Consider the following 68,303-nt stretch of genomic DNA (forward strand, 5'->3'; position numbering starts at 1 on the left):
GATTATCCTATGCAAGCTTCTATCAGTTCTTTCTCTACATGTGGATAGCATCTTTCTTCAAATGCCCTTTACAATTCATCTGTATATTCATAATAGTCAAAATGACATACTTGTTCAATGTCGTTCTTAAGACAATATTGCCGTTACTATAAACATGTTCTCTTGGTTATGCTCATTTCACTCTTCATTATTTCATGGAACTCTTTCATGTTTTTCTAAGATTGTGGAGCTCATCATTTCTTATAGCATAATAGTATTACATCATAATCATATACATATATGTATATATATATATAATATACATACTACAATTTGTTCAGCCATTCCCCAGTTGATGGGCATTCCCTTTGTGTTGGCAATAAGCATTTATTAATCACTTTCTGTCTGCCACTGTGAATAGCGCACAAGATAGAAAGACAAAACCAAGGCTCAGCTCTTAAGGAGCTCATAGTGTAATGGACATGAAAAAAACTATAAACATATAAGATATATATAGTGTAAAAAGGAGGTAATATCCAAAGGAAGGCAGTAGCTGAGAGGGAAGATATAGAGCAGGGAGGTGAAGAGGGGACATTAGGAAAGGCCCCTTGCTAAAGGGAGGATTTGAACTGAGTCTTAAAGAAAGCCAGAGTAGCTAGAAGGTAGAGGTAAGAAAGAAGAACATTCCAGACATGAAGGACAGCCACTGAAAAGACAGAGAATGTGCAAGAAAAAGACTAAAAGGCAACATTGCTAAATTGTAGTGTATGCAGAAGTGAATCAAGTTTTAAAAGCCTGGAAAGGCAGGAAGAAGCCAGGTTGTAAGGAGCTTTAAAAGTCAGAGTATTTTATATTTTATTCTAGAGGTAAGAGGGAGCCACTGGAGTTTATTGAATAGAAGATGACATAATCAAAACTGTGATTTAGGAAGATCACTTTGGCAGCTGAGTGAAGGATGAACTGGAATAAGGAAACTTGAAGCAGTGAGAAGCTAACTAGCAAGCTATTGCCACAATCCAAATGTGAGGGAACAAGGGCCTTCACCAGGGTGGTGTCAGTGTGAGTAAAGAAGGGGACCTATGTGAGACATTGCGAAGGTAGAAAAGAGAAGATGTCCAACAGATTGGTTATGTGAGATGAGCACAATGAACAGTGGAAGATGAATCCTAGTCTATGAGCCAGGGTGACTAGGAGTCCAAGTCATCTGTAATATACTCTAATACAAAATCACCTCCATTTCTCCTTCCTTTGATCTTCACCCAAATGTTCTCCACACACATGATATACATATTCACACATATAATATACACACTTTCTGGATTTCTTCACATGAATTTACCTTCTTAATATGCAAATATCCCAAGCCACCCCTTTTACTTTTACAATTCCCTTTGAAGAAGGTATACTCCTCCAGAGCTTTATTTCAGTCATCAGTATCATGTTATTGAGCAAAGTAAGCAGAAGCAAAAAAATAATATTCATAGTTATCACAATAATGGAAACAAAAATAACACTAAGTCAAAAGTCAAACACTATATAATTTTAATGAACAATATAGGTTCCAGAGAAAAGATAAACAAATATGGGGCAGCTAGGTGGTACAGTGGATAGAGCACCAGTGCAGGAGTCAGGAGGACCTGAGTTCAAATCTCACCTCAGACACTTGACACTCACTAGCTGTGTGACCTTGGGCAAATCATTTAACCCCAACTGCCTCATCCTGGGTCATCTCCAGATCATCCTGATGAATATCTGGTCACTGGATTCAGATGGCTCTGGAGGAGAAGTGAGGCTGGTGACCTGCACAGCAAGTGCGAATCATATCATCATTTCTCCGATGGCATGGTCTTCTTCGGCAATGAAGGACGAACACACACAATCCTCACTTGGGGAGGTAGAGCAATATGGACATGATATTTTGCCTACGTTGTCATCTGACATAGTAGCTGGGCTAACTAGTTTTGATAAACTTGCTTGTTTTTTAGAAGGGAAATGCTCTGATGGAGAGGTAGGGATCCCTAGATCTTAAATAAATATGATAAAAATACAAATGGTATCAATAAAACTTTAAAAACTTTAAAAAACTACACCTTAATAACACCAATACTTTGAATGTTATTTGCCTCTTCAAGGAGAGCATGTGAGCCATCCTTCTACTTAAAAAACTTTTATTTTTTTGGACTTCAAAGAATCCAGAGGATTTAGACTTTTTCCTTGATATCCAGTAGTATCTTCAGAACAGCTCTATCTACATTAGGAAACAAAGAAAGACTGGACAAGTCGAGGAAAGTAAATTCAAGGCTTTAAAAAGAGCCCAGCAGAAAGACTGAACAGCACCTAAGGGAAACATCTTGAGGACTCCAACAGAAGGCCTTTTGGAAGCTTTGAGTTACTTGCTTGTCATACGCCCTTTCTAAACTTATTGTACTGGTGACAAAGCATGTCAGACTTTGGGGCCAGTATTTTATACCAACTGCTTTTAGTAAGCCATCTTAGTAAATACCCCTTTGTAAAAGCTAATTAAATCTGGTTGACTGGCTGATATCAACTAATAATCATGGGGGGAAGTACAGTCAGTTCTGCTATAAGGAGATGTATGCATTCTTAAAAATCACCTTGCTATGCAAAATGGAGTAATAAAATCAGCAGGACTGGGCAAAGAGGGTTAGGGGAATAGCTCTCAAAAACCTCATCAGTGACACATTAAAAAAAGATAAGAACCTAATAAAAATGGTAGCACAGTCCATGTTAAATGACTCATATATAAATAATACAATAAATAGTGGCACTGTTTCCTCCACTTCTCTTCTCAACTTGTGCCCAGGTTCCCACAGGCTAGTCTGACAAATTCTTTAACTTTGGGCAGACTGTAATTCCAGGCTGCAGGCAGAAGTAGGGTGGAATGGTGAGAATTCTTTTCTCACCACAACTCCTACTATACTAGAAGCTATACAATAAAAATGGCACTTTACCTGAAGGTTTCTTGCGGAAGTCGGCGTTGAGAAGGGTTGCAGTTTGTTAACTGAAAAGTAACGAACTTTTCTGATTTCCCAAAGAAGAAATTACAAATAAGAAAATTATAAATTTAAGTTATTCTCAAATTGCTCCCTGATACGTCATCCTACTAGAACATATTTGAGTTTTCTAAATAAGCACTATAGGAGATCTGACTAAACCAGTGGGGGTTTTGGAAGCTATAACACTAGACAAACAATTCTCTCCTAATTCCTCATAGTTACCCCTATATCTCTGAGGGGATATAGCAGCCTTGCTCTGAGGAATCTGACCTGCTAATGGGGATAGGAATTGAGAGAGTAAAGCCCTAGAGCCTATGCTAAGAATTGAGCAGTAATGACTAAAGAAATAATAAGTAAAGAGTACAGTAATAATAAATTGAATAGTTGTACCCAAAGATCCTTTAGAAATGCAACAATATCCCTTTAGAAGGGTTGTACTTATATTAGGTCTTAAGGCTCTTTCCTTGGTCCTATCTTGTTCAGTATCTCCATCAATAACTGGGGTGATGACACCCTAACAAAATGTGCAGATGATACACAGTTAGGAGATAGAGCTTTTGTGTGAAATGGCAGAATCATCATTTGAGTACTCATGGGCCAAAACCAATAATGGTTTATTTTAACTGGGATAAATATAAAGTCCTGAAATTGGGTTAAACAATCTATTACAACAATGTAAATGGAACAGCCACAAAACAATCAAAACCAAGTGTTGTGAAATTCTAAAGAACAAGCTTTGCTCCCAAGATGAAATATGAGAAGATGCCTTCCCCTGCCCCCACCCTTTTACAGAGGTCAGGGTTCATGGGTGTGGAATATTGCATATGATGTCAGATTTTTTTCAATATGTTATTAGTTTTCCTCATTTTTAAAAAAAATTCATTCTCTGGACAAGGGGGGGAAGATACAGGAGAAAACTTAGAAAATGCAAAACAAAGGACATCAATAAAAATCTATTTAAAAGCAACAGTCAACAACATCTATTATGTGTAAGGGGCACACTCTGGTCACATTCTCTCAGAGCTACTCTATCTCCCCTTCAAGGAGCTAAGGTACCCTGAGGGACTGAGATTTTCTTTTTCCACTGCTGTTGGCTCTAGCCACCACAGCTATTTCTCATTTTTGTTGGGGTGTTAATGATTAGCGCCTCAATTATTTAACCATGTAACATCCTGTAGCTTTTGTTATTGTTCAGTTATCTGAGTTCTGTCTGATTCTTTATGACCTCCATTTGGGGTTTGCTTGGCAAAGATACTGGAAGAGTTTTGCAATTTCCTTCTCCAGTTCATTTGAGGAAACTGAGGTAAACAGGGTTAAGTGACTTGCCCAGGGTCACATAGCTAGTAAGTGTCTGATCCTAGATTTGAACTCAGGAAGACGAGTCTTCCTGACTCCAGGCCCAGCACTCTTACCTCTGCACCACCTAACTGCCCTCCAGTAGCTTTTACAAGAAATATTTACTTCAAATATCTAGCAAGAACAATTATATAAACATTTTCCCCAATATCTGTGGCCTGCTCTTTTATGGTCAGAGACTCTACTTCATGTATCTAGAATGGAAAAAAGGAAGGAAAACACAAAGAATTTGGGTCTGTTTTTTGGGAGCCAGGCAGCCTCAGAGGGTAAAGGTCCCAAGTCGCTTCTCCTTACTACACAGTCTCTCACTGGATGCTGTGAGACAAAGAGTAATGGAGCTCCTCCAAAAGAGCTGAGACATTGTTCAAGACTCTAAGATCAATAATCTACTCATTAGGCCATTGGATCTGGATCCTAAGAACCAGCATTCAAATCATAGTTCTGCTACTTACTACCTATATGACCTTAGACAACTTACTTCCTGTTCTGGAAAATCTAAAATAAAGGAATATTTTTTATTCTATTGAGAGTCAAGATTAATCACCCTTTCATAGGATGGACCTGCCAAGATGCTGAATTTGACAGATACTGTGTGTAGCACCCCCTTGGGGACACAGGATAGAGAGGCCTCCCCCCGCCCCATTCAGAACAGGTGTTCTGTTCAATAATCTGAAGAAGTAATCTTCAGATTACTTCTTGTCAGCCATGATAACTCTTTCAATTGGCTACTGAAGTAGAACTCTAAACCTCTGCTCCTTAGCTGAAGAAGAGTGGCACATAGTCCCTGATACTGAGGAGACTGAAGCTGTTACAGTAGGGCTAAAGCTAAACAGATGTCCACTTAAAGTCCAAAACCAATATGGTGAACCTCTAGGAACAGGGTGCCTAAAGAGGCAGGTTCAGATTGGAAACAGAGCAGGTCAAAACTTCTGTGGTGAGAAACAATGGGATCCGTTCTATGAATTGCCCCTGTACTTCCAGCCTGAGCAAGATACAGATAGAGTCCCCCAAAAGAAAAACAACCAAAATGCTGTCCCTCTGGTTTCTATTTTCTGTTGGCCTCGACATATAAGGCTGATTCTCTGAGCACTAGAGGGAAAGTTGTGAAGGGTGTCCTTCCTTGCTCCTATGTGGGCTACTAGCAGTGAGCTCATGGTCTCCTAGGAAAGCCAATGTTGGCGGGAGGGGTGACTTGCCTTTGATCTGTGTCTTCTTACCATTGGTATAGGGCCCTATGAGATCTTGAAAGGGAGTTGGCATCTTCCCCTAAGTAGTGGAGTGTCAGTCACCAGAGTAGTTGTGGCAGAAACAGTAGTCGAAAAGGAAAGAACTAGAGAGAAGGCAGACAGAACAGAAACAGAGAGAAGAAAGAGAATACCTGAGCTCTTTGAGAGGTTGTCCTCAGGAAAGGTAAAATATAAAACAACCAATGAGTATCCCTATTGTAAATGTCCCAACAAGGTTTTCACACTAGCCTCTCAACTGATTTTTAAATCCTACTATGATTTTTTATTGCCCATGCCATATTTAGTTCATATTTGTACTTAGATACCTTTTGGTTGTCTCTCACACTTTTCTAGGAAGGATTCCTTAGGGTAGAGACCAAAATAGAATCATTCCTAAGGAATGTGAAGTGAAATTGAATTGTTTGGTATCAATGGGAAACACATCTGGTGGAGATACAGTAGCTACAGTGGCTAATAGTAGGAACTTAGGTCCCCTGCACCAGGGTTACTATTAGGAATCTGAAAGAGATTGAATTGTAGCTACATGATGATGACCATGGCTAGCCCCGCTCTTATGAGTTTCCCCACTCTGGGAAACCCCTAAACTTGCTGGTATGAGGATAGACTGCAGTACATGAGCCAACCCAGTGAGAAAGAAGGAGTAATTGATATGACAGACATCATGCCCTAGGAGAAATTGCCTGAGTATGTAGTCAAATTTTGGTCCATATGCAGGTTACTTTTGTGGGCATTCAATCTCACTTGTTAAATGTGATCTCAAGGTCGTGGACCATTTTTGATTCTGTCTTTGTATCCCCAAAGCCTAGCATGGTGTCATATCTTCAAAGAATCTTGACATTTTTGCTAGTTGTATGGATGGAGACATCTTGTTGGAAGAGAACGAAAGCTAGTATTTCTCTTTACTGAATCAAATACTACTTGCCAAATGAATGATAGTAAAGATTTGGCCTAATGTGGAACATCCCTTGAGAAAGCTTGCTTGTTCCTTACTAATTCCCCATCAAGGATGCTCACCAGGCATGAGTAGGTGATCCTACAAAATAAGTATGGAGGTCAATAATTGTTCCTCATTTCTTGTTTGCCTTTTTTTAGCATTAATAAATTCTGTGTGAGTGTTTTCCTTGTTTTTGGTATCTGTTTTACCTTCAGATACTTTCTGAATCAATTGTTCAGTACCGTTCCAATTGTGCTGCTTATGGTGTGGTTTTTCTCTACATACAGTTGATCTAATCCAATGCTTTTCCTGTCTTTGTTCTCTGTATTAAGGACTTCTTTACCTCTTCTATAGCACATCTGAGACTATGATGTCAGAATCCAGATGTGGTGGTTCTACTGTAATTGACATACAACAGTGTAATTGACAACAATTGTATGCCACTGAGATGGTAACAACGGACAGAGTGCTGGATTTGGAGTCAGGAAGATCAGAGTTCTAATCCTATCTCAGACACTAACTAGCTGTATGAATCCGGGCAAATCATAAGCTATCTGCCTTAGTTTCCTCATCTACAAGAATGGAATGAATAATTGCATTCTCTTTACAGGATTGTTATGAAGATCAAAAGATATAACAATATAAACCTTATAAACATAATAAACAATTATTATAAACTTTTCTATATTATTATTTATGTTAATATATTTACTACAAAAATTTTTGCCAGTCTTTTCCATTTTTCTTCTTTTTGTTCTCCCATTTTCATCCATAAATGCTTTCAGGATAATTGCTTAATTGAGTCTCTGCCTGCCTTTACCAGAATAAAACTGGTTTACTCCATACTACTCCTTATTTTTGAAGCAATATTACTCATATTCATTCATCTCTCTCCTTAAGATTTTATGAACAAATACATATTCTAAACTGGTAGTACTTTTGTTTTCTTTCTCTCTTCATGGCAATTAAGTCAAGTGTTTGCTGATTAAGATGTCTTTTGGGCTCTTTTTGTCTCCTGTTATGGCAACTGAATTATATTAGTTAAATTTCTATATGAAATGATTACAACCTATGTCTTTTCTTCTGTCTTCACCTATTTTTATTATAAAATATATTTGTATAGGTGAAGATATAGCTGTTTCGAGTACATGCTATATCTTTTTTTTCATTTTTATTCATTCTAGCTTTGTACTAATTTTGATCTGAGCTCTAGCAAGTTGGTAGTTTGATTATACACAGATCTGACTCAGAAATGACTCCTACATCAGTAACATGTCATTTCTTATCTGTTAAAATTTAACCAACTTAACTTTTTAAAATTTTGCTCAGTACTTACCATGTCTGATCAATTCTTCTACCACCTACCAATTCTTTTGTTCCCTAAAATATGGAAGAGTTATGGATATTTAAGTTCCTTTGCAGTTAGCTTCTTTCATTCCTTTTTGCTGATCCATTTCCTGTCATCCTTACCTATTCCTTTATTTACACTGAAGGCACTGAGAATCACACATTTTCCTCAAATTCCAGGTTGCCCTTTTGTGACCTTATCCCTGCTCCTCTTTCTATTCATTTTAACCTGATTACTTAGAGAAAGAGGGAATTTCCTGATCTGAACAGTTCCTACATCTGATGAAACCACAGGGATAAAAATGTTGGGAAAAATACCTTACAACCTGGAGTGATCACTCGCTGAAGGTCCTATGTATAAACCTGGGGTTTGTTCCTCCTCCTTTACCAATCAGTTCCAGAGAAGTGACTGGTTATGATCACGTGGCTAGTATGCACAGAGGCAAAATTCAAACCCATTTCTCCCTTGGGGAAGATTGTGCCTAGTATGAGGCTTCTCTAGGGTGGCAGTCAAGACTCATCTCAGCAAGTGCCCATGCTTATATCACAAAAGACTTCTGGGAGCCAGGACTGCTGGGTTCCATTTGTGTCTCATTCTAACCACCAACCCACACCCCACCCCACCCCTTAAATGATTGTCTCTATAGAAGCAATCTGGGCTATTGTCAAGAAAACTGGCTTTATCTCACAGATAAAGTGAAAGGTATGATCTAGATGTCCTTTAAAAGTCTCTTCTAGTTCTTTCTAATTCTGACCTGGTAGTCCCTGAAGTCCTTTCCAAATCTAACCTCTGACCATCCAAGCATTAGAATTTAATTGAATTGCCGGGTACAATAGAAAGAATCCTAGACTTTGAGTCAATAGAACTGAGTTCCAGTTCTGCCCTATAATTTACTAGCCTGGTGATCTTGGCCAAGTAGCTTTCCCTCCCTGAACCAAAGTTTCCACCTTGGTAAAACGAAGGGATTGGATTAGACGACCTCTAAGTTCCCTTCCAGGTAGAACATTCTGAGTTATTCTACGGCTCTTATTATACTAACCATTTAAATTCCTGTAGCCTTTGGGAATTAGAAAGATGGGGACCTATGTCATTCACTTTCAAGAGCCTTATATAGCCATGCACTTATTTGCTATCATGTCTAGCCTCTGTCTGCTGCGGAGACCCCATGGTTCAGAAGAGTTAGAAACCAGCTTCAGAATCAGGGACCAATGATCTATTGGCTGCAGCGGGAGAGAGGCCTCATGCGCTGTTGATTGAGCATCAGCACTCTCCAGAAGCCTGACTGCAGTACCTAGGGAATCAAGAGGACCCTCCGGCCCTCCCCTGTACATAAAATACACCCAGGAAAACCGTGATACTAGTGTGTACGTGTTTTTCCTTGCCTGGGAGTACAAGGAGAGAAAGGGAGGGGGTCTGAGAGTTGTCTCTGTCCCCGCCCCCTCACCTCTCCGAGGTCGGTGAAGGCACTGCAGGTGCCAATGTCTGGCTCCGTCCACAGGGCTGTGGCTCTTTGTGTCTGAGTCTCTCCTCTGCAGGTCCGCTCTCCTCCCTGTCTGTCTGAACTAGACAGGATGGGGGGGAGAGGGGGCGGAGGCTGTGCGGAGATTTTGAACAGCCGCATTTCTTTCTCCGTGTAAAAGATTCATAGAGAGGCGGGCTGTTTCACAAGAAATCCTTGCACAGGGGGAAAGGTACAGAACAGAAACTAGCAACTAGCATCCCCTTCCTGGGCCCCCCACCCCATTCCCATTCACGCCCCCATCCACCTTATTTCCCCTCCCTTTCTCCTTACCCACCCCCACTTTGGTCATTTGGCTCTCGTTGAATTTCATTTCTCTGACTGCAGTTTCAGTACACACACACACACACACACACACACACACACACACACACACACACACACACACACACCTCACACCTTTTTACAAATCCCTGCATAATCACCTGCCTAGCCTCAGGACCCCTAAAAGAGGATGTGGGCCATTTTCTCCCGAGCCAGACCCCTTCTGACACAGAGGGGTAATCAGCAGGAGCTGTAGTTTTCCTTAACCAGAAAGGAAAACAACGAACAGTTATCAGAAAGAGGTGCATCTCTGCAAAGGAGAGTAGGTGGTAGTTAGTCAGAACTAGGTGGTTTGGGGGCATTTTGCTGAGGAAAAAACATCGCCTGAACAGCCCATTTCTCCTCTTTGACGTTCTGCTGGGGGTGGGAGTGGGGCGCACTGAGTAGAATGTGCAGGGTTACAAGGAAGGCAACGACGAACGTGTCCCGCTCCGGGGTCCCTCCACACATCCTTGCATTCCCCTCCCCTGAAGGACCTTTGACAGCATCATTTTCTTTCTCCCTTAACCCCTGTGCTGAAAAAGATCAGGAGAAATCCGCAGCATTGTCTCTTTAAGGATCTAGACTAAAACACCTTAAATGAACTCTGCAGCAGACAGATGAAAAAAAAAAGAAAAGAAAAAAACCTTCTCTTGGCCCTTGCTGCTTTTGCCATTATTCATGATGTAATTTTTCAGGTGTTAGTGTGCCGGAGAAAGATTGGAACAAGGCTTGTTGCTAGGACATGAATGGAAAAGCGGACTCCTATTGGTTCAGCGGGATTTCTCTGAGAGCCAATGGGATGGAGAAAATGGAAAGCGAGCTGCAGAAAAAGCTCTCAGACTAACTATTATTGTGTTTGCCATGTCACAGTAAAATGCAGTACTGTAAATGTGTGTGTGTGTGTGTGTGTGTGTGTGTGTGTGCGATAGGTGGGTGGTGGTGTCTGAGTGGACTCATGCTTAAGAAAGAGCAATTAAGTAGCAGGTTTGGCCCCGACTGTCCTGTGTTTGACTTTAGAGCTGACTGTCACCGCCAGTCTGGGAGCAGTATGAAATCGAGACCGGGCACATTTCACACCCCTATCCTTCTGCCACACACAGCTCTGGGAATGCAATTATTCTAGGACTGGAGGCGGGGAGCTGGAGGGAAGGGGAGGAGGGGGTGATATTCTTCCTTTAGCCTAGCTCATGATTAAGTGAACCCCAAACAACCTTCTGCCATGCAAGTGAGGCAGCTCCCTGTGGGATGCTTGCTGCGTGGCGTAGGAGCCCGTGCCATGCCCAGGGCCCATGAGTTGAGTCTGCATGTGGCAGAGGGCTAAGTGTGCGGTGGCAGAACCTGGCTGCAACCCCACCCTGCCAAACTCTCTCTCTCCCCTCCCTTCTCTCTCTTTTTCTCTCTCCCCCTCCCCCTCCCCATCTATTCTCTCTCTCTCTCTCTCTCTCTCTCTCTCTCTCTCTCTCTCTCTCTCTCTCTCTCTCTCTCTCCTTCTCCATCCCTTTCTCTGCCCCTCCCCTCCCTCTTCTTTTCCCTCTCCCTCTCCCTCTCTCATAGCGTGGGTGTGTCTGCAGCGCTGGGGAAAATGTCACTGGGATTTCCAGACCAGTGCTATAAAACGTTCTCCCACTTAAGCTGTTAGCAACTCAACTGCCTGACTCGCAAAGTAAGCAGTTTTATGTGCCAGTCATCCTTAACTGCTTGATACCAGGCAGCCCTGCACACTGCCCTCCACGGGAAGGGCTGTGTGCCCTCCCCTTTGCTCCCCCTCCCTTCTCTTCTGGAGTCTGTGTAGACTTCACAATCACCACAGGGTGTGCAACCTGAGCAAGGCTGTTATGTCTTGCTGGTTGGGTCCGCTCCCTCACCATATTTCCATTGTCTCCACTCTAGCTGTAACCCACACCTTCCTATAACAAATGGGGAAGTAGGGATGGGTTTGTCTGTATGGCTTAACACACACACACACACACACACACACACACACACACACACACAAAATTGATTTGTACTGGGCTAGAGAATCGGCCCTCTTATTTACACCCTGGAGGAGGCTTAACCCTAGCCAGATTCCTAACTTCAGAGAATTTGTGGCTCAGGTCCAGAAACATAAAAGAATTTCTCCTTGCAATCAGAGCACTTCCTCAGACCACAGGCAGTTTTAACCAATTAACATCTCTGGTTGCAAAAGAAATATTTTAGGAGACCCAGAACAGCCTGGAGGGTTTTGTATAACATGCCTTTGTCCGATCCATAGGGAGAATTGATTTGATCATTGATTAGACCCTTGCTGATCTCGGCTACTTCCACTGTGCATACTGAGTGGGGGCAGGGACCAAGGCAAGGTTTGAAAATAAAGGGGGAAGGAAATTCAGGAAAGTGTATTTCCCTTTCTTAAGTGAGTGAAACAAGTCTCAACCCTGGCCTCAACGCTGCATGGCACAGATCCCACCACTGAGCTCCAAACTCTGATCTCAAATTGCTAGCTTCAGGTGACATACAGGGTGCAAGCCCAAGTTCAAAAAGCAAACTCCCTGTGTTTGGCAGGACTGGCTTTAGACAGCCTGAATTTCAAAATAAAAGCCCTTGGCCAGGAGACCAGAACAGGAGGTCTCCTAGCAGCATTTGACAGGATCTTAGGGACTGCACTTCAGCCTGATCTTGACTCAACCCTCTCTGGGTTCTCAGTATCCAAAAAACCCCAGTGGGCCTGCAAAGCTGCTTGGACTAAAATAAGTCAAGGACTCCAAAGGCCAATGTCAGTGCATGGAAAATACATACAAATGAGACAGGCAGGCTTTGCAGGAGAGGTAGCTGGAGAACATGTTGGGATGAGGAGCCCAGCGGAACAAAAGACCCCAGTAAAACAAGTAGGGAAGTGAGTCGGTGGTAGCTCTATCTTCTGTGTTGAAATTCACTCGTTTATTAGTGGGCACTTGGGGGAGAGGAGGAGGGAAGATCTAGGGAATGTGGGAACGAAGCTGTCTGAAAAATGATCCCCATCGAAGGGCAGCTCTTAGAGTTTTGTTGTTTAGTATCAACATAGTATTTATGAAATGTCCAAGAGCTAATCGGGTTTCCAGAGGTATCATTTTAAGTTGTATTTATTGAACTGCAAATTTGGCAGATATAAAATTTAGATAAAAATTAGTCCCTGCCTTTATCTAAGCTTACAGTTAAGCAGGGTGATGATTAGTTATAACAGAAAGAGATGCATGATGAATAAGGATGAGAGGTTCCAGTAAAATGCTGTGTGAGGTCAAAAGGAGGGAAGGTCATAACCAGTTCAGGGGATGCAATGCATCTTAAGGGATTGTTGTTGCTCAGTGGTAGCGGAGTCTGACTCTTCGTGACCCCTTTGGGGTTTTCTTGGCAAAGATATTGGAGTGGTTTTGCCATGTCCTTCTCCAGCACATTTTACAGATTGAAGAACTGAGGCCAAACAGGGTCAAGTGACTTGCCCAGGATCACACAGCTAGTAAGGATCTGAGGCCCGTCTTCCTGACTCTAGACCTAGCACTCTATCCACTTGGCCACCTAACTACCCATATCTTAAGGGATTAGGATCAGAGATTTAGAGAGGGAAGGGACCTAGGAAGACCAGGTAGACCAACCCTCTCATTTTCTGGTTGAAGGTCCTGAGGCCCAGAGAAATTCAGAGACTTGATCACAAAGGTAGTGGGTGGAGGAGTTATAATTTGAGCCCAGTTTCTTGGACTGTAAATCCAGCACTCTTTTGGAAAAAAAAGTTACTGTTCTTTCTATTTTTGCACTGAGTTATAGAGGGCATTTGCTTAGTGTCACAAAAGAGCAATGTGCCTACAACTGGGAAGAGGCCTTGAAGTCCCTCATTCTCCGTGTCCCTTCTCTGAACATGAAACCACACTCCACCCCCATACAAACTTTAGAAATGAGTACATTTTCATTGCCAATAAGTTAACTATAAACTAATTATGTTTTCTTGCAAGGGAAGCAAATTATATTGATTGCACAATGAGAGCTATTGTCATTCCCAGGATATTCATCATGACTCAAAAAGATGCAAAAATATTGACTTGCTCTAAATAACCATTTCCCTTTTTTCCTTCAGCCAGCAGTTTTTAAGACTCAAAATGGCGAAAGGTGCTTTTGTTAACTGGTCAAAGGGAAGAAAAGTCACAGTGAAATCTAGAGATGTATTCTTAATTCAACCTACTCACTCAGGGTAGCCTTAAGTATCTAAGAACAAAGTATATACTAGCTTAATTTTATAACAAAGCTATCTAGGCTATTATATATATATATACATATGTAGATAGATATATAATATATATCTATATCTATCTATCTATCTATATATATATAGATATATATATGCATTTTTTTAAACCCTTCCCTAAAAACTACAGGCAGTACCTACAGCAACAGAAAAATAATGAGACCCAATGACATCTTTGAAAAGAAGGTGATTAATTAAAGTAATTAGGCTGCACTGAATTATTAAAATATGAAGTCTTCTGTGGGAACAACCAAAAAAGGCAGGAAAATTTTGCAGTACAAAAATTAAAACCATATTCCAGTTCATTAGCTAAGACGGGAACTCACACGTTTTAGCCTACAATCTTATTCACAGATGCGTAAGTGTCTAATATTTCACACCTTTGTAATGGCTCTAGTAAAATTAAAAAACAGCAACCCGACTTCAATTATTTTAACACTTGTGGGGCAGGAGAGGTCTGTTGGAGGGAATGTCAATGAGCCTTAGAGGTTTATTTTACAAATGCCTCCAAGGCTGAGATGCCAGGTGTGATGGGATCTATGACCCAACACTAGCCTGACGACCAATACAACACACACTTCAGAAAGATACTTCAAAAACCCTCAATCATTCCCTATTTTCTAGTACATCAAGTCAAAATTATACCTGAATTTCTAGTCCTCTATAATTTGTCCTAAAGACATCTATAATAGCAGTAGCTCATATTTATATGAGATCGTTAAGGTTTACAAAGCACTTTACACATTATCTTATTTTATTCTCACCATGACCTTGAAAAGTAGGTAATACAAGTGTTATTTCCATTTTGCAGATGAGGAAATCAGAGTTCAGAGACATGAATGGATTTACCCCCAGAAAGTAACAGGGCTGACATTCAAATCTGGATTTTCTGGTACAAAGTCCAGGGCTAGTTTTACCCTCCCCTATGGGATTCTAATTTCATCTGTAGTTTTCCGCATCCATTCTCTGCTCCTTTGAAGCTCATCTCCTTTTTGCTCCCTAAACCAAAAGCAGCAGACAATAAGGTCTGGGAGGTGTAGTTAGGAGAGTCATTGGGCTCAGGTAGATGCAGCACCTGGTAGCTGAAAGTCAGGCACAGAGACCAAAGCTTTAGGTTCCATACTCTACCTCTTGTGCCTGGGATGCTCCCCTTCCCTGTCCCTGTCTCTTGAAACTCCTAGCTTACTTCCAGGCTCAGCCCAAGTTCCATCTCTTTTGGGGGGACCTATCCTGATTTTGTCAGTTATGAGTACCCCACCATCACTGTGCATTTATTGTGTATCTGTCCTGTATTTACTTACCTGTGGACATGTTGTATCTATAATAGAATTTAAGCTCTTTGAGGACAAGAACTATCTTTTTTTTTTGTATTTGTATCACCAGTGCCTAGCACACAAGAGGTGCTTAATAAATGCTTATTGATCAATTGATTGCTTGATTGTTTCTGGAAATATTGTCACAGGGACAGGTAATCCTGAAGGAAATGATACCTAGGTCAAAGAAATCAAAAGAAGGGCTCAGACTCAGAGGTACTAGAGGGACTCAGCTTATTGAAGTTGCAATAACTTCCTGATTGATCTTCCTGCCACCATTTTCCCACCATTTTAGCCATTCTATATGCAACTGCCAAATTAATATTCTTAATGCACATATCTAACCTTGTCACCTCCTTCTCCAATATCATTCAAATCTTCAGTGGCTCCTTTGTGCTTCTGGGATAAAACACAAAATAAGGCCCTCCACAATCTGTTTCCCATTCTTCCCACTCTTATTTCATATCTATGGAAGGGTTTGATTTGACACTTCCCCAAATAACTTAATAGATTTACAAGGTATTGAGTTTGGGGGATTTTTCAGTTTTGTCTCCCAATAAAGAATAGCCGCACCAATTAACACCTTACTAAAGGAACAAAAGACAACTCTTTGATTAGATTTCAGTGACTGGGACTATTCCAACATGAATTGTTTGGTCTGGAAACACCTACTTGGTAATTCGAGAAAGAGTTTCAGGTCTGAGACTGCCCCCAGATGAAATGATTAGCTTGAATACTTAGGAGAATGGATTCTTGTGAGAAGAGTCACTTCCTTTGTTCTTGCCTATAAAAATGAGCTGGCATACCTATTCAACTCTTCTGGAGGAGGAGGTGTGCTTTTTTTCTTCCTGCCTTTCTTTTTTTTCCCTTGCCTTCAAGATCCTGAGCAAGCAACAAACCTAAGATCTGACCTGGGTTTGGTGGAAGCCTGTGTGTGCTCCAACCTCCTCACTAGGAGCTATTAATGACCACCATGATGCAGAAGCATAAGGAAAATGGCATGTCATATTCTCCCATAGATTTCTGCACATAGATCAGAGACCAAAGACCTGATACTCAAGAAATAGCAGCAGTCAACATAGGGATGAATGAAAAAGTGAATGGGAGCTGCAAATATCCATCACAATAACAAGATGGTAGCTCACAGACAATGTCATTCCTGAATGCTTCCTTCTCAGTGAGAGGAAGGAGAGATTTTCTGGGCAGCCACATGGTGCCAGAACCTACTCTTCTAGCTGAACAAAAGAGATTTGTGGGGAACACAAGGATTTTGAGTTGCCTGGTTAGCACTGTCCAAGTCTGAGAGTTTGGAGGTCTGGTCTTCTAGGGAGATAAGAGTTCTTGGGTAACCTGTCTCTTGGAGAGATAAGAGGATTGCTCCTATCCCCACCTACCACCTCCTCAGCTGGAGATTTATTAAGGAACCAAAGCTACAGTATAAGATCAAAGCAGATCTGAACCTTACCATCACTACCATGCACATTATGATGAATTATTCTGACAGTGTAGTTTCAATAGGAATTCTATCAAGTAGCCCCAAAGTATGTTTGCCCCCCAGAGAGAGTGTAAAACACAGGATAGCACTACAAGTGTGGGAAGGTGTAATACTCAATGGGAGAGTTAGGGATTAATGGAGATTAGACTTTGATTAGGTTTGAAACATAAACCTATTCTCTGTGAACTTGCCCCTGTATGTGTTGATTTTTTATCTTCTCTTGGTTAGCTAATAGAAATCCATTTTGAGTAACATCATTCTTTTTAAACCGGGTTAAAGGAGGAAAGATGGCTCATTCACATGGCAGAATCAGAACAGACCCAAGAGAATGGGAGCTCCTTGAGAGTAAGTACAATTGTAACAGCATGCAGCAAAGTATAGTGCCTTGTATATATGTACTTAATAAATAATTATTCAGCTAAATTAAGCATAGACAGGGTAGAACCCCAAAAGGGTTGTGCATGGTTGTGGCAGCAACTAAGAAGGGGAAGAGGATTTCTTGGGACAAAGCTGAGCTGTATCTGTCATAATGTTATGGGGACTCCCTACAACTGGACAAATCCCAACCTGACCATTCTATCCCATTCTGCTCTACTCTTGCCCTTGTCCTCTTACCAATCCTCAACAAAGAGGCCACCCAACATGGTGAAGACCTTCCTCTAGATCTCCCAATGATATAGTGAGAACAGTGAAGTCCAAAGTTGTCCATAGCTTGCCATCACTATTTTACCAACTCACTTTCTTTTCCAATCGTACATTTCTGATGATATCCTTCACCCGATTTGGCTATAATGGGTCATATCTTATTTATGCCCACCACATTCACTATTATGACTGCTAATATCCTTATATTTTTCCCTCTTTCACTACCAGTTCTATCTTTAAAAGCAGAAAGGAGTAGAGAAGTAGAAGAATCTGATAACCACTAGTAATCTATAATTTGCATTCTGTTCCTACTCCTTGTCCCCTCTTCTCTATCTGCTCTGATCCTTTGGTTCTTATACTTCTTAATTTTTTCAGTCACCTTTTGTTATCAACCCTCTGAGGGGAGAGTTTGTTTTGTTTGTGTCTATGCCTTCCCCAATTCTATTATTTCTTACTTCCCCCTTCCTTTTCTCTATCCCCACCTATATCCCTATTGAGTTTAGTATTCCATTACCCCATACTCTGTGTGTGCGTGTGTGTGTGTGTGTGTGTGCGTGTGTGTGTGTGTGTGTTCTGGTCTCCTTAATCTAGTTCTCATCACTGAGGTCATGAGATATCAGGTCCTTCTTCCCCTTTTTCCACGTTTACATTTTTGCTTATGTAATCCACTTATTAATAAGCTCTCCTATGGTTTCATTTCACCTTAAGTGTATTTCTTTTACTGTCCTTTTTATTTCTTGTCTTTAAACCATCAAAACAGACTAAAAATATACCCAGGCATTCTGTTTGTCTTTAACACTCTTTGACCTTTGAAGATATTAGTACTATAAAATATTCTTGTCTCTTCTTTCCTATCAGAATATAAGTACTTTTTCGTCATTTGGTCCCTTTCAATTAGTCAACTGAATTTATTAAAATTTCTTTTGCATCCCATATTTGCATTTCAAAGCTTCCACTCAGTTCTGGTCTTTTCATCAGGAATACTTGAAAGTATTCTATTCTATTAAAGGTTCATTTTTTTTTTCTTTGTAGGCTCGTATTCAGTTTATCAGGATAGCTTATTTTTAATTATAAGCCTTTATCTTTTCCCTTTTGGAGTATAATATTCCAATATTTTCTCTCTTTAATAGTAGTTTCTGCCAAGTATTGTATGATCTTGACTGTGGTTCCCTGGTACTTGAATTATTTTTTCTGGCTGCTTGCAATATATTTTTTCTTTGACTCAGAAACTCTAAATCATACCTATAACATTCCTAGGCATTTTCAATTTGGGATTTCATTCAAAAGGTAATTAGTGGATCCTGTCAATTTTTGCTTTGCCCTCTGGTCTTAAATGATCTGAAAAGTTTTCTTATATGGTTTCTTAAAATATGATACCCAGATTTTTGGTCGGGTTAGGGAGTCTATTAATTCTTAAATTATCTTTTCTCTTTCCTTCTCCATGAGTTGTTGATTACAGAGACCTTACATTTTCTTTTTTTGTCTATCTTTTGGCTTTGTTCTAATATCTCTAATTTTCTCATGTAAGCATTTAATTTTGCCTTCTGCATTCTATTTTTCAGGGAATCCACTATTTGAGTAAGAGTCTCTCAAACTCTCATTTCATTTGTCAGCTCATTTTTTACCTCTTGTTTTATTTTTTCCAGACTTGAAGTAAAGCATTGTTTTCCCCCTCAGAGGCTCTGGTTGTACTTACTGTGGGGCTGCTCTCTTCTGTGACCTGTTGGGCTTCTCTAACCCATTGCATCTCTTCATTGTGTTTGGTACTTTCTTCTCCGTTATCCATATTATTAGCTTCAGTACTTGTCTAAGGCCAGTCTCATCAACTACTCTTATATGGGTTGTATAGGCTTTTTTTTCTGGTCCTGTTCCATCAGTAGTCTGGATGCTATTGCTGCTGCCCATCTGAACGGTATTAAGCCTCAATCCTTGGCTTCTGTTTCAATCTCCTGGTGGTCTGCTATTTGTTCTGGTCTCAGGTGGTCCTTCTCTTTCTCTTTGTGTGATCCTAAATCGAGTTGGTTGCATATTCTGCTCTGGCTATAATAGGCCCCGGTGGGATACTGGAGATTATGTTGGTCTCAAGCCTCCTGCACTGGCCCTCACTGAGTTGAAATTGTCCTCTACTTGGCTCTCAAGTGCTCCAAGGAGGGCACAGCTGGGCCCTCCCTGCTCAGTGATCCATGGAGAGCGTTTCTATCCCCTGTTTTGTTCTGATGGGCCACATCCAGGTTCTGGCTTCAGGAGTTTAATTACCGAGCTGGCTCTAGTTTTTGACACCTCTGCTTAGAATACTGGCTGGCTTCAGGATCATTTCCAGAAGGTCCTAATGTGTCCTTTCTTCTCACCACTTTTACTGATTTCCACGTGGGGCACTGGAATTCAGGTTGGTTTTGCTGGCATAACCCTCAGCTGCTTCTACCAGTACTCATGCTGGCTTCTCTGGTTTGACACCTCTGCCTCCCTCTACCTATTGCTGGCCACTTTTTTTTGGTATGATTCTCTACTGGATGGAGGTTTTCTTTTTTGGATTCCTTTATCCTTGGGTTTTCTGGAGCCATCTTCAGATATTTGCTAGAATTTATTTGGGACAGTTGGGTTTAATTATAAACCATGCATGTTGCTATCTTACCTAGGAGTTCTTAGATCATTTAGTCATCTGTTCTCTAAGATATGTGTGCTGATGGATCAGCTATGTCCAGAGTCTAGGCAAAAGTCAGTCATCATCCTCTTGGTTTTTCCTGTGTGGATGGTTAGGCTGGATTCTTTCTAAGAATCATGAATCTTTTAGGAAGCCCTGCAATATTTCAATGTTTGATACAATCACTTCTTAGAAGTGAGAAGGCCAGGAAATGGTTAGCCTGTCTCCATTGCTGAATCTCATTCATTGGGGCCTCTTAGATAATACATATGGACAAGTCAATTTTAGTATTAATAAATATTTCAGATTCTCTCTGAATATGATGAAAAGCAGGGATATACGTCCTAGTAACAGTATCTATAAGACAGCACTAGGGGACAACCAGAAGCTTGGACAATTCATGCCTCACTTTGATCCCAGGAGCATGGAGATGAGAAGGGAGGTATTAGGAGTGTACCTGACAACTAACACCTTGTAAGTTCAGGTTCACTACTAGGGCGAAATGAGGTACTTCTAAGTTACTGAACAGTTAACAAAAGGAGATTTACTTAGCACAAAGATAGCAAGGATATGCTATAAGGACAAAATGTCACTTTGTTTTTATAGATTCAGTCCCCCTGGTCTCCTTACAAAAACCCATCTGGTTAGGAGGCAGCGTCTAATGATTCACCCAGTCTTTTGGATTTCCACCAAGTTGAAGGATCACTAACTCCACACAGGCAGGACTTTCTAAGCCCCTAGGTGATCAAGAAGCCACATCTACACAGGGCCATTAGGAAGCTGTGTCATGGGAGATAGAGCTGGAGCCCTGCTCTAACCCCAGGTCAATCAAGTCCATGTTGGGGGGGAAGGTAAGGGGAACCATGGTAGATGTTGGTCCCATGATACCAAGGCAAGATAAAATGTTTGAGAGATATGACCAAATTCCAGGGAGGTTGGTGGACACCATTAAGAAATGTGACAATTAGAAAGGTTCAAGAGACATAGTTTCTGGGTAATTTAATCATTTTATTAATAAAGCCAGCATGTTATTAATAAAACGATGGTCATTTGGCCATCACTTTTAGACCAAAGACAGTTATGGGTGGGCTGGCTCACAGTTCATATATCTTTCCAAGAGTAGATGTTCCTAAGGGGTAGGAATCAACTCTTGTCAGATAACACAATAGAAAGTGAGCTGTATTAAAATGAAGGGCTTCAAGTGACCTCTTGTCACCCTTGCACAGAGAAACTATCTCTATACCCAGAATACTCTCAGCCTTGGGCTATCTAAACAAAGGATCTGTTTCCACCCAAGTTTGAGTACAATACAATGGGTTTCCTCACTTTAGATTAAATTCCTTGTAAAGTTAGTGGGGTCTGACCAAAATAGAGGAAAATTAATTCAATCTCATTATCAGTAATGTCCTTCAGGAGATTGAACTTTTTACTTTTTAAAACCAGGACTTTAGAAAAAGGAGCTAACTCTGATCTCCCAAGATTATTGGTTATTAATAATCATTTCTCTCAGAAAATATCATAGGGTTGAAGGGTAAAAAGAGACCTTAAAACAAGGCTTCTCGTCCCTTCACTAGCCAAAGCATGAGTTCTCTTTACAATCCTTTAATAAGTGATCATTGTCTTTGCTTAAAGGGATAGAGAGCTCCTCTCTACCTTTTGAGGAACACTATTCCACTTTGGGGTGATTCTAATTGTCATAAAGGTTTTCCTAATATTGAGCTAAGATCAGCCATTCTCAAAAAAAGAAAAATGAAGTTATAAGATGCTTTATTACCTGGGATGAAGGGAGAGACTGGCTAGGGGCAGAGGGAAGACAAAGGAAGACTGATCTTAAGAAATTATATTAAGAGGAAAACATTTCTTCTTTTTGAGTTCATGCTCTGAAATGAGAGAGATGCCACAGACTAAGAAAAAAAGTCAGTTGGATTAGTTTTAAGTGAAATGAAGTAAACAAATCAGGTTGGGTACACTTATGTGATCAGAGGGTTTAGAGATGCAAGAGACCTCACATACCATCTAATCTGGGGGTTCTTAATCTTTTTGGATAATCTGGTGAAGCCTCTGGATCCTTTCTCAGAATGATGTCTTTAAATTTATAAAATAAAATAGAATTATAAAGGACATCAATTATATTGAAATAGTTATCCTTTTTTTTTTTTAAATTCGCCAACCCCTAGGTAAGAACCTCTGATCTATTTCAATCCCTGTCATTTTTACAGATGAGGAAACTAAGGCCCAGGGAGATCTCCCAAGGTCACACAAGTGATAAGCATCAGAAGTAGAATTTGAATCCAGATCCCCTACCTGGAATTAACACTTTTTCCACTTTACCACATTGCCTCCTCATAGTCACAAAATGCCAGACCCTTAAGCTGGCAGAGGCTCAGTTTTCCATTGTCCTCCTACATCCCTCCATTCTCTGTCAGTCTCTCCCAAAACCCTTAATGTCCATTCTGCCTTTTAGGGGTATTTTCTTATTCTAGATGCAACTGGTTCAGAGATCCCCAGGACTAAAGGGATGCCAGGCTGGCACGGAGCCACTCGGTGGGCATTTTAGTCCATCCCAGAGTAGAAGAGTTGAAGTCATCCAAAATCCATCTCAGCAGACTCTTTTCAGCATCCCTTTGGCAAGACATTGCTTAAAATGCAACAGGGAAGGAAAGCTATTTCCTAAGCCAGGTGGAAGCCAAGGCCACTAATTAAGAGGTAAGTAGGGCTGGAGTGGCATTGGAGAGGGTGGGCAGGGAAATAGCTTAGCAGATGGCAGGGGTATAGGTACCACTGTGCTCTTGCCAAATGCCCTTGTGCAAGAAAATGTCATTCTGGGTAAATGTCCCAAGGATGGCTTCAGCCCTTAGGCACATGCAAGCCCAAGTCACTCCATGAAACTGCCCAGCATATCTGAGGTAGGGAGTCTCCTTGGTTAGTAATTATTTCTGTCCACTAAAGTTTGGTCAAGATGGAGAGATGAAGGAAATTATAAGCTGGGAGACCCTGCACCCCTCTGAATCCTGGTTTTCTCATCTGTAAAATGGAGATAAGTACTTGTCAAGAGTTTGTTTTCTGGCCAAGATCAAATGAAATGGTATAGGTGAAAGCCTTTCTGCAACTTGAAATCACCATGTAAACATAAAACAGAAAGTTGGTATAATGTAATTTTAAAAATCCTGGTCCTGGACTCCTGAGACCTGAATTCAAGTTTGAGCTACATCATGGCGGTCATGTCACTGAGTCACAGTTTGATTATCTATAAAATGAGAATAACAATGTTTACATGCCCAGCACAAAGAGCTCTTGTCGAGAAAGCACTTCATAAAGCTCTTCAACTCCTAAGTATCTATTAGGCATCAGCTACAGACAAGGCACAGTGATAAATACCAGAGATGCAATGGCTAAGATGATTCTCACTGTCCCCTTTACCTAATTCTTCCTCTGAGTCTTCTCCACTTGCTCTATCATCTCCCATAACCTATTTGCCCCTTATGACTTATATGGTACCTAAATCCTCCCCTTCTGTGAAAATTTATATTGATCAGAAATGAGTGGATTATCCTTCCAAGTCAAGAGTTTGAAGGGTGGTCATATGGAAGAACAAGGGCAGCAGGGTGGCACAGTGGCTAGAATGATAGAATGAGAGTCAGGACGACCTGAGATCAAATCTGGCCTCAGACACTTGCTAGCTGGATGACCTGAGGAAAGTCACTTCCCTCTGCTTGCCTCATTTTCCTCATCTGTAAAATGAGCTGGAGAAGGAAATGGCAAACCACTTCAGTATCTGTACCAAGAAAACCCCAAATGGGGTCACAAAGGGCTGGATATGACTGAAATGATTGAACAACAACATGTAGAAGAAAAGTTACACTCGTTTTACTTGAACCTAGACCCATTAGACCATAAGCTTCTTGGGAGCAGCCACTGCCTTTTATCCTTATATTCCCATCACTTTCCACAGTGCCTGGCACACAGTAGGTGCTTAATAAAGGCTTATTGACTGATTGGCTTAGTGGTTAGAAATAGTAGAAGCTAAGGGTAAGAGTTGCAGAAAGGCAGACTTGGGATTGGTACTAGAAAAAACTTGACAATAATAACTATTCCAAACTGAAATAGAGTGACTTCAAAAGAAGTGAGTTCTCCATTACTAGTGGTCATAAATTGGAGGCTGGATGATCTCTTATAGGTTATGCTATCAAGAGGATTCTTGTTTAATTATGGGTTGAACCAGATAGCCTCTGATCTCTTCCAAATCAGATTCTGTGAGTCTGTGATTCACCTTGAATGTAATCCTAAAAGCTAATTTCCCCATTCTTTATCCCAAATAGGTACCTTCCTTGTCTTTACCAAGTATTTTAAAATAGCCTATGAGTGGACATTTATTTTTTTGTATTGTTACCTGTATGCGTATATGTTTGTATCTGCCAGTCAGATTTAGATGGAAAGATTGTAGAAGATTGTTGTTTAGTTGTTTTCAGTGATGTGTTATCTCTTTGTAACCCCATTTAGGGTTTTCTTGGCAAAGATACTGGAATAGTTCCTCCATTTTGTTCTCTAGCAAACAGGGTTAAGTGACTTGTCCAGGGTCAAATAGCTAGTAAGTATCTGAGACCAGATTCGAGCTCAGATCTTCCTGACTCTAGCTACTGTGCCATTTAGCTGCCTTCCTAGAAAACAGGGACGCATATTTTGGTGGAGCTACCCCTCACACAGCACTCAACACATTGCCATGTATATACTACACCTAAAGGCTTTAGGTCCCTGAAAGGGATGAGGAGAAAATGAATCATTCATTTTTAAAAGCTCTCATTAGCATTTCTATGCTAGATGTTGTGGAAATACAAAAGAAATATAAGATGTGGCCTACAAGAAACTTATGGTCTAATTGGAGAAATGACAATTACACATGCGGAGCTAAAAAACAATATGAGATTGCCCAGGACTGAGTGTCTACATGATTAATACAGATAATAAATACCAGAAGTGTTTAGGAAGACAATTCTCTTGGCCAGCACTGCCCAAAGGAGATCTCATTCAGAAGTAAAAGTCCAAGGAATGGAGTGCTAAGATTTAGATCTTTGGAGAAAGTAGTGGGTATCCTAGGGGACCTGCCAAGGGCATGACATGGAGATTAAAGTGAGCAAATTGAGTTCATCAAAATGGGAACAGCAGCCTGGCTGAGATAGAAAAATCATGATGGGGCTTAGTAAGAGAGAAGGTTGGAAACATGTATTGGGGCTCAAGTGTGGTATGTTGGTATGATACAGTGGGAATAGGGCAAAAGCTAGGAGATCAAGGCCCAGTACTCACTAACTGTGTGACTACAGACAAGCCATTTCACAATATATTCATCTATAAAATGGGGATAATTATTCATACACTCCCTACCTTACATGATTAGGAGGAATAATACTTTGCAAACCTTAGAATTCTAGGTAAATAAAACTTACTTTGATAAATTCATTGAATCTTCTTTAAGACAGAAGGCTGAGGAAACTACCCACTTGACTGAGACTTGGGCCCACGCACAGAAAAGAGATAAATTTCAATTTGTTATGCTTAAATTTCCAAAAAAACAGTGCTATCTGTCTCTCTTCCCTCTTCCCCCTTTCTTTTATCTGTCTTTGTGTCTCTTATGTGGAGAATGAACATGGTTTCATATCATGAGAGGCCTTATGAAACTGGAGGCAGTGTGATACAAGGGAAACAGTTCTAGATCTGCATTCAGAAGACCTAAGTTCAAACCTTCACTCATCTCGTTGCTGCCCAAGAAATCTTGAAGGAGTCACTTATCCTCCTTGGGTCTCAGTTTCTTCATCTGTACAATGGGCAGGGGGTGAACTGGATCCCCTCTGCACTCTTTCTATCCCTAAATCTATGATCTTATCTTTCTTCTCTGCCTCATTCCTGTGCTTGAAGATGTTTCACTTTGCAGGTGCAAAATGGATTGACTGAGGTACCCTCAAATAGCCAAGAGATTGGAGCATTTAGTCCTGTACCATTTTATGCCATGACTTAATTATTTCATGTGTGTATGGCTTGTTTCCACAATGAGACTGCAAGTTCTATGAAGGAAGTGCTAGGCACCCCCTTTTTCATTTTTTTGTTAAATTTTTTTTTTCTTAAGTTTACAAACATCTACTCCTTCTCCCTCTCCTTATGCTGCCTCTCACAAACTCTCTCTCTCTCTCTCTCTCTCTCTCTCTTTTTCTCACACACACACACACACACACATACACGTATAAATAAATGAATGAATGAATGAACAAATAAATTAACCTAAAAATTAAAACAAAACCCCCACAACAAATATATATTCAAGCAATTCCTACACTGGTCATGTCCAAAAAATTTGTATCCTGTTCTGTGTATCTAGACTATCACCCTTCTAGAAGGTGGGTAATATTCTAAGTCATTTGTCTTCTGGAATCACAGTTGATCATTGTGTTGATAAGAGTTCTTCAGTTTTTGAGAAGTGTTCATTTTTACAGTTATCATTATAGGATAAATCATTCTCCTAGTTCTATTCACTTCACTATGCATCTGTACAAAGGGAGGTTCAAGTAATAAACACTCCTACCCCTTTATTTGTATAAATTTCTGCCTGTGCTCCCAAGTGGGTGAGATAATAAGCCCCATCCCAATTTTTCCCCTTTTCTTCCCTTGTGTTTCTTTCTCTCATTCTTCTTTCCTTTCTTCATATAGATCAGATCACCACAACATAACAAAAACCATTCTCAGGTCCTCCATCTTATTTGACTCTCTTTACGACCTCGACTGACATTACAATTCCCAGGGGATGCTTGCATGATCTCCTCACTCCCCATCAATATGCAAACAATTATCCTTATGAACTTCTTTTCTGATGGCTTGCTCATATTTTCCTTTTTACATTTCTCGTTACTCCCATATTTACATTTCAAAGTTTCTACTCAACTTTAGTCTTTCTATCAGGTATGCTTGGACGTCCTCTGTTTTACTAAAGATACATTCCCCCCTGTAGGATTATTCTTAGTTTCACTAGACAAGTTATTCTTGGCTGTAGGCTGCCCTATACCTTTCTGAATGTTACAATCCATACTGTCTGGCACTTTATAGTAATAGCTGCTAAATTTTATGTGGATACTGATTGTGGTACCCCAGGAACGAAGCTCTATTTCTGTCTTCTTGCAGTATTTTTCTTTGACCTGGAAGCTCTGGATTTTGGCTGACATTTCTGGGAGTTGTTTTTATGGGATTTCTTTCAGGAGGTGACTGGTGGATTCTTTTTATTTTTATTTTGCCCTCTGCTTCTGAACTCTAGGCTGTTTTCTTTCATGATATCTTAAAATATGATGTCTGAGCGTTTTTTTTCTTTTTTTTTTTTTTTTTTGGTCACAGCTTTCTGGGAGCCTAATGAGTCTTACATTATCTCTCCTTTGTTTCCTAGGTCACTTGATTTTTATATGAGATATCTTCTAGTGTCTTATTTTAAAAAATCTTTTGACTTTGTTTTAATATTTCTTATGATCTCATGGAGTCAACTTCTCTTTGTTCCATTCTAATTTTCAGGGAGTCTGTTAATTCTTTTTTCCTTTTGTGCTGCTAAATTGTTCTTTTTTTTTTTTCTAAATCTCTCCTTCATAGCTTTCATTTCTTATCTAATTCTTTCTATCACTCTTATTTCATTTACATTATGCAAAACTACATTTTAAACTCTTAAATAATTTGTTTAAGGAATTGACCTTCTTGTAGGCAAGCTTTTTTTTTTTTTTTAAGACTTTGCTTATAAATGTTTTGGAAATTTTCTCCTCTTCTAGGCTTCTGTCTTGGGCATCCCTGACCTTATAATACCTCTCTCTCTCTCTGTCTCTCTCTCTGTGTCTCTCTCTGTCTCTCTCTGTTTCTCTCTATCTCTCTTTCTGTCTCTCTCTCTGTCTCTTTCTGTCTGTCTCTCTTTTTGTCTCTGTCTCTGTCTCTCTCTCTCTCTGTGTCTCTCTCTGTGTCTATCTCTCTCTGTCTCTGTTTCTCTCTCTCTCTCTCTCTCTCTCTCTCTCTCTCTCTCTCTCTCTCTCTCATCAGCTATATTTTTTTCAGCTATCTGCTCCGGACAACCAAACATTGTTGGCCTAGCTAGGAACTACAGTGGCAAACACTGTAATCCCCACCCCACAGGATCACAGGCACTACTCTCCTTAACAGGGAACTGCAAATCTACTCCAGGAGACTCTGTGTTTGGGACTCTTACCATTGATGTCCCAGTCTGACCTGAGAGCAGATACGGGCATCCCTCTGCTCACAACTCCTGTCACTGAGTCTGTGATCCAGACCTATCCTTGTTCCATAACTTCTGCCCTGGTCACTCACTAGTTGATTGAATGTGTGATCTCAGACAGGAATGATCATCCAAAGTGGTTTCTCCTTCAATTTTCCAATCACTACTGGTCTAGCATTTTTCTTAGAGTAATTGTTGGAAAGCTAGGCTATTGCTGCTTCCTTCTGTTCCCCTATCTTGGCCATTCTCTTGGATCCTTTGTAAAAACTCCAATTGAAACTAATTCCCTAGAGTCCCTTACTCTTCTTATAAGTCTTCCTTTTCCCTTAATCTGTCTTTCCAGATAACATATTTCACATTACTTCCCTTACCATACTCTGCTTTTCAGCCAAATTGGACTACTTGTTCCCTGAATTTGTCATTCCATTTCCTTTCTCTGTAGCTTTGTGCTGACTGTACCTGAGCTTGGAATGAGCTCCCTCTGGAACCCATAGCTTCCTTTAAGGCTCAGATCAAGTGCTCCCACCTCTGGGAAGCCCTCTTTGTTTGCCCTAGTCATCAGTGCTCTCCACCTCTCAAAGTACTGCATCCTAGGCCATTACCAGTCATCTTAACTTTGTCTTGCCACTAGACTCCAAAGAAGAGAGTGAAGCTGATGCTTTAGGCAGCTCCGTCTCACATGTTCAATTCACACACAAGTCAAGACTTTACTCTTGTGTTGTCATTAGTCCTCTTTGAGAATGAAGGATTGACAATAACAACCACTACCACTTTAAGTTTACTTATATGTATATACATTAGATATAGATATAGATATAGATACAGTTCCCATTGAAATCAGAGATCATTTCATTTTGTCTTTGTATCCCCAGCACACTATACACAGTAGGAACATAAGAACATTGATAGAATTAAAATAGAATCACCAGCATTGGATAAATCATTTTCCTCCTCCACCTTCTATTGAACATTGACTTGAAGGGGTAAAATACACTTTCTATGCTTGGGGAGTCATCTAGGGGCTAGATGAAGAGCCATGGCCTGATGCACAGGACATTTTCCCTAGTGCCTGGAAGTCTTAAAATGTACCAGTCTGATATAGGGGAGTAGAATGAGTAAGCTATCAAAGGAACCCAGAACTTATAAAATCCATGATCGTATCATGAGGCAGTGAGCACCATGGAGGGCCATAGTGACAGAAGGAAACTCCTGCAAATCCTTAAGTGAAATTAATTGTTGACATCTTTCACCTAGGGATGACCCCAAGATTCACTTAATAAACCTTAACTGTTGTTTACCTTCATTATTCAGGGAAACTTGACTTGTCAATGTCTACTCCTCTCATTTCTCATTTAAAGGTCTTTAGTCAATGCTTCTATTTATGGGATAACTCCAATCTCTGAATTTCTCTTTATAGAATGTTGAGAGGACACCTAAAAAATCCAGGTTCAGTAAGGCTGAATGCTTCAGAGAGGGGTCTATCTTCAATAATCATGGTAATATTCAGCACTTAATTGTTTATGTAGAACTTCACCAGTTTAAAAGGCGTTTTTATAGTCATTATCTTATGTAATTCTCATGACAGACCCCCAGCAGAAGAAAAGTACTGTTACCCCCATTTAAAGATAAGGAACCCAAGCAAAAGATGTAAAGAGACTCACCTAAACTTTCCCAGTTAGTCAGTGGCAGTGACAACAATGGAAATCATGTCTTTGCACCCACTTAGTTTTGGGCTAAGTCCTTCTAACATCTTGACTTTCAACTACCATCTTTATCTATCATGAAATTAGTATTTCTCACTGGAACCCCGTGTCAACGGCAGCTTGGTTCTTTCTTATCAATGTAACCCGAAAATTCATTTTCCATCCTTCAATGACAAGGGAGTGGGGGGGGGGGAAGGAAAGGAGAGATTTCCAAAACAGTAATCAAGGAAAACACTGCTGGAGCAAAAGCGACAACAAGCCAATACAATTACCTAGCCATCTGTTGAGTGCACTTGAGATGGTTATTTAGTAATTAAGATGGAACCCGGATTCCTGTCCTGGGCTCTCCCACTAAACTATTGTGTATTCATGGGCCTCTCTAAACACAACATACTGGTCCATAAAATAGAGGTGCATTTGCTTCTGCAAAGATGTTGACACCACTGGTAAAATAAAGGCTATCCAACACCAGACCTATAGGAAGTCACTTATTTACCTCTTATAGCATGAAGAGAGTGCTAGACCTAGAGCCAGGAAACCTGAGTTCAAATTCAGCCTTCATTGCCTACTAGCTGTGTGACTGTGGGCAAGTCATTTAATTTCTGCCTGCTTATTTGTCCATTTGTAAAATAGAGATAATAATAGCATCCACCTCCCACAGTTGTTGTGAGGATAAAATGATAACATTTGTAAAATGCTTTGTAAACCTTAAAGCCCTGTATAAATTCTAGCTATTGTTATTATTATACTTAATTAATTTACAATTAAATGGTGATCTTCTAATGAACGCAATGATCTGTGAGCTTAGTATGATTATGATGATTTACACCTCAACTACTGTTTCCAATTACTCTGTTGACATATTCTGGGATGTCAAAAGAATAGGAATAGGTCCTGTTTAAAAGTATCTGACCACTACTATAGGGTCTATTTTGCTCACTTAGTAAACCGTATCTAAAATACACATAACTAAAGACAACTACCCACAAAAGAGTCAATAAGACGGACTTTCCAGTACTTTTAATATCTGATGGGATTTGAATTTAGGTCTTTATGAGATCCCCTCCTCTACCTAATATTCAGTTGTCCATGCTAACAGGATTGATGGCAGAGAAATAAAAACTGGCAAAAAATTATTTTTTAAAAGCATTCTGTTTAGTTTTTTTTTTAAATACTCTATTTATTTATTTCCTATACTAAAGCCCTGACATGATACCTCATCATTGTGTACAGGTGATCCTGGGTTCTCAATGTTGTGTTTGTTCAGTTATTTCAGTTGTATCTGCCCCTTTGTGACCCCATTTGGAGTTTTCTTGGCAGAGATACTGGAGTGGTTTGCCATTTTCTTTTCCAGTTCATTGTGTGGACAAGAAAACTGAAGCAAATTGGGTAAAGTGACTTGCCCAGGGTCACACAGCTAGGAACTATCAGAGGCCAGATTTAAATTCAGGAAGATGACTCCATGTCTGGCACTCTATTCCTTGTGCAATGTAGCTTCCCCTTGGGTTCCCAAAGGCTATACCAGTAAATTGCAAGCTCTGGAAATTTCTAAAAAGCTGGATAAATATAGACATAGAGATAGATTATATATCTATTGTCCAGGTTAAGTCCAACTGGTTAAGTGCAAAAAGGCTCAATTGTGAAAAGACTGACCACTAGGAGCCATTTGGGGATAGGGATACATTGCAACTCACGGTTGTGTTCCCTAACATAGTTATGTACTGGAGAAGCAAGCTACCAAAGTAGCTAAGGAAAATTATGTTGGAATTATAGCCACAGAAAACTCATAGACTGGCCTGGAATATATGTGCATGTGTGTGTGTCTGTGTATATGTGTTTGTGTGTGTGTATTTGGCTTGGTGTAGACTACAGGTTGCATAGCAAGCAGTGTTGGATTGGAAGTCACATGATCTGGGCTCAATTCTGCCTTGGCTAATTACTACCTGTTGGGTAAGTAATTTAGCCTTTCTGAGTCTCCAGTTCTTCATCTGTAAAATGAAGGAGTTGTACTAGACCAGGGGTTTCAAATTCAAATAGAAACAGGTCTACTAAAAGGTACGTAAATATCCCTGTAAGCTACATATTAATGTAGAAAACCATATATTAACTTTAGCTATGTTCTGCTGTATTTTCATATATTTTGCTGTTTCCCAACTACATCTGCATCTGGCTCAGGATGCACTTGGGAGTGTTGTGGGCCAGATGTAGCTAGCAGGCAGTGTACTTACCACCTCTAGACTAGATGACCTCTAAGACTACATCTATCCTCAAAATTTATGATGTGTGCTTACTGAGAGACATAATCGCATTATCCTGGCCTATTTGCTATGCAACACCATTGAGATCATCCTAACAATTCTCATTTATAAAGTGCTTCAACATATTTTGCTCACAACTCCCCTGTGAGATATGGATACCAAGTACTATTATTTCCATTTAACAAATCAGGAAACTGAGGCTCAAAGATATAAAGTGAGTCACTTGCAATTATATAGCTAGCCTGGACTCAAACTCTGATCTTAAGTCCAATGTTCCTTATCACAGGGCAGAGATTCTGGAGGAGGGAATTATGGGCATTGAGATACCATGTGACATCACTGAGAAGCTAGCCCTTACAGGGGCCACCCTTGATGACGAGGGGTTGTCCCTGCTGCTTTTCCTTCAGGTACCTCCTTAGGTAATGCTTAGACCACTCAAAAAAAAAAATGCTTTTCTCTCTCTCTCTCTCTCTGGAGTCGTTCATTTGGATAGAGGAGGAGATTTCTGAAAGACCTGAATTCAAATCCTGCCTCAAATACTCTCTCTGAGCCTGTTTCTTCATCTATAAAATGGGGATAATAATAACACTCATAAAGTTATTGTGAGGATCAAATGAGATAACATATGCGAGTTTTTTTTGCCAAACTTAAGGCACTATATAAATTATCTTTATTTGCCCCTTTACTCTTTCAGTTAGTGAAGGCCTTGAAGAAAGGTGTTGGCATGGCTACTTTAGAATAGAGACTCCAAAAGAGGGAGTGAGACAGGAAGAAGTTAAGACCCTTCACAAATATTATCTCACTTGATCCTCAAAATAACCCTGCGACCTAGGCGCTTATCTCCACTCCCTAGGTGGTGATGTCACTGTCTTGACTCTTGTTTTCTATCATTGCTGACATAACATAGTGATGTCCAACATATAGCACTTAATGTCTTTTGGGCAGGGAGGCAGGTATAGCCATTCCATCTACCATGCCATCATCGGGCACCAACATCCCACAGACGCAATTAAGAGACACCCTCTCAGTAGGTGATGTGGTACAGTGGAAAGAATTCCACTGGGAGTCAGGAGGCCTATGTTGAGTTCTGGCTTGAGTAAGAGCTTGGGTAAGCCATTTCCCTCTCTAGGCCTCAGTTTCATCATCTGTAAAATGAAAGCAATGGACCAGATAGTTCAGATCTATGAGTGTCAGGTTGCATAGTTTCTGAGAGGATGTTTCCTTAAAGTTGTTGCAAAGGCAGGAGAAAGTAGGAAAGATTGAGTAGAAAACTGCCATATTGGCCAGCAGACCAATGAACCTGGTTAAGATTAATCAAATGAGCTCATGGAATGAGCCCCAGGCTAACAAGCAGGAGGTCTGGGTTTTAATCTTGTCTTCACCACTGATAATAACCTCTATGACCTTGAACTAGTAACTTCACTTCTGGGTCTCACTTTCCCTGTTTTTTTAAACATGGAAAACAACCCCCACCATTCCTCTCTCCCAAGGCTGTGTGACAACTCAGATAATGGGTACAAATGTGTTTTGGAAGCAAAAGTGCTATATAAGGGAAATTCAAGGAATGATTCTTATTTTTAATAATTTAATCTCAGTAATTTATTTTCACTGGCAAAGATTAAAATTCCCCAAATAAAAGGCAGACTTGGCCTCTCCAAATTCCACAGGGGTTCATGGTTGCTGCTGCGTTGCACTGAACAGATGAGTTTGGGTGGAATGTAAGAAGAAAGGCACTCTGACCTACCTCGGCTGGCTCATTGGGAGGTGGCTGGCTCAGTAAGTCATCAGTAGGAGAGGAGGGAGGAGCGGCTGAAAAGCAGGAGAGAAAAAAAGCAGAGAAAGGGAAAGGTATCCAGGACTAAAGGGGGGGCAAATGAGCTTTACGCCATGTTGGGCTTTCTCTAAATCTCAGGGAGGCAGGCTCCTCTGAAAGAAAACTAGCATTTCCCCATCATACTCTTATAGACTTTTAGATTTAGAGCTGGAAGAGACCCCAGAGGTCCTCTAGACCAGTCCCCTTATTTTATAGAGGAAGAAACAGAGAATTTAGGTGACTTGTACAAGATGATACAGGTAGATGGGGCAGTTAGATGGCTCAGTAGATAGAACTGTGGGTCTGGAGTCAGGAAGACCTGAGTTCAAATCTGCCCCTGACACTTATTAGCTGTGTGACCCTGAACAAGTCACTTAGCCTCTGTTTGCCTTAATACACTAGGAAAGGAAATGGCAAATCACTGTAACAACAAGAAGATCACAAAAGTAATAATGTCAGAAGTCGGAGGTGGGGTGCCTTCCACATTGCTTCTCTGTGTTTTCTACACAGACAGGCTTTGAATCTTGTGCAAGATTTGACTGTGAGGTCTTCACCCTCCTTAAGAAAGACTCCAAATCTTCAGATAGTGCCAGGGCACCTCAAATACATACATACAGGTACACCCATCCCTGCCCTATAATGCGCATGTACATACACACACACACACACACACACACACACACACACACACACACACACACACACACACCCATCTGCAAAGCTCTACCCTCAGAGCCTCCTATATCAGATGTTTCAACCAGAGCATTTCCCAGCATCAAGGTGGGCCTCCCTCTGAGACCAGTCTGGGATTTGCTTGATGACCTATAGGGAAGTCTGCATTCTTTGAACTTGAAAAGAAATGGCAATGACCTGAGGGCCTGGCACCCCGCACTCTACATCATGGCCTGGCAAGCTTTGAGAAGGGGTCATTACCCTGCCCAAGTGCTGCCGCAGGAGGAAAGAAAAGGCCTTTCCTTCTTTCTCCTCCAATCGAGCCCCACCTGACAAGATGGCTGCTTGTGCTGATTGTCCAGCAGATCCAGACAGAGCTCCAGCCACTCGCTCCCGTCAGGCAGGACATTAAGCATCTGTTAGACGGGCGCTGGCTTTTGATCATTACCATGTCGAGCCAGAGACCTGGAGGGGAAAGGCAAAGTCCCCTGTTGTCAGGCTAGCAGGAATCTCACTAACTTTCTGCGACCTTGGGAGAGGCACTGGAAGAATTTGAGCACGAATTCAAAAAAAAAAGAAAGAAAGAAAAGGGAGGGAAAAAAATAGCTTGGCTGAGACTACTCCACACAGAGCTGGCTTGTTCCTTCTCAGCTAATGGGGGCAAGGTGCTCTTTTATTGTCTAAGGGTTTGGCTCAGGAAGGCAGCAAAGCAGGACTCCTGGGATGCCTTTCCAAAATCTGCTGGCCTACCTTGAAGCCCTGAATGAGTCCTTTCGCCTCGCCTGACCCATCTGTAAACGTTTGCCCCAGCTTGGAGAAAGGGGCCCAGTTACTGAAGGTGGGCAGCCAGCCTCCATCTTCCTCCCCCTGCAGATAGATGCTAGGAGATGGAGAGCGGTAAATGGAGTCAGCGTGGCTGTTTACAAGACACTTGTGGAATCTAACCCGTCCCCGTGGCCAAAATGCCAAAGAAACGGGCTGAAAGGCTGCAGGACGCCTTCCATGCCCCAATGGTGTCATTTGGGGACTTGGGGTTGGTGTCCTTAGGAAACCCAGCCCGGCTCTCTGGAGCATGGATGGCGCTGCAGCAGAGTCCGGCTGGAGGCTTTGGGTTAAAAGTGAGCAGCCCCCCTCCCCTCCCGAAAGGCAAGCAGAGCATTAAGCAGAGCCCCAGCCACCAGACAGTGCGTGTTTTGTGTCTTACAATAGCAGCCTACGTGACTTGAAGTGCTCTTCTCTTAGAAAACAAAATGCCCACCAGTTTTGCTTATTTGCTCTAACCTTCAAAGAGTCCAGAGGTCCCTTCCTAGTTCAACAAATAAATTCAGCAGCCTTCAGCCGACAAAGTTCTATTGTTCCTCTCTCCCCTGAATTTCCCCACTTCTCTCTCTCCCTCTCTCCCTACCCGCTCCTGCCCCCCATCTTTCTTTTTGGGGGTAACTTGACCTCCAGAATTTTTTTTATTCTTTCAAAGGATTGGAAATGTTGACACCCCCACACACACACACACACACACAAAAACTTGCCTCTGATGTATAGTTAGACTTCAGACGGCTGTGTTTGAACTCATACTGACGCAATCAGAACAGATTGGGTTAAACCAAATATTACAATTGCAAGAACTCATCTGGAACAAATCATTTTGAGGCCACCGAAAGTAAAAGGGCCCAGCTTCAGGATGGCCAGCTGGGAGACCAGGACGATGCTGCCATCTACCGTGGTGGGTGGATGGGACAGGGAGCCACCTCCCTGACTGCCAGCCTGCCTTCCTGCTGCTGCTGCTCCTGCTGCTGGTGTAGCCAGTTTTTGTTCATCTCCTACCAGCTCCTGTGCAGACATCTTATCCAGCCCAATCTGGTCTATTTTAAAAGACTTGAGCTTTCTCCCCCAGTGCTCTATATAAAGATAGAGAGTCTCGTTGTTTGTGCCTGTTCTCTGAAAAAGAGAACCTTCCCATGATAGTGCACAGGTTGGTTACAAAGAAGTCTGCACTTGGGGCTACATGAGGTCTACTATGTCTTTTCCATGAAACTGGTTGTTTGCCAGTGTTTCACATAGATGGAAGTGGGGTGTGTTTGTGTGTGTGTGTGTGTGTGTGTGTGTGTGTGTGTGTGTGTGTGCATCTGTGGGGGTTGTTGGGGGTTTTTTATGGGGTGGAGGGAGGCAGCAGAGGAGGGGGAGACACTAAACTCTGGGTTATGTCGGCACGTTGCTGAACTGCAAGTCACATGCCAGGCCCAGAAATGATGAAAACATCTGTTTTGCTTTAGACGGGCAAAGGCGTTAAGCGGATTGAACTTGCTCGTGAGCTCCATCTGCTGGGACTGGTGCAGGAATGCAGGCATTTCTAACACAATGCAGGTTGCCACCCACTCAGAGAATGATAGTGGTCAACAGGTGAGGATTGCTGACCTTGAGGTCTATGGCAACATTGGAGCTTTCCAGAGTCTTTTTCACAAGATGATCCTGCCTGTCCCTCAAAAAAAAAAAAAAAAAGGCTGAAACCCTGGAATCTCTGGGCCTCTCTGCAACAAAGAGCTCTCCCCCTTAGAGAAAGCTTTACGGCAGAGGACAACAGAACATGCCTGGTACAGGGTAAAGAATACTGAATTTGGAACTCCTGACGCATATGTCAAAATCCCAATTGTGCTACTTACCACCTGTGTGACCTTGGGAGGGTCACTCAAACTCTGAGCTTTGGTTTGGACTCACTAAGGTTTGGTTTGGATTTTTAAGTTTCCTTCTAGCTCCAAATTCTATAATCCTAATATTTATTGCATTTTTATTCTGTTCCTAGCACCATGATTTCACAAATCAAGTAGCACTACATGTATACTGGAAGTCACTATATTCTAAAGTGTTTTGTGACATGTACACAAGCATGCTCATGGGACTCAGTTGTCCAGATCCTAAATAATTGGCTGGGTCCAACTGGCTGGACCCTATGCTGCCAAAATGTACTCCATGCCCTAAATCCTGGATCTCCTCCGTCTGTCTTAAAGGCTTCTGCTATTCTCTCAGGCTCATAGAATGTTAGAGACTGAAGGAAGATCAGAGGCCTAGATTTATCTAATCCTTCATTTTGCAGATGAGGTCTAGAGGGGTTAAGTATATTGCTCAAAGTCATATAGCTACTTAATGGCAGAACTTAGACCAAAATCTTCTGTTTAGGAATTTACTGCCAGATGATGCTCTAGTCCAGCCGTCCATACTGCTTCCTGTCTCATGGTGGTTTTGAACTCTTTAATAGATATACATGCAGGTGATGGGGGGGTGGGGCGGGTTGTATTTGTGAACCTCATCAGTACTTCAGGAGTGATTTGTGGTTAGTTTAGATCTCACGAAGGGTTAGTCTAATGGCAAAAGACCTAGGACAGAATATGTATGCCAAGGTTCTCTTATAAGCACTGCCAAGCACCAGCTGGGTAACACTAATCCCTCGGTGGCACTCATATACTAAAGAGTAATTTCATAGTTTAATCCAACAATTATTTTTTTAGCACCTACTATGCGTATGACCTTGCGTTCAGAGCAGGAGATACAAGGCTGGGAAATTTCTACCCTCAGTTTTCCAAGTAATGAGTGATGGGGGGAAGGATACAATGTACACAAATTAGTGTGATACAAGAATGTGAGTACAGGAGAGATACAAAATGCTTGTATTTTAATTTTTCTGCAGAACTAGGATCAGTACAAGGAACACTCAACATAGAAACTCCTTGCACAAAAACTGTTTGACTAGTCTTCTGTAACTAATAGGAAAATTTGAGGAGGGAGAGTTGACTTTCAGCAGGCAGGGGGCAGAGAGAATCCTCTCCTCTACCTTTCTGCAAATTCTTTGGAGAGAAATGTACTCTGTGAGAATCGATGTAATGAGCACAGTGTTTGGAGGCAGAGGACCTGGGATCAAATCCCAGTTCTAATATTTACTACCTAACTGATTTGGGGCAAGTTACTTAACCTTCCCTCGTTTTGGTTTCCTCATCTGTAAAATGAGGAGGTTGGACTAGTGATGTTTAAGGTCCCTTCCTGCTCTAAATAGAATTAGCTCTTCCACTTACTAGCTAAAAGGACTTAGGTAAATCACTCTACATCCTGAAGTCTCAGTTTGCTCATCTACAAAACAAAGACAACAATACGTGCATTACCTTACTCTCTGGACTGTGACTGGTCTCCTCCTCCTGGGTGGTCATTTTGCTATAAATGTCTTAAAGGTATCTATCCAACGTGCTACAGCCCCCCTTCTAGGTCTTTTTTATATTCCATTCGAGAGCAGAACTTGAGTGGATGTTCAGTCCCTTTCTTGCTATATGACCACCTCAAATCTTCCCCCACTTCTTCATGAAGTCATTCCCACTATTTCTCCAGCACAAGTAACCACCAGTCATGACTGCGCAGCCTACTCACATCCATCGTGTGTCTTTCCATTGCAATGTGGGAGACCTTCAGATTTTGTGCTTCAGAGGTTGTTGGAGGATCAAAAATCAATGTATATAAAGCACTTTGTAATCCTTACAGTTGTAAATAAATAAACACTATGAATAGTTATTATGTATTGCACTTGAGCTTTGTGGATGAATGGAGCAAGTCTGATAAGATCAGTCTGCCTAGTTGCCATTGCTGTGCTTGTGGAGTAGGAACTCTCCGAGTGAAGGGGATAGGAACCGCTATAGTCGAAAATTCTTAAACCTCTCCTGCGCTGATCCCTCCCTAGTAAACCTAGGATGAGCTACCCTACGCATGGTTATAGAAGCTTGATCTCCAGTTAAGGGCATCAGAGAAGAAGGCTCTCTGTTCCCATTTTACAGCTGGACAAACCAGATGAAAGTTCAAACCAGTCCTCACCTCCTACGATTCCTCCTCCACTTGCTGTCTCCCTGCTGGCCACATCAACAGCATCTGCTTCTATAGGATCTGTGCGCTTAGGTTTTTGGTCCCTTCCCCACCCCCCAAAAAAGATCTTCAAAGCAGCCTACACATCAATCTGTCACCTGCAGCTGCTCAGGTTCAGAGGGGAATGGCAAGGCCAAGGACACCGGACAAACCAACAGGATTAAGTTCCTTTTCTTTTTTCCAAGCCTGGAAGCCTCTGACCTTAAGACTTCATTTTGGTCTTACTCAAAGCCAGCCAGAGCTAGGGCTGCATGTTTCCAACGGATTCCCTTTGTTTTACAGAAATAGGAGAGCTGGTAGCTTACTGAGCCCTCCCTCCTTCTCTTGCCAGTTTTTCTCATTTGGATCTGTGTTTGTGTCACACAGACAGGTCCCTGCTTTGATCAGTTGTAGGATGGAGATGGCATTTTTTTCCCTGTTGTAGCAACACCTTTGATCTCAGAAATCAGGACTGTTTTGTCAACAGTCAGCAAAGCAGTGTCCCGAGACTGGGTTCAAACAATAGGGGAAAAGTGTAGGAAGGGAAAGAGTGGTATACAAATAAATATTGGTGATTTTGCACCTAACTGGGGTTATGGAACCCACTCTTCCCAAATTCTTTCTGAAACAGGATTAAGGCTCCTTGTACTTCATTCATTTTTGCCCAGACCTAGAATTACATCAGTACAGGGAACACCCAACACATAAAATCCCTCCACCAAAGCAGTTTGACAAGTCCTTTGTAACTTAATAGTCTTATAGAACTGCATTGAGCATTGAGAGGTTGCAGCTCTCCCTTGTCCATGCAGCCAACATGTGATAGGACAGAACTTAAGCTCAGGGCTTTCTTTCTCCAAAACCAGACCTATCCATTATGTCACACAGTCCATCTTGCTATTCATAGAAAGGTCACATTTATATTGAAGTCTATAAAACATTTACCATACAACAATCCTCTGAAGCTGGTGAAGTATTATTATCCTCATTTCATTTTATTGTAAGAAAGGAGATGTTATTACAGCAGTGTGGAGGACTCCCAGTGTACAAATTCCCTTTAAAATCAGAACCATTCATTCAGACTAGCAAAAAATTTTGGTTAGCCATGTATCAGAGGCAGCACTTGAACCCAGGCCTTCCTGACTCCAAGGCCAGCCTTCTATCCAATACTCCTTGCTACCTATTCATCGTCATTTTATAGATGAAGAAATCAATGCCCAGAGAGGCCCATTGATCTCACAGCTAGCAAGGGTTGGAGTTGGTCTTCAAATGAAGGTCTGGTTTTACAGTCAGGAGTCTCACTACTCCACCACATTGCTTCATTATTACTAAAGCATCTCCTATCCTCACCCGTAACGATGTAATATATACACCGAACACAGTGTGTTTATAGTTGTTGGTGTGTTAGAGGAGTCACCTCCTACTGGACTGAATTCTGCCGCATCATTGTCTGTACCCACATTTAGCACCTTCATTCAAGGCTGTGAATAGATTGTAATCCAAAGACTGTTCCCCAAATAGAGGTCTCCTTTATGCTTAAGAGCCTAAATATAAGAAACATTCCTTCGACTGCTACTCTCCCGAGTTGAATCAGATTTGTGGGAAACACTGCAACTTCATAAATCTGGAGCTGAGCTGAAAGGGCCAGAGGACTGGGGAGCTGATAGGCATCGTCTGTCTGGAGAGCCCTCTAGTGGCCAAAAGAATGACTGCTGCAAACAAAGACCAGCAAAGCAATGGGCTACAACAAAGACAAAAATGGAGGCAGAACACTTGGTTCCATTTAAGTAACCACTAATATCCACTCTTGTGTTGACATAATATTTGCAGGTTGACAAAGCAGTTTTCCTACTTCATCACATTTGATTCTCACCGAAGGGGAAGCATGGGGAGGTGGGAATGTTCACTGAATGTTCAATCATTGGACCTGGGTTTGAATCCCTGAGAAATTCTGTTACTCCCCGGATGAACTAAGACAAGTTACTTCATCCCTAGGCTCTGGGGCTCTGATCTGTTAAGCCATCTACAATTCTAAATGATAAGACCACCCTGTGAAGTTGCAGGGGGAGCCTTCTTATCACCATTTTACAGATGAGGAAACTGAAGTCCAAGACAGTCTACAATGATAGGTGTAGGGCTAAAAGGGACCTTATCATTTAGTCCAGGATTTGGTCATCTAGTCCATCTAGTCCAAAGCCCTTATGTCACAGATAAGGAAGCTGAGAACCACAGAAGTTCCAGTGCCACAAAGGTTGTAAGTTGCAGAGCTGGAATTCAAACCTGGTTCTCTGATTCTGAATTCAGTGTTCTTTCTATGATGTCATCCTGCTTCTGCTTCTGAAGTGCCTTGTAAAAGAGTTGTTGTTCAGTCGTTTCTGACTCTCTGTGACCCCATTTGGGGTTTTCTTGGCAGAGATACTAGAGTGAGTTGTCATTTCCTTCCCCAGATCATTTTACAGATGAAGAAACTGAGGCAAACAGGGTTAAGTGACATGCCCAGGGTCACACAATTGGTGTCTGAGGCTAGATTTAAACTCAGGTCTTCCTGACTCCAGGACCAGTGCTCTATCCACTGAGCCACTTAATTGCCCTTGTAAAGGAGTCTTGCCAGTAAATGTCCTGCAATTCTAGGGCATGATGCTTCAGAGAATGGAGGCACTATTCCTTTCTCTACCAAGCACATGGATGACTGGGATGCAAGAAACTCTTCTTCCATTTCATCTCCAGGAGCTGGAGTCCAGCTCCTCCTGGAAAGTTTATTTCATGTTACAATGAGTGTATTTGGGGTGTGAAGGTTTTTATTGTTATTTGTCTAATTGACTATATCTATTCCTCAATTATCCATGTCAGTTATTCACACCTATGCTCCCCTCCATCACTAGAGGAAGCTGGAATTAAGACAGTGTGGTGTGATGGCCATAGAATCAGAAGGAAATGGAGGCAGACCAAGGTGAAGTAACTCGTCGAGGCTACCACAGCTGTTAATTGGATGAGTGTGTATTTGGACTCAGTCCTTCCTGATTCCAGGTCCAGAGCTCTATCCACTAGACTATGTAAATGTAAATTGCTACTGTATCTTCATAACCTACTTTGAATGGGTACATTCTTCTGTATAGGGAATAAGGGACAAATAACACCTGGCTCCCAACCTTGAGAGGCCTATAATATGGTTGGGAAGTGATGAGTATCTAAATATATCTAAGGAAAGTGCTTGGTAAGTCTTAAATGCTGACTAAATAACGTTATGGAGATAAACTAGTCATGTAGTAAGAGTAAGGAATAACTGATAGCCTGAGCACTGCTCTGCTATCCACAAAATAATGAAGAAACCAGAGGAAGGCCTCCTGCTACGTGGATCCTCAATAGACAATTGATGGAAAGAAAGGAACAAGAATCTTTTTAGGATAAGAAGGCACGGACAGGTTACAGTCTCCACTGATGGAAGGTATATCCATATGAATGAGCTTGTTGTCATGGGAAAGTGTTGAAATATATCTCACAACAGAATGTAACCTATACTAAATGCTGATAGCATCTTCTCTACCTAAATAGTGACAACTAGCTAAGCTTGGCCCAGTGGAGACTGCCTTATCAGGAAACCCTAGTACTAGCTCTATTAGAGATCCCTTCTGAGAAGCAGGATAGAAGGGTGGAGAGGCCAGCAATTGGACCAAACTGGAGTCTGGTGAGACCAAGGCTCAATGGTGTTTAGTCACATAAAGGATTACTGAGGGCCAGTAACCTGAATGATCTGCTGTAGACTATTATGGGATTTATATGCATATATATGGGATAAGAATTGAACTTAGGTAGTTTCTTACTTTCTCTTTTTCTCTTCCTTTATCTGTGTCTATTTGACTGTGTGAAGAAAGACGTACATATTTAAAACATATTCATATGTAAATAAAATTAAGATAAACTTTTGTTTCATTAATTTTGGCCTGTCTGCTGTCATCAGGGCAAGAAAAGACCCATGAGGTAGGATGGATGAATGAATAAATGGATGAATGGATGAATGAATGAATATGCAAAGTCCTAGATGAATAGTAAAGCTGATGACCACGCAAGTAATTTAGAGAACCTATTCTTAGTCTGAGCCAGACTGGGCTGGCCAAAGAAAGGCATCTGGGAAGAAGTAAGATTTGAACTTTATCTTAAAGAATAGGTAGGACATATACATAAGTATACGTGTTTAATTTCCCTAACAAAATGTTCAGGCCAATATAATCTTGATCTGTTGGGGCCCAGATCTTGAAAGGTTTTTTTAAGTTCTCCTTGAGATTTATCTACATGATATTATCAAACTTCAATATAACTATAATCTCATCAATGTAAATATTCCTTCTGACCCATTCAATGCCTCTCTTTCTGGACAATTTTTCTCTATATCTTTCCAGAAATCTTCTAAAAGAGCCAGCCAATATATTGAAGGCTCTTTCTAGCTCTTTTAATATTTCCCAATGCTAGATGCAACACATGATGTTCATCTGTTATCCTTCGTTCTTGACACATGAGTGACCCACCTCCTTTTCTAGGCACACACTTCTTTGATGAGTTGAGTTGTCTTTGGTAATGAGCTGCAACCTATTTATATCCACCATTTTCTTTCCAGTGCCTTTAGGATCCCCTCCCATTTTTATCTTTCTGAGACTGTGGTGTCTTCCCAGATTGACACCTATATAATATTACCAGGAGAATGTTTATATTAAAAGAAAAAAAATTTTAAGGTGAGCTTTTGCAAAAGAAAGCAGCGTAAGGTCATTGGAAGCTCCAGGCAATTTCTTAAATGGTATCCAGCTGATCTCCTCCTCCTTTTTGGAAAGAAGAGGGCATTTATATTATTCACCAGTCAATTATGGGAATTATAAATTATCTGTGGCCAATCCTGCTTTTAAGATCTCATTAACATAATTAAGCAGCTTAAGTGATAAGAAAGCACCATGTTTCTCTCTCTCTTCCTGGTACCCATGCAGCCTTAGAACGTCCAGTAAATGGGGTTATAAACTCTAACGATCAGAATGAAGGAAGGCACTTTCGGACTTACATTGCCTTATTACCTCTGTGTTTTATTCCTCTACTTCACTGTCCATGAGGGCAGAGAAGGCTTGTCATAAATAGAATGAGCTGAAGATGGAGAAGAATGCCTAAGACAACAACAAAGTGTTTGGCTTTTAAACTCTCCTGGGGACAAGAGAAAGCTAAAGAAAGGAAGGGGCAATGACATCTGAGAGAAAGTAAGAGAAAGCAGAGATAGCCAATTCTCATTATCCTTGTGTTTTCTTTGCCAGGGAGAATGATCTTGGACAAGAAAGGCAGAACAAACATGAACAAAGTAAAGTTGATACTTAAGATAAACAAGGAGTTAGTAAGAAAGTGTTCAAATGCTTTTCTGAGTCCAAGTCACAACGTCTAGATGTCCTACATTCTTGGGTACCAAAAGAATAGGCAGATGTGATTGCTGAGCCACTGTCAATGATCTTGAAAAACTAGGAGGAACGGGAAAAGCACTACAGGGCTGAAGACAGGCAAAGGTATTCTGATTTTCAGAAAGAGGAAGATTCTATCATCTCTAGGTTTGACTGATTCCAGGTGAAATTCAATAACTAACTATTAAGAAAAAGACAGTGAAGATCTAGGTAATGAAACAGTGAGCCCAAAGAGCCAGCATAGCTTCATCAAGAACAGGTCATATCAGAGTAACTTTATTTCCTTTTTTGACATGGTTACTAAAGAGTAAATTATGGGAATACTCTAGATATATCTGAATTTTAAGGAGGCTTTGGATAAAATCTCTTGTGCAAAAAAAAAGGTTGGAAAGAAATACAATACAAGATTGATTTGAAGATGGTTAGATGACCAGATGCAAAAGGAGTCATTAATGGTTCAATGTCTACTTGAAAGGAGATTTCCGATGAAAGGTCCTATGGATTCCTACTTGGACCCATGTTGATTTAACAATTTAACTAATAACTTAGAGAAAGGCCTAGACAGCATGCTGATATAACTTGCAGATGACAAAAAAAGGAAGGACAGATAGGTAAAACCCTGGAGCACACTCAGAATTCAAGAAGATCTTGACAAGTTAGAATATTGGACCAAATTTAATAGGAATAAATATAAATTCTGACACTTACATCTAAGAAATCAATTTCACATTTACAAGTTGGAGAAGGCATGGCTAGCTGATCATTTTTCTGAAAAAGTTTCAAAGGTTTTAGTGAACTTTTAGCTCAGTATGAGTCAGTGGTGTGTGTTAGAGCCGCCAAGTAAATGCAATCTTAGATAATCTGCCTTGGACAGCCCATATCAAGAATACTGTGTACAGATCTGGGCACTACATTTTAATAAGAGGATGGTTAAGTTGGAGACTGTCCAGAAGAGGGCAACCAGGATCGAGAAGAGGCTTATGTCAAAGTCTTAGGAAAATGGGTTGAAGGGAATGAGAATATATACCCTGGAGAAGAGAAGACAGGGGAGGCATTATAAGTATCTTCAAGTATTTGGAAAGCTATTTGGAAGAAGGATTAGACCTGTTCTGCTTGTCCCCAGAGAAGAGAAATGGGATCAATGGACGGAAGCAGCGGAGAGGCAAACTTTGGCTTGATGTCAGGAACAACTTCCAAACAATGAGAGTCGTCCCAAAGGGGAATAGGCTGCTTCAAGAGAGAGTGGGTTCCTCCTTACTAGGCATCTTCAACCAGAGCCTGGATGAATGAATGCTTGTTAGTAACAATAACTGACACCTATCTGGGCACTTTAACATTTTCAAAGTGCTGTTTTTTTGCGATACCTCAAAGTCTCACAATAACCATGTGAGAAGTATCTTTATATATAAGCATCTTTATCCCCATTGAACAGATGAGGCAACTGAGGCTCTGACTCATGACTAGCTTATGGTTTCATAACCAAGATTTGGTGGCAAAATTTAAATCTTTATACACACATGCACATATATGTTTGTGTTTCACATATACATAATGTGTGTATGTACATATACATATGTGTGTGAGATCTCCTTGGTTAGAATGTAACCCCTTTGAGGACAAGAATTCACTTCTTTCTTTGTATTCTCAGTGCCTGGAACATAATAGGCATATAGTAAATGCTCACTTGGTGCTTGCTTAATTGATTCCCCACCCTGAGGACACCAGCCCTGTCCACCATACTATACCAGCTTTAATAGAGGGGACTATATGAGTCCTTTCCTCAGTAGCATCCATTTTTAGTAGATTTTTAAGGGAAGGAGAGACATGATTGGCAGAGGACAGCAAGTGGATGACTTGATGTCTGGAAAAATATCTTGAGTCTTACATAATGCTCTGCACATAGTAGGTGCTTATTAAATAAACTTTGTCACTGTTGAAGAGGTTATAAAGAGGCAGCAAGTCGTTTCCATGTTCCTAGTGTAAAGGGAAAACTGGCCAATGAGTCCTCAGTTCCTGAAATACATGAAGATATTCTAGCCTAGTTTCAGTCATAAACCATGTGCAGACATTCCCCTGCCTTGTTCCAGTCTAAGTGACCACCACCAGTTCAGGGGAACCTATTTCCCCAAACAACTATTACTGAAGAGTTAGTATTGGTTGATAATGAAAAATCTTCTAATTGACTAAGAAGTCAGAAGGACAGATGACTGAGGAGATATTGGGGGAGAACTGAGCTTCCTGGGATGACTTGTCTGTCTCTCATTGTCTTTTTCTTCCTGGAAGGGCTTAAGGAAAGAATGCATTTAAGATTTTGAGGAGAGGGGAGGGAGCTGACCCTCTCTTCAATCTAGCCATAGGGGCTATGACTATATGGTGCCTCTGGTTCTTTGGGCTTTATGCTTTCCTTACCTTAGGTGAATAAGCATTCTGGGACTGTACTGCCCAAGTGCTCATGTGTTTTTTGCAGATCTGGCTGCTGAAGTAGTGGCCATTAACAAAGGAAGTCTACAGCCTTCAGGATAAGCCTACAAATGGAAAGACAATTTCTTGAGTCTAGCAGCAGATTCACGCATCCTTCACTGATGAAAGAAGTTCCAGCTATGGACTCTAGAAAGACACCAACACTTGGAGTTCAGCTGAACTGCTCCTAAGGGTAATTTTAGGTAGACTCCATGGAGGGAGGAAAAAACACTCAGTGCAAGAGTTGGGTGTTCATACCATTGGCTCCATGTGTATAAATTTGATAAATATGGTTCCCCTTCAGATTCTTTGCCACTATTGACCTGCAGTACTATATCATCCTCAGACCAGGGCTGTGCTGGAGCCACCTCAAACTGGCTCAAGAGAGTCAATTGTTTTCAGTGTGAACATTTATATCTCAGCAATCGGCAATTATTATAAAGTGGGGCAGGTTTATTGTTTTGTTGATTGTCTAGACTTGTAGGCTGTTGTCCTTTGCTTTCAAAGAGGACTGAAATGACATCACTATGCTAGAATGAAGTTTCAGTGTGTCTGTCTGTGGCTGATCAGACCAATACAAGCTTGGAATGCTCTACCCCTGGTTGGGCACAGATAGTCTGTGTGCCTTCTCTAAATTTGTGCATCCTACATTTCCTGCTGCTTTGCTCATGGAACACAGCACCTTCTCTGATGTGGGCACTCCATGCTGAGTGGTCCTGTGCCAGTGTCTCCCATGTCACGCAATCATTTCCAAAGTTCTTAAGAGAAACCTTCAGGGTGTCCTTGTAACTCTTTTTCTGACCACCATGTGAACACTTGTCCAATGTGAGTTCTCCATAAATAGTCAATATGGCAAGTGTACATTTTGCATTTGAACAATATGGTCAGCCCATTGGAGTTACACTCTCTAAAGCAGAGTTTAAATGCTTGGCAGTTTAGCTCAAGAGAGGACCTCAGTGTCTGGTACCTTATCCTGCCAGGAAATCTTCAGAATCTTCCTAAGACAATTCAAATAGAAACGATTCAATTTCTTGGAATGGTGCTGGTGTACACAGGCATACAACAATGAGGTCAGCATCACGGCTCTGTAGACCTTCAGTCTGGTAGTCAGTTTAATACCTCTTCTCTCCCAGACTTTCTTTTGGAGCCTCTCAAACACTGAGCTAGCCATGGCAATGCATGCATCAACCTCATTATCCATGTGTACATCCCTGGAAAGTGCACTACCAAGGGAAGTGAACTTATCCACAGCATTCAGATCTTTTCCATGATGGCTCCACATATGGATCATGTGGTGGTGGCTGATGGAGCACCTCTTTTTCCTTGGTGTTGATTATTAGGCCAAATTTAGCACAAGCAGCAGAAAACTGATTCATGCATCTGAGCTTCAGAGGCTGCACTGAGCGCACAATCATCTGCAAATAGAAAATCATGCACCCACACTCCCTCCACTTTGGTCTTGGCTTGTAGCCTTTTCAAGTTGAAGGGGTAGCTGACCTTGATGTCATGTTCATCCTCATTGCAAGCATTTGACAACATGGCTGAAAGCATCATTCTAAAAAGTACAGGAGCAAGAGTACTACCTTCTTTCACTCCACTGGTGATTGGGAAAGCATGAGAGCTTTGTCCATTATCTAGAACCTGGGCAAGCATGCCATCATGAAACTGACATACAATACTGATAAACTCCTTGCAACAAAAATTTGACATAATTTTCCATAACAACAGACAGTATGAAAGGCCTTGGTCAGATCTACAAATGTTGCGTACAGATCTCTGTTCTGCTGTGGTGGCACAGCAGATAAAGCATTAGCCCTGGGGTCAGGAGGACCTGAGTTCAAATCCTGCATCAGATGTCAGCTGTGTGGCCTTGGGCAAGTGACTTAACCCTGACTGTCTCAAAAAAAATTTCCTAGACTTAAGAAAGTGATGAAAAAATGTTAATAACGGAGATTAACCTTTAAAGTATATGGGGCACATATTTTCCCCCCTGGTGAGTTGATTGTTAAACATTTACCAGCATGCCCCTGTCTCAGCCTCTCAAGGTTTCCCCTAGAATTTTGAGAGCAGAGGAGGGGTGAGCCAATCTCTGGGAACTTGACTTAAATGCCCTGTTGGGAGAGTAGCCCAGAGTGGGTTACTAGGAAACATAGAGACCTGGAATGGGGTTGAGAACTGGTTTTAGCCAGTTAAGACAAGCATAGTGCTTGACATATAGCAAACATTTAATAAATGCTTGTTTAATCATTCAAAGTGTGTAAATACCCAAAGAAGGATGTGAAAATTGCACCCTTATTCCCAATTTCCACTGTATACTTTACAGAGATTTAAAGTCCATTAGAAACTTTGGACCTTCACACATATATATAAGCTGACATCACAAAATAAATACCTATGGTCCCTAAGACAGCCAACTTGTCTGACATTTAAATACATGCATTTATAGAGAGTTATTTTTAAAAGGACCTACATCGTACCCTCCTGCAAGCTGCCCCATAGGGGGCTGCCTGCTTTGCCTGCCTGTAGTCCTATATCTTGTCCCAACTCTGCCATGAACTCTCTGGGTGACCCAAGGGTTCCCACTGCACGGATCCTTACATCACTTTGGTTCTCTCTTAGTTATATTTCTCTCTCTCCTCTTTACAAGTCCTATTTAAAACACATCTCCAGGAAGACTTCTTGATTAACTCTATCCTGTACTAGTCATTCCAACCATACTCCAGTACTCCACTACCTTTCTTGAGTATATGTTCATATTTTGGTGTGGTAGAAAGAATGTTGGATTTTGGAGTCAACTTTGTCCTCCAGCTCCACTGCTTATTACCTGTGTGACCTCGGACAAATCAGTTCCCTTCTCTGGGACACATTTACCTCCTCTGTAAATGAAGGGGATGGAGTAAATGATCTTTAAGGTCCTCTTTTCAGTTCTAAATCTATGATGCTACATATACCCCAACATACATATGCACAGGTATATATACACACATATGTAATATATGTATATATGTAAGGCAAGTATGTGTAATATATGCATATATGTAGCATATGTATATATGTATGTGATGTGTGCATATGTAACATGTATGTGTAATGTGTGTATATATGTACATGTGTAACATATCTGTGTATATAATATACGCATACATGTAATATGGGTATATGTATATATTTAATGTATGTGTATGTGTGTGTGTATGTGTACGTATGTATGTATACTCACAACTCCATGCAGCAGAAACTAATTAAGCCCTTGGTTCTGTGACCAATGTCTTGTTTATAGAATCTCTCCAATAAGAGGGAGTGTGCCTTTTCCTTTCCCCACACCTCTCCACAGCCTATTATTACTGCTATTAATCTTAATTATAATACTAATGAATACTTCAGCATTTGAAGTAGCCATTATTTCCTTGGTATGGGCGCTCCCCACCCAATAATACACTGGTCCCAGAATCTTAACACTTTGGGAATTGTACCTAAAAAAAAAAAGAGTTTTTTTAAAGTAATACCTGGTTATTATTCCAATGATCAGTTTCACCAGACTTGGCTAGGCAGATTGTCAGGTTAACAGGGAAGGGAATATATAGCCCCTACTATGAGCAAGGAAATGTGCTGGGCACTTTACAAATATCATCTCAATAGATCTTTGCAACAACTCTATGAGGAAGATACTGTTATTATCCCCATTTTATACTTAGGGAAACTGAGGCAGAGAGGTTTAAGTGACTTGCCCAGAGTTCCATAGCTAGGAAATGTCTGCAGCTGAATTTGAATTCCTGACTCCAAGACCAGAGCTCTAGCTATTATGTCAACAAATATGTAATCCGTAGGACCTTTCTCAAAGTCTTTTCTGTTCCCTCTAGAAATAGTTACTTCAAAAGGTAAAATCCCTCCAACATATGGGAAGCATCATCCCCACAACCAGTACTACTACCCCAGACTCTTGGGGTGGGGGACGGAATTATAGCTTGGCTTACTTCATAGCCTAGCTCAATTCTAATCTAGCACAGTCCTAGCCCCATGTCTAGATCCCATCTTAAGCTCAGGTCTTGGACTCCCTGGCTCCTGTGGGCTTCTCTTTTGAGCTGACGGGTTGTAACCACTAGAACCTCTACTCCAAAGTCAAACTATGCCTTGAACTCTGGGTCCAGTGGGGATTGCCACCTGCCCCTGAAACTAAGAAAGGCAAAGGAAATGGAACAAGACAAAAAGCCCAGGTGCAGGGTCTAAAAGGAAAGGGGTGGAGGGGTACTTACCATTCTTGTTCAGTTCATAGCACCCCATCCTGTGTATTGCAGGAATATGAGAAACTGTCCCAGTCTCATGAGTTTTAAAAATGCAGCCTGTTGCAGCTACACAGTCAATTAAAGGAGGCTGAGGGGAGCTTAGGATGCAGGGTGCCTCCATGTCAGGCAAATTTAGACACATTTCATATGTTTAACATAGTCACAAACAGGTCACATTCTCACTCAAAAATCTTCACTGGCTCCCAGGAGTATCTAAGATAAACTGCAAACTCCTCTTGAATGTAAAGTCCTTCCCAGTCTGGCCCCAGTCTCTCTTTCCACACTTAGTTCACATCATTCCCCTTCATGAACTCTCTGGGTTTGAGACAAACTGGTCTACTTGCTACTCACCTTTATTCCTTCGCACAGGCTGCTCTGAATGCCTGGGATAAATTGTCCTCTTATCTCTTTTCCTTTACAGTACCAAGCCTCTTCAAGTACCTCCTTCTGCAGAATAGAAGCCTTTCTGGATCCTGCTAGTGATTAGTGCTGTCTCTCTCCTCCAATTACATGGTATTTATATATAAGTATTATATATATGCACATATGTGTATAAATGTATGTATAGATATAGATCTATAGGTGCATATATAGATATACATCTATAGATGTGAGTTTTACATCTATAGATATATATATATATATATACAGATATAATCTATAGATGTATATATAGATATAACTCTATGGATATATAGACATAATCTATAGGTGTGTATATAGAGATATGAATCTATAGATGCATACATAGATATAAATCTATAAGTATGTACAGCTATAAATCTATAGATGTGTATATTTCGATATAAATGTATAGATTATATATAGATATATCTATATACCTATATATTCTATATAGCTATAGATATATAGCCATATTTCTCAGACTTTTCTAACGTGGAGATGCCCTTGAGGGACCTTATGAGAATGCCCAATTTGTCTAACATAGAGCATGCTATGTCCCCTACTTAGCCTTCTTTGATTGGCTGCCTTTGTCTTTAAAACTGGAGAGACTGAGCCAATCATCCTTTGCAACTGAACTCTCCCATCTTTTTTTTCTTGCTGCTCTCTTATTGGCTGTGCCCAAAAGGTAACTATTCTAGTTCACTCACAGTGAAGATGCCATGAACTGAACCAGTGAGAGGGGAAGGATCATCCTTCTCAGCTCCTTGTCTTTTACTCTGACTCCAAGAAATGGGTCTAGAGGTGTTTATATTGATTGGTTTTCCTCAATTGCAGGTGCTTAAGGTGATTCTCACAGACATGGGAGCTGGAGCCATGTTGACCTTGGAACCAGCCTGACATGGAAGCCCTGAGACCCAGGGTGCTTGTAACTCAAGTCCAAGGGGATTTTGGACTTGGAACTAGGACCATGCTCTATAGGAACAGAGCTAAACTATGAATCTAATCTCCTCTTCCCTAGAGACTAAGGTGGTATAAGGAAGGGGAGTGGGGAAGGGAGAGGACTATGCCTCCCATGGTTGGGGGAATAAGTTTCTATATTTTTTATACTTTTTGAAGCAAATATTTCTGTGTAAAGGCTAATTTGGTTGTCAGTGGCTAATGGAATTGAGATGCAGGGGACAATTGGGGGAATATCATTCCTGGAGGGTAGAGCCATTGGCAGAGAGTTTAGACACACCAAATACCCACAAGGGTACTGGAGAACCCGAAGGGAGAGGTAAAATTTAACATACCTGGCATTTAGGAAGTGAGGGCCACAGTGGTTAGTGTAACATATATGTATATATACATATATACACAGAGTCACACATACAGTGTTAACATATGTATATGTATGTGTTCATATATGTTGTATCTATCATATGTCTATCTATTTAAGTGTTTGATTCCTCTAACAGAATGTAAATCCTTTAGCGAAGTGACTTGCTTTTGTTTTGTCTCTGAATCTCTGGCACCCAGCACAATGTCTTGCACAGAGTATATGCTTAAGAAACATTTGTCAAATCAAACCAAGCTAGTACATTTACCAATCACAGCAACCATTTATTTCTTAAAAGTTCTGGGTGCTTTTTTCTGTGACCTTCCTTTCTGTGCATGTCCTTCTCCCCTTCCTTCCTCAATGAGCCACCATCCTTTGTAACAAAGGATAAAAAAGAGGGGGAAAGCATGTCAATAAAACTGGTCAACACATCACCTGAATCTGCCAGTGTATGCCTGGCTCGCCACCCATAATCCACACCCTCTGCAAAGAAGACAGATGCTGCAGTCTCAAATGAAGGATACAGCACATGGTGCAGGAGTATGCAACTGATGATGGCTTTCACTCGTTTCTGAATTTCTTTTACCTTTCTGCAAGGCTGCCTCCTCAACACTGAGAGTGGAAAATTATGAGCATTCGTTGGAAAGAGTCCATCCACGCCTCGTTACATGACCCCGTGGGGAATGGCATTAGGTTCCCGTCAGCAGGCTTCTCAGGTGTCAGAATGCAGATGTTTGTTCTGGCCTGTCCAGGGGCTGATTTGGGAATATGGCAGCAGGAAAAGAAATCCCATCCAGGGGGCTCAGAGCAAGGGGGAGGAAACGAATTATGAGACAATGTTTGAAAAACTCATTTTTCATAAGAATGACAGTGTGGGTTTTAGGATAAATTGGCTAAGATATGGAAGTGCTCTTGAATATCTGTGCCAAAGGAGAGGAGCTGGGGCACTGTCACATGGACAACCTGAACGACTCCTCTGAGTGGCTTTGAAAAGTTTGATACATTTTTCCCCCAGATTTACTTTCTTGATTATATTTTCCTAAGGTTATTATGAGTATGCATTCCCTGAGCATAAGGCAATATGATATCTGTCTTCAAAGAGCTGAAGAGCTGTCATACAGAAGAGCAAGTTTTTGTTCCCCTCTCTTCTCACCACACACATTCCAGACTCTCAGGCAGCATACTGGTATTTGGCAGATGTGGTATATCAGGAAGCACACAAAATCAAGGTTCAGGAGACCAGGGTTCTAGCCTTACTTCTGCCACTGACTAGCTATGTGACTTCAGGCAAGCTTCTTAGCCACACCAGGCCTCATCCTTTGCCATGGTAAAAAATGAGAGTATTAAATTCAGCATTTATAGTTATTACATCTAGAACTTCCAAAAGTCCTATAAGGTCATTTAATCCAAGCCCTTCCTTTTATAGAGGACAAAACTGAGGCCCAACAGCAAGGTTGGGAAACCTGTGACCTCGAGGCCAAATGTGGCCTTCTAGATTCTTGGATGAGGCCTTTTGACTGAGTCCAAGTTTTACAGAACAAATTCTTTTACTAAGGGGTCAAAGGGAAACACTTGAAGACCCAGAGGGCCACATCTGGCTTTGAGGCCACAGGTTCCCCAGCCCTATGAGGTTTAGTAAGTTTCCTAAGGTCATACAGCTAGCTATGATCAGGGGTAAGATTTTGAACACATTACCTCTAACTTCAGAATTTTTGTTCTTTCCATGTTGTCTGCCCCTTCCCCTTCTACATTTAAAATTATGATTCTATTCTGCATTGCTCCAGAGGGCAGAAGTAGAATCAATTAGTGGACATCATAAGAAGCATTTCAATCAATTTGATGATGACTGTTTTAATTATTAGAGCTATCTGATAAAGGAATGCCATGGAAGTAGTGAGATTCCCATCACTGTGCATGTACAAGTAGAAGTTAGAGGTATACCTTGTCAAGGAAGCTGCAAAAAAAGATTCCAGCTTTGGGTGGAAATTTACCTCTAAGGTCCTTTCTAACCCCAGGATTCCATGATGATGGGGAAGGCAGCACTCGATGCACTTCATCGATGTATTCTTCAGCAAAGATTTAAAAAGAGCACCAGACTGAATAATGATCAAGACTCCAAAGAGAAACACCAGTAAGTACCTCCATCCAGCTCAGGGTAGTACATAAATACAACCAGGAACCTGTGTGTATTGCGAGAGGGGTCTGAACAGACCTGAAGTTAACAGACCTGAAGTTTGCCAGAGTTCTGGCCAGGGATGCTGGGATATAAATAGGAATGTTCCAGGGGCTAGAGGTCCATCGAACCAAACCAGAGATGGTCCAGGGGACTGGAAGCCCATAGAACTTAAACCAGGGGTACTCAAGGAGCCAGAAACCCATAGAACTTAAACCAGCGAATCTTGAGGGCAGGAGTTCTTAACCAGAGATCTGTGAACAAATTTCAAGAGGTCTATAAATTTGAATTGGAAAAAAATTATATTTTACTAACTTCTACCTGAAATATAACATTTCCATTTTTTTTGAATGTATATAACAACTCACAGCAGTATTAACTTTTCTCATTGATAAGGGATCCATGAAATAAAAGAGCTAATCTTTGCTCTAAAACCAGCATTCTGAGGGCAGACAAGGTGTGTGTGGGGGGAGGGTTTAAGGAGGGAAGGAGTGTGTAAGTCAGTAGTAAAAATCTCAGAATTAGGGATAGGACCAATATGCCTCACCATCCTAAATGAAAGTTGCAGGGAGGGTGGAGAACACAAATCCTAAACCAAGAACTCAGGCTGAAAATAAATAAATAACAGAAGCTAGAAGGCTAAGAGACACCCAAGAAGCAAACCCAGAAGAAGAGAGCAGGAGAGTTACTTTCACAGAATCTCAGAGAAAAAAAAATGTTTTCTTGGTCATGTAGTTATGAATACCTAGAAGAAATGAAGCAAGAGATAAAAAAAAAATTTAGGACAGAAAGGTCTTACCCAAGTAGCAAATTCCCTGAAAAACAGAATGGAGCAAACAATTTAATGACTCCACGAGACAGCAAAAGGTATTAAAACAAAATCAAGATTGAAAAAGAATAGAATAAAATATAAATTATATAGTATCAAAAACTATAAACTGACCTTTACAAACTCAAGGATTCCCTAAATCACTGCATTCCCCCAAAACTACAACCAAACAAAAAACCTGGATATTATAATTCAAGAAATCTTAAAAGCAATCTGCCCAAATGTAGTAGAGGCACAGGGCAAAGTGAAGGCAGAAAGAATGTCAGTCACCTCCTTAAAGAAACTAAAAACGGAAAGTATCCAGAAAAACCATAGCCAAAATCTAGAGATTCTATATCAAAGGAAAAATACGATAAGGAAAAATACAAAAATACAAAAAGAAAGAGTTCAAGTACCATGGAACTCAGTATCACACAAGAGTTGGCTGAAATATGATATTCCAAAAAGCAAAAGGCAATTGCTTGAAGTCAAGAATAACTCATGCTGCAAGTCTGAGAGTAATCCTATAGGAGAAAAATCGATTTTTAACACATTAGAGGCCTTCCCAATATTCCTGATGAAAAGATGGAAATAAATAAAAACTTTGAAATGCAAAAATATAAATCAAGAGAGATATATAAAGGTAAATACATCTGAGGAGCTGAAAGGGACTAAATGCTTATGAACTATTGCTTTCTAATAGGGAGAGAAGAGAAAAATGTCTCTTCAGAATCCCAAATTCTTTCAGAGCCACAGAGGAAGTTAAGAGGAAAAAACATAGGGCCTGGTATGGTTTTGGTCTGTTCAGATTATTTTAAGAGAGGAGAAAAAAGGGAAAGAAAAAGGAATACACTGGGGAGGAAAGAAGGAAAACAGGGAAGGGATTTATTCTTTCTCATAATTGGGCTGCATGACATGAAGATAAAGAAACATGGAAAATGGAAAGGAGCAGGCATCTCACGAACCACATTCTTATCTGAATCTGACAATGGAGGGTTGAACACACACAGAGTTTAGTGTAGAAATACATTAAACTCAATGGGGAATTGGGGTGGATATGGATGTGGAAGAGGGAGTTTAGGAGGAAGGATAGAAGCAAGCACCTTCAGTTTCAGGGGACAGATTGTAAATGGGAAATTAAAAGGAAAGGGTAAGAACCAGTGATTTGGGTTTGTAAAGACAAATGGGGCAATGGCGCGGGAGTGTACCACTTAAATTATAAGTTATTATTGTTTATCATATCCTTCTCTTTTACCACATTCTATGTAAAAAAGAGTATGGAGGCAAAGAGAGGAAAAGGTATAAAAGGAAATGAGGGAAGAAAATAAATAATTAACATTCACAGAGATGAACAGAGAAACCACATTATGCTTAAAGTAAATACATATGATGAAATTATGTCAATACTAAATATTGAACCAAATACCAAAATATCAAAATATTTAAAGTAAAAAGTTAATCAAACTATAAGGAGAAACAGATAACAAAATTATAATACTTTGAGAGCACAATGTGTACTCTTCAGATCTAAACAAAGTTGTCAAAAAGATAAACAAGCAATAAGATAAGGACTTGAATAGCATTTTCTAAAAGCTAGATATGGTAGATTTTTTAATGGGATTTAAAAGGAATATACATGCTTCTCAGCTGTGCATGGAGCCGGTATAAAAACTGACCATGTGTTAGGGCACAAAAGCCTCAGAAACAAAAGCAAAAATATTAAAAATATCCTTTACTGACCACAACACAATAAAATTATAATTAATAAAGGATATTTGGGAAAAAATGATTCAAACTTAGACAAAGATTAAATAATTAAATCCTTAAAAATGGTAGATCAGAGAGAAAATATAGAAACAATAGAAAAAAGCAATAAGATAATGTGCCCAAACTTTTGGGATATAATCAAAATAGTCCTCAGGGCAAAATTTATCTCTATACTTTAACAAACAAAATAGAGAACCAATATAGCAATGAATTGGGCAAACAACTTAAAAATACTAGAAAGAACTAATGAAAAAATTAATATCAAAATAAAAATTCTGAAAATAAAACATAAACAAAATTGAAAGAGAAAATCCCCAAACACATCAAATTGACAAATAAAACCAGGAACTCTTTTATTTTTGTTGTTTTGAAGGAAATACAGATATAGCCAATCTGATTTTAAAAAGATGGAAACAAAATATCCAATATCAAAAACAAAGAGAGAAAAATTCACAAGTGAAAAAGAAATAAAATCATTAGATATAACTTTGCTCAATTATATGCCAGCAAAAATGTTAAATGGAAAATGGAATATTTAGAAAAATACAAAATACCAAATTAACAGAATAAGAAACAGATAATCTAACCTCAGAATGAAATTGTACAAACCATAAGTGAACTCCTAAAGGAAAAAATGCTAGGACTAGAAGAAATTAAGTATATTAGGTTTAGAAGCAGGGGCACGCTAGAATGAGTTTGAACCAGTTCACTAGAACTGATTATTAAATTTTTAGCTTGAGTATTTGCACTCTGGAAATCAGCAAACATTTACAAACCAGGGCTCGATTTACTGTATTGTTGGTGGCCTACATTTAAGAAAGTTATGGAGAAAAAGTTAATAGCTAGATTAAGGTGTGACTGGCATTTTTTTTTCCCCTGGAGAGCTGGTTATTATTTAACATTTTACCAGTACACAGTTGTTGAGAAGCAAGCAAACATGGTAGCACAGTAGCATAAACTGAAGGATCCCAACAACTGATATAAGTACTCAATATTCAACAAAAAAAATCTGGGAAAATTGGAAAGCAGATTGATAGACATTAAGTTTGATTAACCACTCACACCATATATCATCATAAGCTCCAAACAGATACATGTACTAGACATAATATGTCATATAACACACGAATTGTAAACATGGGAAAAGAGATACTGTTTTTAACTATGAATAAGGAAAGAGTTCTCCAACAAAAAAAGGATACAGAGGATTACAGGAGATAAAAAAAGATCATTTTGATTACACAAAATTGAAAAAAATAACTTCTGCAAATAAAATCAATGTAGTTAAAATGGTAAAGAAAACAGTCAATTGGGGGAAAAATTTGTAAAGATCTGCTATCAGACATTTAAGGAATTGTTTAAAATGCCTAAGAACAAGAACCATTCTGCAAATGGTTAAAAGATATGAACAAGAAATTCTCAAAAGAAGAAAAACAAGCTACAAAAACTATATGAAAAATGTTCTAAATCACTAATAAGAGAAATGCACATTGAAACATTTCTGAGGTTCTACCTCACAAGTTGACAAAATGAAGAAAGTAGAAAATGACAATTATTGGAGGAGCAGGTATGATAGGGCAGACTCATTAATGCAATGCTGATGGAGCTTTAAACTGGTCTGGTCATTCTGGAAAGCAAAACAAATTCACTAAATTATACAAGCTCAGGAATAGCAGTGCTAGGCATACACTACAAAAAGGTGAAAGAGAGAAAAGTCCCATATGTTCAAAAATATTTATAGCAGTAATTTTTGTTATAGCAAAGAACTAGAACTAAGGTGGGGGATGCCTTTATGAACATTACAGTGTATTGTAAGAGATGATGAAAGAACAGATTCAGAAAAACCTCTGAAAATCTATATGAATTGACGCAGAGTGAAGTATGAGGAGCAACTGATACAATAACTGCATTGTAATGGGGAAAAAACTTTAAAAGACTTCTAAGAATTTAGATTAATTCAATATCTAATCACAACTTCAGATGATAAATGCTGAATCATGCTTCTCATCTTTTGACAGAAAGATGATGCAAAGAAAGTATAAAATGAGATATATATTTTCTGACATAGTCAATACATGGACTAGTTTTATCTGACTCTACTTATTTGTTACATAGAAGGGGAGACTAATCAGGGTAAGAAAGTGGTGGTGACAGAGATGGGGAGGGGGGGAAGGAAACAAGAAAGAAAGGAAGGAACGAAGGAAGGAAGGAAGGAAGGAAGGAAGGAAGGAAGGAAGGAAGGAAGGAAGGAAGGAAGGAAGAAAAGAAGGAAGGAAGGAAAACGTATCATTGGAACTTTAATCTTAAATATAAAAAAATGAGCAGAAAAAAATTCAAAGGGAAACAGAGGACAGTTTTGGACCTATCATACTGACTTAGACCTGACTTCATTTTAGAAATGCCCATTTATAACAGGAGGATGGAACGGAGACAGAAAAGATTAGAAGCAAGAAGGCCATCTAGGAGGGCATTATAATAATTCAGAGGAGAGATAGTAGAAACTTGAACTCGGGGTAGAGATTATGGTAGTGGAGAGAAGGGAATAGATTTGAGGGATATTATGAATAAGAATTGGAAACTGAGAGGATATTCAGGTAGTGGGGAGGGGGGGAAGAGGTAGATCACAGATGACATCAAATCATGAGTCTGAGTTACTAAAAGGATGGTAGTACCCTCAACAGAAATTTTTTTAAAAAATTGGAGTTAGAATAGATTTGAGGAACATATGAGCTCTGCTTTGAACATGTTGATTTTGAGGTGCCTTTGGGATATTTGATGTTCAAAAGGCAGTTGGTAATGCGGGATTGGAAGTCAGGAAAGATTGGTGCTGAATATATAGATTTAAGAGTGATCTTATAAAAGATTATTGTATTTGTCCTTCATTCTCAAAGAGGACTATGACATCAGGGAGATGATGACATGAATGAGGGAGGGCTGTGCAAGGTCACCAGCCTCACTTTCTCCTCCAGAGCCATCTGGATCCAGTGGCCAGGTAGAATCCACAGGAACTTATGAGAAATGAATGAGGTTACCAAGAAAAATAGTGTAAAAAGACAAAAGAAGTTGTTTCAGAAAAGTCTTGGGGATGGAAGCAGGAAGAGGATGCAATAAAAAAGACTGAGAAGAAATGGTCAGATAAAGAGACTCAAGTGAGAACGGCAGCATGGAAGTCAAAGGAGGACAGATTCTCCATGAAGGGGGGATGACAAACACAGTCAGAAATTGCAGAGAGGTCAAGTGGAATGAAGTCTGATAAAAGATCATTAGATTTAGCATCATGCATCACTGGTAACTTTTAAGAGAGGTTTCCATGGAGTGATGGGGACAGAAGCCACACTTTAAAGGATGGGGGTGTGTGTGTCTGAAGAAATGGAAGTGATATTATGCTTGATCCTATGATTATAGGTTATTCTTTCTTTAATTTTGTACATAAAATGAAGAAGAGATATAGGATATTAGCCTGAGGGAATAGTAGCATGAAGTTAAGGGCATGATTTTAGGCAACAAGGACTTTTAAAATTATTTTTATTATATAATAAAATTTTCACACACACACACAAACGCACACCCACACATATATATACTTAAAATCAGCAGCTAGGTGCTGCAGTGGATAAATTGCTAGGCCTGGAGTCAGAAACACTTATCTTCTTGAGTTCAAATCCAGCCTCAGATACTTACTAGCTGTGTGACCGCAGACAAGTCACTTGATCCTGTTTGCCTCAGTTTCCTCATCTGTAAAATGAACTGGAGAATAAAATGGTAAACTACTTAAGTGTCTTTGCCAAGAAAATCCCAAATGGGGTCATGGAGAGATGGACACAACTGAAAAATGACTACCCAACAACAACATATTTAAAATCAATAAATAAAGATAGGTGTGAATAAAGAGAAACTGAAGATAAGACAAAGAAAGGGAATGTTTGACTGGCCATGCTCCTGAAGGAGAAGGTAGGGGATGAGTTCAAGAGCACAACTGCAGGGGTCGTCCTTGGCAAGAAGATGGGCCATCTCTTTGTCAGAGGAGGTTAGAAAGAGGGACAATGAAAAGGGATTTCTGGGAGTATGGTAAGGAGAAGAAAGTCTTCACAACAGCCTCTGTGGTTACTCATCCTTTGCTCTTGAAGAGGAACAATGACAGGAAGGCAACGTCTTGACTTGCAAGTGACTTGGATTTAAGCGAGGCGAGATGTGCAAAGTCATCAGCCTCATTCTCTCCACATTCATCAGAATCCAGTGGCAAGACACAGATCAGGATGCCCAGATGCAAGGAGGAGACAAGAGGGTGCGAGGAGATGGATGGTGTTGGAGGTTTGACACTTGTTCTAATTGACCAAGAGGAACAAACTAGGGCTGATGATGGTAAATTGCAAAGAGGAAGACTGAAGTTTGATGTCAGTAACCAACTAACCAAACACAAAAACTTTCCTAACACTTAAGCTATCCCAAAGTGAAACAGGCTGCTTCAGAAGGTAGTAGATGCCCTTTCAGTAGAGGTTCAGCTGGGTGACGACCTTTTTTCAGATACTACAAAGGGATTCGTGTTCAGTTACAGGCTGAGGCCCTTCCAGAATCTGAGATTCTGTGACTGGGTTATCACAAGAGATGGTACCAGTGTGAAAGCTGTAGGAATGAGGTGGAGGAGAGGTGAGGTGGTGGATGTGGGAGATTTAATTTTTGAAAAGCTTCAAAAGTCATTAACAGACAAGCATGCCAAATGCAACGGGCAATCAAGCTACAGAAATTCAGTTTTTGGTTGAAAAAAGGATGAAACTAAAAAGCAATGGCTCTCCTATGCAATCACTGGTGTATATACCTGTAAGTAGCACACATACTAGTTCAGTTTATTGAGTATCAAAAGCTGGATCAATGCCTAGACAGCCACAGATCTACTGAGGAGTGCTCTGAAAAAAAGGTTTTAATTATTAGTATCTTTTCATTCAATTGGAACAACGACAAAAACAAAAATAATACCCATATAGTATCAAACCCAACCAAACATCCCTGGAGTGTTGCCCACTTCTGGCACCATCTTTTCCATAAAGCTGTTTTTGCTTCCCGGTGGTAAAAGTAATCCTTTTCTCCTTGAATCTCTCATGCCTCTATCTTTCCAATGCATTTATCATAATCTATCGTAGCTGCTTGGAGACCTGTATTTGCCCCATATTTTAGTTCCATAGATTTTAAGTTCCATGAAAGCAGAAATTGCATCATTTCTTTTCATTTTTGTATCTCTATTACTTAGCACACTACACTGTAAACAACTGACATTATTTCATTAACTGTTCAATTGAAATGATTGGAGAGAAAATGGTACACTACTCCAATATCTTTGCCAAGAAAACCCCCAAATGGGGTCCCCAAAAGTCAGGTACAACTGAACAACAACAACAAAGAAACTGAACAACCCTAAAAGGCAGGCAAGGCAAGTGCTATCGTCCTCCTTTGGCAAATAGAGAAACTGAGGCTCAGAGAGGAGGAATGATTTGCCCAGGGTCAGATGCTGAGTAAGTAGCATTCATTTGTTGGTCAGTTGTTTTTCAGTCATGTTTAACTCTTTGTGATACCATTTGAGATTTTCTTGCCAAAGACACTGGATTCTTCTCCAGCTCATTTGACAGATGAGGAAACTGAGGCAAACAGGGTTAGGTGACTGGTCCAGGGTCACATAGCTAGTAAGTGTCTGAGGTCACATTTGAACTCAGCTCTAACCAATTCGCCACCTAGTTGCCCTGGCATAGGTAGGGTTAAAACCCAGGTTATTTGACTTGAGTTCAGAGGTCTTCCCAGAATATTACATTGCCTTAGAAGACCTTGTGGGCAGGAATGTGGGTAGAGGCCAAACTCTCATCAAAGAATGTGACACTTCGACTGGAGCTTTTTTTTCCCCTCAGAGTTGACTGCTCACTATTTTGAGCACGAAATGCCTTTGCTTTTACACAAATATTTCCAAACACTGCAATTTATAATTTTTGAATTAATAGGGTTATGACATGACAATTATATCATTTGCATTTTAAAAAGCATAACACCATTGTTCTACTGTAAATTGTAGAACACTCAAATTATCCTACACATGATCTTTTCTGTCTTCCTTGTTCTTTTTTTTCCAAAGGAATGGGGCACTGGCAAGAGACGAAGCCAGGGTAAGATGCCAAGAAGCGGCACTGGCTACTGGGAGCCTAATGCCACTAAGATTATTTGCTAAACTGGAAATAATTCTTGTGAAAAAAGAGGAGAGCCTCCCTCATCTAGCAGCTAAATAAAAGAGAATAAGATATGGCTTTCAGCTCCTTTCCTATAATACAAAGGGCTCATTGTTTAGATAAACCAGGCTATATCCAGTCAAATTCTGCAAACATTTATGCACTGCTTACTGTTTGCAGAGCCCTTTCAATAAGGCAGTCAAACATTTAGTAACTACTTAATATATTCCAGCCAATATGCTAAGGGCTGGGGATACTAAGACAAAATGTCAGCTATTCTCTAGGACTGACATTCCTGACATAAAATTTAAATAAAATGCCCTCCTTGCTTTCAGAGAGCTCAGTCTTGTAAATATAAATTGACATTTACATAAAGCTTTTGATTTGCAAATCACTTTCCTCAATCTATGAAAACATTATCATCCCCATTTTACAGATGAGAAAACTGAGGCTGAGAGAGGCTAAAATGATTGCCCAACATCACACCCCTCTTCAGGGTCAGTGACGACCAAAAAAAAGAACAAACAAAAAAAACCAGGTGTACAAACACCATGTTCTGTGCTCTTATCATTCTACTTACCGCCTCTACACCACCCTCCTTATCCATTATGAAACTCTCCAAAGTGAAATAAATCCTCCACATAGACATCCTTCCGATCACATTCTCTGCATATCAATGTGTTTTCCAAATCCAGTAAAGCCCATTTATCTGACTCTGAAGAGAATGAGGTGTTTCACATGATTGCATGTTCCAGATCACTGAAGCTTATCCTTTTAAGCACCAAAATTTATCTTTTGCCTTTTTTTTTTATTGAGATCTTTTTAGTATGCGTTATATCCCTCCTTCTTAACGTGAGGATGCTTCAGCGGCTCTGGGATCTCCTAGGTCTAGCCATTCCCTCCACTGGAGCAGATCACAACTGCTCCAAGCCTCCGATTGTATGCATCTTGCCTATGTCTTTCCATAATCCTCCAGAAAAGGCCAATCTATTGAGGCTTGCCTCTGATTCACTATTTTACAAGCACCAGTCCAGCGCTTGAGCTGTCTGTTATCCCTTACTCTCGTTCCATGACCAGCTCAAACCTTTTTCTGCTAATGCACACATCTGAGTACTCTCAGTGATGTGATGACTCACAGTGATCGCAAACCTAGCACAGAAGGTGGGGATGAAGAAGAGATCAAGTATGTATTCAGCGTCTACTAAGAGCCAGGTATTTTTTTGTTAAGTGCTTTTCAAACATCTCATTTGGTTGTCACAATCACCTTAGAAGGCAGGTGCTGTTATTATCCCTATTACACGGGAGGACACTGAGGCAGACAAGAGGGTAAATGATTTGTCCAGGGCTACACAGCTCCTAAGTGTTGGACACCAAATCTGAACTGAGTAGTTCCTGACTTCACAGTCAGCTTTCTATTCACCGAGCCAAATAGTAACATGGTCTATGGAGGATTCCATCAATTCAGCTCCAAAGAAGATGTCTCTCTCTCTCTCTCTTCTCTCTCTCTCTCTCTCTCTCTCTCTCTCTCTCTCTCTCTCTCTCTCTCTCTCTCTCTCTCTCTCTCTCTCCCTCCCTCCCTCTCTCTCTCCATCCCTCTCTCTCTCTGTCTCTGTCTCTGTGTGTGTGTCTCTCCCTCTCCGTCTCTCTCTTTGCCTAAAGCAGAGCAGCTAACACATTCTTGATTTAACTGAAATTTTGTATTTCAAAAAAGGGAGACCACAATGAAAACTGCTATATACCAGATCCAATTCTGAACAAGGTGGAACTAGATGTCAAAAGAAGAAATGCTGGGAAGAAGTAGCCAACATATCATAGAATTCATGATAGAGAAGAAAGGCTGGGCACACTCTCAAATCTACCATTCCTGCCCTAATCTCTCAGTGGATCTCCAATCTCTCATCTCCAGCTGCCTTTCAGATATGTAGAACTAGATGTCCACTAGACATTGTATAAGCATGCCCCACCTTTCCTATTACTATAGAGGGAAACCCCATTCTTCCAGTCCCTCAACCCAGGAGTTATCCTGGATTCCTCACTATCCCTCACCCGCCATGTCCAATTTTTTGCCAAGATCTGTCATCTTCATCTTTACCCCCTTCTCTCCTGATACTGCCACCACTTGCACTACTCTAATAGTCTGCCAGGGATCATCCTGACTCAAGTTCTCTCCCCACTCTGATCTATCCTCCATTCAGCCACCACAGTGATTTTCCTAAAGCTCGGGTCCAATCATGTCACCACCAATACTCAATAAACCCCAGTGCCTCCCTATCGTGTCCAAGAGCAAACACAAAGTGCTCTTTTTGGCATTCAAAGCCCTTCATAACCTAGCCCCCTCCTACCTTTCCAGTCTTCTTAAACCTTACTCTCTAACAAGGTACTATTTGATCCAGTCACACTGACTTTCTGGCTGTTCCATGAAGAAGACACTCCCAACTTTTAGCTCCAGCCATCCTCTCTGGCTGGACCCCCTGCCTGGAATACTTTCCCTTCTCTGTTCTGACTACTGACCTCCCAAGTTTCAAGTCCCAACTAAAATCCCACCTTCCACAGGAAGCCTTCCTCTTAATCCCAGTACTTTCCCACTGTTATTTCCTATTTATCCTGTATATAGCTTACTTTGTTTATGTTGGGCTGCATGTAGTCTCCCCTGCTAGACCTTATGCTCCTTGAGGGCAGGGACTGTCTTTTGCCTCTTTTTGTATTCTGCGTGCCTAGCAGAATGCCTGGCACACAGTAGGCACTTAATAAACGTTTATTGATTGATGTGTTTCAGAATTCCTTAGATATAGGTGTTGACAGCATCTTTATAAAATTTGCAGATAATATCAAATTTGGAGAAATAGCTAATACATCGAAAGATAGACAGCATACAAAATTAGTTTGGCAATACTGAATAATGGGCTAAACCTACTAAAAAGAAATTTAATAGGGATAAATACAAAGTCTCACATTTGGGAATGATGAATACTATACAAGCATGCAATAAAAAAAAAAACCTGAGTTGTAGTTGATAACTTAGTATAATCCAACAGTGTGACAGTATCAGAAAAAGGTGAGAAGACGGCAGGCTAGTTAATACAGAAGGTGGTGGTAGCTCTGCAGTATTCCACCCCAGAGGACATTTGTGGAGTACTGTGTTCAGTTCTGGGTGCCATAGGTTTTTTTGGTTTGATTTGATGAACAAACTGGAGCACAAGCAGAGAATCGTGGCCAGGATAGTAAGGGAACTCAAGATAATGGCATACAACAGTGGTGTCAAAATTCAAATAAAAATGGATCCTTGTGGGCTGCAAATTGATATAGACTACAAATTAAAATTGCTTTATTTTTTATTTATTTTGCTAAAATATTTCCTGATTATATTTTAATCTGTTTTGGGTCCACTGTGGAGGTTACTGGCCTGGGGGGTTGACACTTCCGACATACAAGCATTAGTTGAAGAGGTAATTTCAAGTATTTGAAGGGTGGCAAAGTGAAAAGGGTAGCTAGGTGGTGTGGCGGTGAGAGTGCTGAGTCTGAAGTCAGGAAGACTCATCTTCATGAACTGAAATCTAGGCTCAGACAGTTACTAGCTGTGTGACTTTGCACAAGTCACTTGGCTCTGTTTGCCTCAATTTTCTCACCTGTAAAATGAGCTGGAGAAGGAAATAACCAATCCCTCCAGTATCTCTGCCAAGAAAACCCTAAATGGGGACACAACTGAAACGACTAGAACAGCAGCATCACTGAAAAGGAAAGAAAGTGGTAAACAATCATTTATGAAGTGCCTCCTCTATGCCAGGCACTTCTACAATTCTTATCTGACCTGATCCTCACAACCACACTCGATGATTAGGTGC

General features: G+C 40.5%; 1 long non-coding RNA gene across 2 annotated transcripts; it reads right to left on the reverse strand.

Moving 5' to 3' along the window:
* Window positions 1-1,504: 1,504 nt before the first annotated feature.
* LOC140506116 (uncharacterized) lies at window positions 1,505-36,160 on the reverse strand. 2 transcript variants are annotated; one of them, XR_011967785.1, is made up of 3 exons: window positions 34,006-36,160; window positions 5,570-5,682; window positions 1,505-3,021 (listed from the first exon to the last, which is right to left on the reverse strand). It is a non-coding gene; the product is annotated as an uncharacterized lncRNA (long non-coding RNA). The 2 variants fall into 2 exon arrangements; XR_011967784.1 differs by having other exon boundaries at window positions 1,505-5,682.
* Window positions 36,161-68,303: the final 32,143 nt, after the last annotated feature.

This window comes from Notamacropus eugenii, chromosome 5 (assembly GCF_028372415.1).
Source record: "Notamacropus eugenii isolate mMacEug1 chromosome 5, mMacEug1.pri_v2, whole genome shotgun sequence".
Lineage (NCBI taxonomy): Eukaryota > Metazoa > Chordata > Mammalia > Diprotodontia > Macropodidae > Notamacropus > Notamacropus eugenii.